The sequence below is a fragment of the Canis lupus genome, chromosome 31 (genome assembly GCF_003254725.2).
Source record: "Canis lupus dingo isolate Sandy chromosome 31, ASM325472v2, whole genome shotgun sequence".
Taxonomy (NCBI): domain Eukaryota; kingdom Metazoa; phylum Chordata; class Mammalia; order Carnivora; family Canidae; genus Canis; species Canis lupus.
In genome coordinates, this window is record NC_064273.1 from 15,993,146 (window position 1) to 16,065,234 (window position 72,089).

Consider the following 72,089-nt stretch of genomic DNA (forward strand, 5'->3'; position numbering starts at 1 on the left):
TCTTAATTCTTAAACTTTTCCCCAGTTTTTGTTTCCAGTCTCCTACCCCAGTGTAGAACAAATCTCTAAAATATATCTGGAGGCAAAGACTAGCTATATGCTTTGTTCTTTGAGCATAGTGAAAATGCAGGGAATTTTACTCTGCCTTCAAAAAGACTGGAACTCACTTTAAGTCGCTGGCCCCTTGAGCATTCCCAGAACTCAAATATTTTGTGGAGGGATATAGGCATATAGTTGATCATCCTCAAGGGTTAAGGTTTTGGTTACCAAAAAAGAATTGTTTTTGTTTCCTCCAGCACTCTTTGTCTGCCTTTGACGACCTCAATCCTTCCCTAAAGCCCAGAATTAGATGAAGCACCCAGCTTAATAAACAAAATAAAAACAATGCTAGTGAACATCAGCTTAACTCAGATAGACTCTAATGTCTCTTGAGTGAGGTAATAATTCTTAAGATAAAATAAAATAAAATTGGGATCCCTGGGTGGCGCAGCGGTTTGGCGCCTGCCTTTCGCCCAGGGCGCGATCCTGGAGACCAGGGATCGAATCCCACGTCCTCCCGGTATATGGAGCCTGCTTCTCCCTCTGCCCATGTCTCTGCCTCTCTCTCTCTCTCTCTCTCTCTCTCTGTGACTATCATAAATAAATAAAAAAAATTTTTAAAAAATAAAAATAAAAATAAAATAAAGTAAAATAAAATATTAATATGCTGTGAAACCAATACTAATTCAACTAAAATAGTACTTGGATAAATGGAAATTATTATTAAATTTCTTCTCAGTTTGACTCAGGATTTGGCACTAAATTAATTAATACTAATTTTAAATATGTATTTTTCTTATTTTGATATTTAGTGATCAGTGACTATGGGCTGCTAATATCCGTATTCTCTTTCTGATTAACAAATATAAAGCCAAATGCTTTAATTTCATTCTCCTCTTGTCAATACACATACAATTATTATTTTAATTTTAGTTTAATTTTCTTAAACATCAAAATGATTCTTACTGTAAATTTACAAACTGGTTATTTATGATCCCTGGACAACTTACTTCCTATATTTCTTCTTCAATCTGACCTTTCACATGAAATAACTTTCCTTGTTTATTTTATTTCATTATTTAACTCACTAATGAATTTATTTGTACTTAATGAGATTTTGTTGACAGCAAACTCTTCCTGTGATAAAAATGTCTATTTTTGTAATATTATTAAAATATGTTTATATTGAATACAAAATTCTAACTAGGAACTTTTGTACTGTTATCACAGAAAACAAAATTCCACTGTTTTCTGGATTTTATTTTTGATTTTGAGAAGTTGGTATAATTTATCTTTAAACATAAACTTTTTTTTTTCATCTTTAACACCCTTCTATACTCTTTTATAGTCACTTTAAACCTCTATATAGGTACCTTTGATTACCTTATTTGAGATTCATATCCCGTGTATTTAAATTGAAGTTTTTCATCTGCTCTGAAGCATTTTTTCTTCTAGTGTTGCCACCTTCTCATTATCTCATTCTCCTTTCTGTAAGTCCAAAAAGACATATGTTAGACTTTTTTACTAGCTCATTCCTTATGAGCTTCCATTCATATATCCTTTGCCTCGTGTCTTAGAAGCAATTTGGGTAATGTCTTTATTTTCACTCCTGGATCTCTAAAGGCCTCTTTATCATTCCTGATTATGAAATTGAATTTTTTAAATATTTGTATTTCATGAGGTAAAATGTATACAGCGTAAACGTACAAATCTTAAGTGTAAAATTAAATAAGTTGAAGTAAATCTATGCACTCATTTATGCACAACCGTAATCAAGATGCCAAGCTCTTTTATCATCTGAAAATCCCCTTTATGTTTTTGTCAGTGATTCTTTACCCTCCATACACAAACATAATCTCATTTTTGGCTATGAACTAACTTGATCAATTTCTAAATTATCTAATAATTAATTTAAATTGTCTTTTTTTATTAAGTAATTTTTAAATTAATGCAAGTATGGTCAGATGACCTTGGCTTAATTATTCTGTTGTTATTTTATCTATTATTTTGTAATACAATTTATAATTTTCTAATTTAGTATTTTCTGCTTCACATTACCATATCTGAACATTTTATTTTATTTTATTATTTTTTTAGATTTTATTTATTTATTCATAAGAGACACACAGAGAGAGACAGAGACATGCAGAGGGAGAAGCAGGATCCCCGCAGGAAGCCTGATAGGGACTCAGTCCCAATCGCAATCTGAGCCAAAGACAGATGCTTAATCACTGAGACACTCAGGTGCCCCTATATCTGAACATTTTGAATCATGACTACTTTTACTTCTATTTTGTTTGTTTATTTATTTATTTATTTATTTATTTATTTATTTATTGTAGGTAGCCAGTATATATGTCTAGTAATATTTCTCCAAGAAGATATATTGCCATGGAGTTGGTAACTGGTACTATGTGCCCAAGGGCAGAAGCTAAAATCTGGACTATAGATTGTGGCTCTTCCCTCTCTACTGAATGTGTTGTATTGAGGTGGTAGGGCATGCAATTCAGACTACAAGATTCTGTTTTGTTTTGTTTTTTTTAATATTTTTTATTTATTTATTCCTGAGACAAACAGAGAGAGAGGTAGAGATACAGGCAGAGGGAGAAGCAAGCTCCATGCAGGGAGCCGGATGAGGGACCAAGATCACGCCCTGAGCTGAAGGGCATGGGCTCAACCACTGAGCCACCGAGGCATCCCCAGAACACAGGCTTCTGATGTTAGTCAGGGCTTCATACTCTTTTTTTTTTTTTTTTGTTCCCAGACATTAGAAAGTGTTATCCTTTACTTGAGAGTCTCTACCGGTAGCACTAAGACCCTTTTCCTTTCAAAAGTTCTCACTTTAATATTCTAATCTTTAAGATTTGAAGGCAGAAATAGAAGAAATGCTTAGAGGTCATCTGAGTGGCTCATGTTGGTTAACTGTCTGCCTTCATTTCAGGTAATGATCACAGGGTCCTGGGATTGAGTCCTGCATCGGGCTCCTTGCTTAGCAGGGTGTCTGCTTCTCCCTCTCCCTTTGTCTTCTGCTTCCTCTGCTTGTGCTCTCTGTCTCTCTCAAATAAATAAATAAATACAATCTTGAAGAAGAAGAAGAAGAAGAAGAAGAAGAAGAAGAAGAAGAAGAAGAAGAAGAAGAAGAAGGAAGGCTTAAGTTCTATTAGGCATTACCAAATCTCCTATGCACCCTTTACCCCGAGAAGGGCCCAAGTCCCTAGAGCTCTGCCTTTATTTCTCCCTTAAACTAGGCTTGGGGGATCCCTGGGTGGCACAGCGGTTTAGAGCCTGCCTTTGGCCCAGGGCGCGATCCTGGAGACCCGGGATCAAATCCCATGTCGGGCTCCCGGTGCATGGAGCCTGCTTCTCCCTCTGCCTATGTCTCTGCCTCTCTCTCTCTGTGTGTGACTATCATAAATAAATAAAAACTAAAAAAAAAAAAAAAAAAAAACAAACAAAAAAACAAACAAACAAACAAAAAAAAGCTAGGCTTGGGCAGGCAAATATTTTTACTATCTGTACTTACTCCCTGGATCTCAACCCTTACCTGCCCCAGAGTCCTTCAAACTTACCCTACCACTACCCCAGTGCCATTTGTTTTAATTAGCCATAAGAAAGTCATAAGAAGGTTCTGAATTATTTTTCAGATCTTTGTAATTTTGATTTCCCAGGCTTAGGTTAAGGAGGATAAGCCAGCAACCTATGTTAGTCTGCCAGTGTCAGAAATGATTTAAATCATATTTATGTAGCAAATTATATACTATTTACCATAGAAAACAAAAATAGTAAGTTTGATATGGCTTTGTAAATGTTTTAATTCTAAATCTCAGAGAATCAATAGATGTCTCTGATAACTAGTGAATGGAGAAGAAATTTCATTTAGAAACTTTATTCTCTATCATTCTTTAAATGAGTAATGCAAACCAGTTATGAAGACTTAAAGTTTTCGATAACTTTGCAAAAAGGGGCAATTACAGTCTAAATGTTCTAAGAATATATAATTCACTACTATGTCTGTATTCATTTTAAAAATGACTAGTAATTCTAAAATATATTTCTAAGTGGTCCTTTATGTTTACTTAATGTTAACTTTCCATGTAATTTTACATTAATTACATTATTCAATAGTGACTTCCCTAGTGAATTATGTGTCACAAAGTATCAATTCCAAAATAGTTGTTTTTTGAATTAATAAATACCAAAAAATAACTTTTGCCATTATTCTCCAAATGTGAGAAGATACAGTGAAATAATTGCACTACAAAATAATGACTGAGAGACACCTAGGTAGCTCAGTCAATTAAGTGTCTGCCTTCAGCTCAGGTCATGATCCCAGCGTCAGGCTCCCTACCTACTTAATGGAAAGTTTGCTTCTCCCTCTTCTGCTGTTCCTCCTGCTTGTCTGCTCTCTCTCTGAAAAATAAATAAATAAAATCTTAAAAAAAATAATGACTGCAACTTTGTTTTTCATGTCCTAAAGTAAGTGTTTTAATCTGTTTCTTAGTAATTTAGTTATTCTGGAGATTTAAATATCACCTCTGAATATTCTAAGACTTACTTATTTGTTTAGATTTTATAGCAGGGTCCGTAATTGTTTCATGGTTTGCATATTTCCAAATTTAAATATAATTCTCTATTATTTTTATCTGAAATTGGAAGTATCCAAGCAGCAACACTCTTTATAGAGAATGATCCCTGAGAGAATTTTACTGATTGAGTTTTGTTTTAAAAAAGATGAGATATACTAAGATTTCAGTTCTATATTATTTTCTTGTTGAAGAAACTTTCCTTATTCAATGATGCAGAAAATATTTAGTATTCTCTCAAATTCATAGATTCCTGTTGAGATATAAATAAATTGGATCTATCCTAGAAGTTTAATATTCATATTTTTATTTTTCATAAATGTGCTTTTCCTATTAATCTCTTCATTTCAGCAGATATCTCAATGAATACTAAGTTGACAGCTTTTGTCTTGATAATATTTATAGCTGCTAATGATAGGTCAGGATGGAGTATCCCTAACAAAATAAACTAATGAAAGAGTTCTCAAAAGTATATGATTCTGACACAAGTATTTAAAAAAAAAGGGAAGTGCTACAGAATGGGGGGGGGGGTGTAGGAAATACTGTGTTACAGTGAAGTAAATTTCTTTCTGCATTTGTTAATAGATATGTCACATTTTCAATTGAAAATGTCTGTTTTGAGTGTTCTAAACTTCTTTACAATACCTCATAAGACTAGTTCTAATACATACTTTGAGAAATGCTAATATAATGGCAATGAAAATTTTCAGGAAAATGTGGTCTTTACCATAATAAAGAAGGAAAATATTAAAGACAAACACAGTGAAATATCTTGATATAATTTGGGCCATGAGGAATATATATATGTGTGTACATATATACATTTTGCTTGAAAACACCTGGGTAGAGTTGAAGCATTTGTACTTTTAAATTTCTAGGTTATTTGAGTGACCAACAAATTTGAGAACTAATGGTACAAGTCAAGAGTAAAGAAAAATACAGCTCCAAGGTCAAATCTGGGCCACAGTCATTTTATTTTATTTTATTTTTTATTTTATTTTATTTTATTTTATTTTATTTTATTTTATTTTATTTTATTTTAATTTTATTTTATTTTATTAATTTATTTTATTTTTAAGATTTTATTTATTTATTCATGAGAGAGAAAGAGAGAGAGAAGCAGAGACACAGGCAGGGGGAGAAGCAGGCTCCAACGCAGGGAGCCCAATGTGGGACTCCATCCCGGAATTCCAGGATCACGCCCTGGGTTGAAGGCAGGTGCTAAACCGCTGAGCCACCCAGGGATCCCCCACAATCTATTTTAGGTAAGAATGATTTTCATTGCTAAGGTACTATATAAAAAATAAATACACGAAACAGAAGAGTATGTAACAGACTATACATAGCTGGCAAAACTTGAAATATTTATTCTCTGGACCATTACAGAAAGTTTTCTGGTCTCTGGTCCAGATTTTTTTTTTTTTTTAAATAATAGCTTTGCTGAAATATAATTTACATACCATAATTTTGCTCTTTTGAAGTACACACAATGGTATTCAGTATATTCACAGAATTGTGTAATCATCACTACTGGCTAATTTTAGAGCATTTTCACAGCCTGGAAAAGAAATCTCCTCCTCATTGGCAGTCATTCCTCATTCTTACCTCTATCCATCCCCAGGCAATCACTAATCTACTTTCTGAGTCTATGGATTGGTCTATTCTGGACATTTCATATAAATGGAATGGCACCACATGTACACTTGTGTGACTGGCTTCTTTCAATTAGCCTAATGTTTTCAAGTTCCATTCATGTTGTAGAATATATCACTATTTCATTTCTTTTATTATTAAGTACTATTCCATGGTATTGGCGTGTTATATTTTGCTGATTCATTTTTCAGTTTATGGACATTTGGATTGTTTCCACATTTTTTGGCAATTTTAATAGTGCAGCTATAAACATTCTTGTACATTTTGTGTGGACATATGTTTTCAATGTGATAGAATGTATATATATGAGTGGAATTGTCAAATCATCTGATAACTGTATATTTAGCATTTCGTGAAACTGTCAAACTGCTTTCCAGAGTGACTGCACTATTTTACCATCTCCTTCACAATGTATTATGATTCCAATTTTCCACATTGTTCTCAATATTCATTATTTTCTGTCTTTTTAATTTTGCCATCCTAGTGGATATGAAGTGGTCTCTCAGGATTTTAATTTATTTTCCATAATGACTAATGTTGTTGAATTTTTTTTCATGTGCTTATTTGCCATTTGTATTATCTTCTCTGATGATGTGTCTATTCAAATATTTTGCCCATTTTTAAAATTAAGTTTTATTTCTTTATTTTTGAGTCATTCATTATATATTCTAGATACAAGTGCTTTATCAGATATATAATTTGTAAATATTTTCTCCCATTTTGTGTGAGCTGTCTTTTCATTTTCTTGATGGTGTCCTTTGTAGGATAAAAGCTTTAAATCCAATGAAGGTTAATTTATCTCTTTTTCATTTGTGTTTTTAATGTAATATCTAAATGATCATTGTTTTATCCTTTACTATTTTTTCTCTTCTAATATTTTATAGTTTTAACTCCCACATTTAGGTCTATACTACATTTTGAATAAAGTTTGCATATGGTATGAAGTAAAGTTTTAGTTTCATTTTTTTGCATGAAGATTTGCTGGCACCATTTGTGGTCTCAATCATTTTAAAGAAATGAAAAGCTACCACCTGGTGCTGTTACATTTCAATACTCATGAAAAATTTTGTGTATAAAAACATTTTCTTATTTAGCATAAATAGCAGTCATCAATCTAGATAAGTTAGTATATTTCATAGTCATTGAGTCAGAAATATCACATCGCTAACCCACAATTGATAATGCACAAATATTTCCCATAACAAACTCACTTAGGAGTTTCTCTGCTGTGACTAATTCTAAACAAAAACAAAAATACATTAATAGGAATGTATCAAAGTTATTGCATTTATATATGCCAAAGTTACATGACACAGTAGGGATGCCTAAAACTGTGGCAGCTATTTTGTATATATTAAAGGTAAACTTCAACTTCTTTAATAAAAATAATAGAACTCCAAAGGAAACAACAAGAAAAATGAACATATTCTATTTGGGCAAGGACAAAAAAAAAAAAAAAAAAACACTTGATGTAAGTAAGCTATGTTATTGTAGCCATGTTCTCATTCTTCCTTTTGATCCATCATAAATAATTTGATATATTTCTACTGTAGATCACTTTCACCTATTTGAAATGTCTTGTTATTTCTTGTGGTCCATTAAGGAGCTTATATTCTATGCAAATATAGTTTGTGTTAGTTTATCTTAGACTAATTTGAGAGTTTGAGTTTGCTAGTGACTACAGAATACAATCACTTCACAGCACCAACTGTAATGGTTTGAATTGCAACATATTTATATATATATATAAAGATATATATTAATATATATAAAATATATAATATATAACATATATATAAAGATATATATAATATATAAAAATATATATAAAAGGTTTGAACTGTAACATTATATATATATAAAGAATGCAATATATATATATGTAAAGAATGTAAAGGCTTTTATTTGCTGTCTAATGCCAGCTTTTATTATTTTCCTGTAGTTTATTAAGAACTTATAAAAAGGCATTTTGAAACCCCACTGTGTGAAGTTATCACCTTTTTGAAGGTAAACATTTGAAAGATTTCATAAATGTTAGTTTGACACAATTTCTCTTGCAGTGAAAAAACTCACTCTCATGGTGGTAAAATCATAATTTCAATTTAGTGATTCCATTTCATGTATCATGAAAACAAAGGTTAAATAATGCAATAATTTTCAAAATAACCTCGTGAGTTATTAATATATTAATTATAACAAGCAGAATATACCATAGGTCCAAGGTTATAGAGTGAAAGGGAAACCAGGTTGTGAACTGAGGCTGTCAGAATCGAAATTCTTAATTCCTACATCAGAAGCTGATAGTGGAAAAAAAAAAGATGATAGTGAAAAGTCAAAATGTATAACTTCATTTAACTAGAAGGAGCTCATTTATTTTGTACTTTATATAGCAAGGGTTTTAAAAGTGGGTTTTTTCTTCTGTTTCATTTTCCAAATTCTTTTTTTTAAGATTATGTTTATTTATGAGACAGAGAGAGAGAGAGAAAGAGAGAGAGAGAGAGAGTGCATGAGTGCATGAAAAGGGAGAGCAGCAGAGGAAGAGGGTGAAGTAGGCTTCCTGCTGAGCAGGAAGCAGGATTGGGGGCTTGATCCCAGGACTCTGGGATCTTGACTTAAACAGAAAGCTCAACTGACTAAGCCACCCAGGTGCCCCTCATTTTCCAATTTCTAATTAAAAAAAACCTTGCATCTTCACTTAATCACAATCATCAGTGTTACTGAAGTATGATCTCTCTATGATCATCTGTATTCAAGCTTTGGAATAAACTTAATACCAGAATATGGCATCATCTGAGGTATACTCCAGATAAAAGCTATAAGAGAGAGGAACAGGGTTGGAGCCTGAGCTCAGGGAAAATGCTTTGGGAACTGCTATTTAGACTGCATACATACCAAGGCAGCAACAAAGAATGTGAGAAGAATGAGGGAAAAGGAACCTCTGTCATGGCCATCCAGCTAAATACCAGTTGGGTAAAATGCAAATCATCAATGTATAACAAACAAAAAATCTTATAAAATTCTAAAAAGAACAAAAGAGGAGAAAATCAATGGAAGATCATTTTTAGAAAAGGAAAATTAAAATAAATAGTATGGAAAAATACTGTTTCTCATGTTTTATCTTTGAAGTGTCATGAAAACAGATCTCAAAATGTATCAACAGAATGAATGTCACTGATGTAAATTATCAAGTGGTATAAAATAATAATTATCATTCCCATTTTTATTCTATGGCATTATCCTTAGCACACATATTGCTGTGCAATATTCTAGTCCTGTTCCTATCCATCAGCTATGATGCATCTATTTATGATCTTTATAAATAGATCCGTGTGTGTGTACCTTAATATCTACAATTTCACTGTTGATAGTTCCTTTCAATTTTTTTAATTGCTTAAAAATGGTAATGAATATTTTATCTATATACATGCAGTCATGCTGTTTTTCATAGATTAATTTTTTTAAGATTTTATTTATTTATTTTAGAGAAAACAAGCAGAAGGGTGGTGCAGGAAGGGCCAGAGGGAGAGGGAGAAGTAGACTCCCCACTGAGCAGGAAGCCTAATGGGGAGGGAATGGGAGGAGCTTAATCCTAGGACTCTGAGATCATGACAGGTGCCGAGGTCAGATGCTTAATCAACTGGGCCACCCAGGCACCCCTGTTTTTCTTAGATTCCTAAAAGGGATTAATTTAGAATGAGATTTCTGTGTTCTCATTGTCATTAATTCAATTGCCAAATCTGTGTCGTAGGATTTTAAAAATGTTTGATTATGTTGTGCTCTAGAAAATTAGGACATCTAAATGAAAAGAAAAACACTATTTTATTTTTTAAGATTTTATTTATTAATTTGAGAGAGAGCATGCATGAGCAAGGGAGGAGAGGCAGAGGAAGAAGGATAAGCTGACTCCCCACTGAGCAGGAAGTCCTCTGCAGGGCTTCATCCCAGGACCCTGAGATCATGATCTGAGCAAAAATCAAGAGTGGAAGGCTTAGCCAACTGAACTACCCAGGTTCCCTGAGAACACTACTTTAAAAGTTTTCTAACCTCTGTGATTAATGAAACAAAAGTGACTTCACTTTTCAAATTGAAACACAAATAAAGCATGTATTAATCCAAATGTGAAATACTGCATGTTCTCTGTGATTATGACATGAGGTATATGCCTGTTTGTGTCTGTGTGCATGTGTACGTGTATATGTGAACAAAAAGAAAATCACTTTGATAATTGGGGTACATGATTTTTTCTTCAGAGACTTAATATATCTTCTATTCCCAAATACTATATTTGTTCTATTGCAAGTGTTTCCCACAAAATGAAATATAATTTTGGAGCCAAAAATAAAAGTTAATTAGGAATCAATAACAATAGAACAATCACTTTGCTTGACCAAATACCTTTTTAGAATTAATGTTAGGATTTCATTGGACACTTAGTTAGTCAGGGTCAGGATGCTCAGTAAGAATATGGGGAGCCAAGACAGCTAAGATAAAACCATACTAGCGTCCTCTTTTATAATTTAGATGAGACCGCATTAGCACTCCGTCTAGCAGCAACTACAGTCATGACTTTTGCAAAACATTCCAAAACAAAACAGTTAACCATAGGGTGGCTCAGCAGTTGAGTATCTGCCTTTGACTCAGGGGTGATCCTGGAGTCCCTGGATCGAGTCCCACATCGTGCTCCTTGTATGGAGCCTGCTTCTCCCTCTGCCTGTGTCTCTGCCCCTCTCTCTGTGTCTCTCATGAATGAATAAATAAAATCTTAAAAAAAAAAAAAACAGTTAACCATAAAACACTGGTCACTATCGCAAGTTTAGGCAGTTAGTCTCCATTTATCAGTGCAAAAGACCATCAGCACAATACCCCGCTAGGTATACTGGGGCATGGTCCAAGCCCTGATTAGCACACCTTAGTAGCCAATCCAGAGGGGACTCACACTTAGGATGCTCAAGACAGTTCTACAAAAGAACTTCTAAAAAACCCCATCTTTGAATGTCAAAATGGCAACGCTCTCGGGGCTCCTCTGTCTCTGGGAGCTTTGTGCTAACACTCAATAAACTTTGCTCTGCTGCTCACTGCTCTTTGTCTGGTCTACCTCTTCATTCTTCCAAGTAGGGTGATCAAGAATGCCAGGGATTAAGGGAACAAAAATCCTGTAACATTAGCATATGGCAAGAATAAATGTCATCCTTTCTGAGCAGAATATTTCTACCTTCTGTTCTTGTCTTTTCTTAGATCAAGTATACATGATAAATAGACATTCATTTATACTGAAATAAAAATAGCATAATTATCTATTCTTTTTCTGAGGCCAAACTGGAGAAGATATTGATAATGCCATACTCACCCAGCTATCTTTAAGTGATGTCTTGTATTATTAAATGTTTGATTTAGTTAAATAAGTCGAGTGGTTTTCTCTTGATGTTCCTTTCTAGATACTGGCATTAAAATGTGAGAAAATTATTCTGTAGAGGGTTATAAAATGAATCTAAAACTTCTTAAATTCAATTTAAGAAAGGAAAGGATTAAAGTGTGGTTTATTTAAGTCTCAGCACATTTGAAAATAAAATTAACAAATTCATATTTGCATTTGGATACTTCACTTGACTCTCAAAAAAATAAAAACATAGTGCTTCCAAAGTTATAAACTTCATGTAAAGAGTAGCAATCTGTGAAAGTAAAAACTCCTAATGTAAAATTAATCATGACCTCAGAAAAACCAAGTCTCATTGATAAGGACTGAGATTGCTGAAGGCAGATACACAGTTGTGAGGTAGGGCCAAGCCTCCAGAGATATATGTACAAAAGTGACTCTTCTTCTCAAGATTAACAGATATAGTCATATGGCTCCTTGATACAAGCTAAAGGAAGTCAGCTGGGAGAATTATGAAGAAACTTCTTCACTAACTAAAAATAAAAGGTATACAAATCTTTTTTCTTTGCTGTATGCAATTCTTTTTTTTTTTTTAAGATTTTATTTAATTATTTATGAGAGACACAGAGAGAGGCAGAGACAGAAGCAGGCTCCATGCAGGGAGCCCGACATGGGACTGGATCCCAGGTCTCCAGGATCACGCCCTGGGCTGAAGGCGGCGCTAAACCGCTGAGCCACCGGGGCTGCCCTGCTATATGCAATTCTATATTCACACAGTGACTGGAAATACAGAGTCACCATATAACAATTAAGTGAAGGACAAGAAAATATGGCATTTTCTTTTCCCAATGGTTGAATCTGGTTTATAGATTTTGCTTTCCTAGCTAAAAATAATTCATTCATTTCTAGGGAGTTATGGCCTAAAGCTTTCCAAGTAACCATGCTAGATACAGCTTAATACCCCAAATATTCTTTGTGTAGTCAAACAGTGACAAGGGTGTGATGGGTTACTGCTTTCTAAATCATTTGCTTTTTTATATGAAGAGGAAAAATGTTATGTAAAGAGTGGAAATATGATAAGAGATAATAAGTTGTTTGGAATGCATAATAACTTTTTAAATAGAAGAACAGATAGGAATGCTTGTAGTAGAATGCTCTTTTATAGGAACATATGAATATTTCTGATACCATACTCTTTTATTATGAAATACCAAGTAATTCAATTATGAATTTATATGCATTTCATCTGAAGAGTATTTAAAAGATCTAAAAATACACATGTCATATTTAGTTCTTGAATTGTTTGTACTGCATTTGGTTGATGTACTTTCAGAGTTATTAATAAGAAATATAACTGACACATCTTTAGCACATACTAAATCAAAAAGGGTCAGTCCATACTAGATAGTCATTACCAAGTTTTTCTCAATTTTATTATTACTATAAATCTCAAGTGCTGATTGTTTTGACTTGTGGAAGACAGAACACTATATATAATAGCATTTTCAAGATATGAAAATCAAAAAGTTAAATTCTGTTTGAAAATAAAGAATAGCACGTTAGTCTTAGTATTGATAAGATATTTGTTGCACATTTGATGGATACCTGGCTTAAATTTTTTTTTTCTTTAAACACATCATTTCTCTATAAAGTAGTCAATAAAATTTTGGGAAGTCCTATAACAATCAGAAAATTTTTCAATCAAGAAAAATACTTATGGCAATAATAAAAATATATTTGGTTAGATGATAAGTAAATATTTGTACTCTTTTATAATTATTACAAGTATATTAATGTATGTTTTAAATATGTGAAGAATAATCTAAAAGCATTTCTCAAGATGCTTAGGCATGAAAAGGAAAAAATATTTGCCACACGTGATGATTTTCTTTCTTGATATACTTCCTTCAATTGATTTGCAGTATACTACGTACATTTTTCTGTTCCTTCTCAGTCTCTTTTTGTGGCTCTTCCTCACATCATTGACCACATAACACCCAAGTGCTCCAAAGAACAGTTCGCCAACTTCTCTCATTTCTATCTACTCTCACTCCATTGAGGATTTTACCACATCTAGAGGCTTTAATTACTCTCCACACATGACAATTTCCAAATTTATCTCTATTGTGTGCTACTCATGTATCTCACTGTCTACTCAATATTTTCATTTCAATACATAGTTGCCAACTCAGCAAATCCAACTCACTTTCTCACGACAGTTACTTCTCTTCTCCTGGTTTCCCTCACCTCAATTAATCAAACTTCAATTGTTCTAGTTTGTTAGGCCAAAAATATTAGAGTTATCATTGACTCCTTTCTCCCCCATCTAAAATGCAATGGTGGGATCCCTGGGTGGCACAGTGGTTTAGCGCCTGCCTTTGGCCCAGGGCACAATCCTGGAGACCCGGGATTGAATCCCACGTCGGGCTCCCGGTGCATGGAGCCTGCTTCTCCCTCTGCCTGTGTCTCTGCCTCTCTCTCTCTCTCTCTCTCTCTCTCTGTGACTATCATAACAAATAAAAATTAAAAATAAATAAATAAATAAAATTCAATGGTTCCAGTAATCTTCTTCAGACTATCTGTGATAGAATTGTTCATAATACTATTACAGTATTAAGATAAAATTAGTATGTTAGTCACAGCTCCCACTGTGACTGTATTTGGAGACAAAATCTTTCGGGAGACACGTAAGATTAAATAAGATGATGAGGATGGAGCTTTCATCTGATAAGTGTGATATAACAAGAAGAGACACCAGAGAATAGCAAGAGAGTGGAGCTCGATCTCTCTCTCTGACTCTGCGTGTATGTGTGTGCGTGTGTGTGTGTGTGTGTGTGTACCAGCACAGAAAAAAGGTCAGAGAGAAGAAAGCTATCTATAAGTTAGGAAGAGAGCCTTACCAGCCTTAAACTTTTGTCCTCCAGAAGTGTAAGAAAACAGATGTCCATTGCTAAAGCCACCTATCACAGTCCGTGGTATTGTGTTATGGCAGCCCGAACAGACTAACACATTATCTTTTACAAATCTCACCATTTGTTACCTCTTTGTCTGCCTCTAGCCCACCCTATGCCACTATCATCTCTTGCCTGTATTATTGCAGTTACCTCACATCTGGTCTCTCTACTCTGTCTTACCATAGTATCCACAATTATACCTTAAAGTGGAAGTTGCTCTGGTTCATGCTCTCCCACTGCTTTCAAAATAAGAGTATCAGCAAAAGTTCTTAAACTGATTTGGCCTCCTTCTGCTTCTGGGAACTCAGGTACTACTACTGCCTACATCACTCATGCTGTCTTAGTCAAATGGCCTCATAATAGATCCTTGAATATGCCAGTTGTCCTCCTACATCTGGGCTTTGCTTCAGTTGCTCCATTTTGGGGGAGAAATCTTCCTGAGATTATCCATGTGGGTTTTCCTCCAACTGTCTTTCAATCTTTGTTCAAACAGCACTTTTTCCCTGAGATCTTACCTGACACTCTTTTGGTTTGACCTCTCCCCACACTCACTGTTACTCCCTCTATATTTTTCCTGCTTCTCTCTCCCTCCATAGCACTTACTCCTATCTAGGGCACTATATGTATTACTTATTTGCTTCTTTACTGTAAGTTGTATGTTTCCCCCTCCCCCATTAGAATGTAAAGTCTATCAGTGATAGTTTTCTATCGCTGCCATAACAAAGTACCACAAAATTATCAACTTAAAACAACACTAATTTATGATCTCAGTTTCAATAGACCAGAGGTCCAGACACAGCATAGCTCAACTGGGTTCTAGTTCAGAGTTTTACTGAGCTGACGCCAAGGTGTTGGTAAGGCTGCATTTTCGTTTTTTGTTTTTTTGTTTTGGTTTCCTGGTTTGCTGTTTTTGAGGGCTCTGGGGAAGAATAGGTTTCTAAACACATTCAGGTTGTTGGCAGGTTTCAGCTTAATGGGTTTGTCAGACTGAGGTTCTTTTTCTTGGCTCAGCAGAGAGTGAGTCTCCACTTGTCAAAGCCACCCACCTACTCTGACTCATTGCCACTTTCATCTTCCATGCCATTATGGATTGTTGGATTTTCATCATACTTCTATTCTTTTTTTTAATAAAGATTTTATTTATTTATTCATGAGAGACAGAATGAAAGACAGAGACTTAGGCAGAGGGAGAAGCAGACTCCATGCAAGAATCCTGATGTGGGACTTGATTTTGGGACCCGGGGATCACGCCCTGAGCCAAAGGCAGACGCTCAACCCCTGAGCCACCCAGGGGTCCCTATACTTCTATTTTTTCTGACCTCTCCTTCTACCTCCTATTTCCTACTTCCAACCAGAGAAAATTCTCTGCTTTTAAGAGTTTATGTGATTAGATTGGGACAATCTCCCAATAATAGGGGATAATCTCCCCGATCTAAGATCCATGACTTTAATCACATCTGCAAAGTCCCCTTTGCCCTGCAATGTAACATATTAAGAAGTTCTAAGGACTTAAAAAAAAAAAAAAGGAGAAGTTCTAAGGACTAATCTCTGGACACATTTGAAGGCCATTCTTCTGCCTCACTCAGCTTATCGATTTGAAAGTATGTGCATGTACCTTTCTTTCACAATGCCTGGTGATGATTCAGTGCAAATTAATATACATTTGAAAAATTGTTGAAGAGTCAACTCTTGAAAAATCTTCAGTTTAACATTGAGAGATCAATTTAACATATTCTGGTAGTGTCTAAAATAACATTGCAAATTAAATAGCTACATTCTTTCTAACTTGCTACTCAAGTGTTTTCGATTCATTTTAGTGCTATCATTTGTCTTAGAAGTTCCAAGAATTATAAGTAAATTTAGTGTTTGGCATTGTTTTCCAAGGAATTTATAATCTAGTATAAGGCATAAAGTAAGATCAGAAATAACTATAAAACAATAGTAATATAACATGTCATGCAGAGATTTATGTATTTTGCATATTTTGAGAACATATGGTCACAATGGTGGGAAGAATTTGAGAAAGTTTTATCAAGACCTGTGACTTGAAGAATTAATATAATTTCAATAACATGTGATACCTAGACAAGATACCAATAAAATACAATACAACAAGCATGTAGACACAAGAAAGAGCATTGTTTGAGAGACAATAAGCAGGATCTGTGATTTTTTTTCTTCTGAAAATAAATGACATAAATGGAGACAGAAAAAGGTAAGACTGGAAATGATCACATTAATAACATCAATTTATTGAGTATCTATGAAGACCATGCACTCTTCAATGAACAGGATACACAATGGGGACCAAAATAAAATCCAATGGGTGGAAACAAAAAGAAACAAATGTATATATGTTAAAGGCAAGTGTTATATAGAAAAAATAAATCCTGGCAAAAAACTTGGCAGTATCAGAACTGTTGTGCTAGTTTGTTTAGGGTGATTAGGGAAGGAATTTCAAAGAACAAACCATTTAAAGGTATATCTGAAGCAATGTGAAAGACTAAACCATGCTGGTCCCTGAAGGAATGGCCTTCCAGGGGAAAAAAGAGAATGTGCTTAGGTCTGAGATAAGATGGGTCAGGAGCAGGTTAATTTATTTGAGAACCAAAAAAGGTTCATATGCCAGGAACATATGTTGGTGAGAAGAGAGGCAGGAGATGCTCTCATAAAGACATCTGCAGCCTTGTGATGAAGAGCCTTGACTGAAAGAGAGAATTCTGATGAGTTTTATAAACGGGTTACCACTGAGTCACATAGAAATGATTCGGAGCTATCTTTTAAGATGACTGTGAAAACAATAAACAGTGTGAAGTTGAGCTGGAAGAGATCACCAGCAGAAGACATGTTAGGGGCCTACTATAATAATCTGATGGAAGCAGATTATTATAATAATCTGATGGAAAAGTAGATTACATTTGTACTGCAGACCTGGTAAAGTGAAGCAGAACAGGACATGAGACAGGTTAAAAAAAAATAAAATAAAAAAATTAAAAAAAAAAAACAAGTAGGAAGAAACAAGAATAAAATCTGGTACATAATTTCCAAAATTAAGTAAAATAGAAGTAAGTTAGGATTGAGCCCTCATTAAAAATATGTGAATTGCAGTGTGGATATTGTATCTGACACCACTTAGGGAATACCTTGGATTTTTGCCTATATCCCAACTCTCCTTGGCTTGATTCATACAGAAGCAGCTGCAGCAACTAACTCACTTTAGCACCTACAAAATCTGCCACCTGACAATGTTGCTTATCTTCTTGAACCTCTCCTCCTTAAGACCCCTGTCCTGAGATGGGGACTTCAATCATCTCCTACTCTTTTCATTAAATGAATTAAAAAATAAATTAACTATTAGAACACCAACCTCATACCACAGATGATTTGAAAGGTGTATATAGAAAAAAATAAAAATAAATGAAGAGCAGAACAAGGCACAGATTAGAAGTCACATACCTGAAGAGACAGAGGTGGAGATTAGGATGGACATGGATGAGTTCCATTTGAGTCTTAGTCCACTGGAAGCCTAAGTGAAAAATATGTATAAAAGCAATAACATTATTATTATTGTTCATAGAGTAAGAACTCTATGTTCATCTGAGGAAACTAAGCTTTCCTGTAATTATTTGTTTTTTTTTTTTTTTATGGGCCTATTCATCAGTGATAATGAATGGTATAATGTGCAGTGGCCTCAACCACATTTCCTCAACAAATTTAACTGTGGGTTTTAGAATCTAATCTTTACAGGTCTTTTGAAGAAAGATGAGACTATGATACAAATGTCAAACAGATAAATTTGGAGGATAGGAGTCAAGGAAAGTAAACAAATAATCTTCCATAATGCTGATATAAAATCCAAAAGCAAATTGTAAATAACACGAAAGTTTGCAGCTCTCTGATACTCCAGCTTATTCCTTTCTAGCTTATTCCTTTCTAGGGAATGGATTGACTATAAGGGATCAATATGACCTTTGCTATTGGCAGGTTGGGCATGCAACATTTGGTCTAGTTTTTTTAAAGATTTTATTTATTTTTTTAAAGATTTTATTTATTTATTTATGAGAGACACACTGAGAGAGAGGGGCAGAGACACAGGCAGAGGGAGAAGCAGGCTCCATGCAGGGAGCCCGATGTGGGACTCAACCCCGGGACTCCAGGACCACGCCCTGGGTCGAAGGTAGTTGCTAAAATGCTGAGCCACCCAGGGATGCCCAACATTTGGTCTAGTTTTGGGAGATCTGAGAGGATGTTAGGAATACCAAAAATTCTTGTGTAAAATTATATTTCATTTTTTGGAGGACTGATAGATAATCCTATTCAAATACATCTGCTTACATATTGGTAAATTTGTCCTGACCCAACATTATTGGGTCCTTTTTCAAGGACACCTAAAATCCATTCTCACAAATATTTCTTACATCTGTAGACATAAACTAGCAAGATTATCAATTTGTTTGTCTATTTCTATGCTTATCAGTTTTTTGCTTTGTAATCCTTTTCTCTGGGCTCGTTTTTCCTCTTGCTAATATACATCCTTCAGTATTTCTTCTACTTAGTGCTGGGAGTGGTTCATTTTTTACTGTTTTTATGTTGGAGTTTATTTTAATATTTTTTATAATTGCCAAGTTTTGATATTTCTTATTATTAATGCCCATTAGTATTCCTACAACACAAATAGATCTGAATTTTGTTTTTATAATCTTTTTTAAGACTTTATTGGTTTATTCATGAGAGACACATAGGCAGAGGGAGAGCAGGCTCTGTGTTGGGCAGGGAGCCTGATGCAGGGCTCAATCCCAGGACCCCGAGATCACACCCAGAGCAAAAGGCAGACACTCAACCACTGAGCCACTCGGGCATACCTAGTTTTTATAATCTTAATTGAGAATGTATGCTTTCTCTAAAACAACACTTTCACACCAATTTTAGTTCTTATTAACTAACAAATCAAATTAGAACAATCTCTGAACCATAAATTCAGTAAACTAGTTACTTTAAGCACCCACCCAATCTTTTTTTTTTATTTTAAAGGAAGTTAAATTTTGATTTCCAGACAGATATGTTTTTTTTTTTTAATTTTATTTATTTACTTATTTTAGAAAGAGAGAGAGAGAGCAGGGGAGAGGCAGAGGAAGAGAGAAAGAGAAAATCTTAAGCAGGTTCATTGCCCAGCACAGAGCCTGATGTGGGTGCTCAATCTCATGACCCCTGTAATCATGACCTGAGCCAAAATCCAGAATCAGACACTTAACTGACTAAGCCACTCAGGCACCCCAATATTTTTTCTTTTTTCTATCATTGCAATGTATTTGAAAATAAGGGTGAGGTTAAAAGCGTAAACTCACAAAATTCATTCTGTGCTGTAAGTGTATTGCTAATACACTAATATTCTTGCACACTCTCCAACATGATGCTGCTAAAAAGAGCTCAATATTTCCTTTTTACAATGTTTTATCATTTTATTCAATATCAAAGATAATATTTTTAAATGATTGGAAAATAAACATATTTTAAAGATGAAGATTTCAAACGGAAATATGTAAGGGGAATGCTTTGTTTAGGGGGAGTGATTTCCTACCATGCAATTTCATTCAATATTAATGCCAAGACATTCCCTTCTACACTGCTTTTTCTCTTTTGTGTGTCAAGTACTTAAACATTTAATTTGGCAAGTGTGAGTATTTGAGTGACTAGGTTATTAAAATGTATATGAACTTATGACAGTTCAAATGGGTTTCATCCAGGTTCTGGGGCATTGACAGACATTATTATGGTAGAAAATTTAAAATCAAATTACTGGAAACTATTGATGGAAGGTTTATACCCCACAGCTAACAGGGGTTTAATGATAGACCATTACTTATATTTTAGGGCACTGTCCATACAAGGTGCTTATAGCATTTTAGATATAGTCTTCTTGTCTCTGCCTCTAACCTCCAGGGTCAAACCTCATCCTCTCCTTCCTAAGTGTACCTAAGAAGCTCTTCATTTATCTCCCAGGAACCGAGAAGTCTAGCTCATTTTATATTATAATTTTAATTCTGACTATGACAAAAATTCAGTGCTTATTTCTTTTAGTTCTTTCCTTTTGATTCTCAGGAATTTCTTTTGCAAGTCAAAATTATAAACAGCGATTGTTTTAGCTTGAATGATTTGTCTTCAGCAATGTGAACATCACTGACTGATTTGCTCTAACTCAAGAGTCCATATTTGTCCCTCCATGCCAAGCTATTTTTTTTGCCTCAAGCTATATGGTCTGTAGAAGATGACAGTTTAATATCTCAAGTTGTAATCTATCTTCACAATTATTTTAAATATATAATATTCATAACATGCAGCTTCTATTTTATATATAAACTCTATGGATGATTAAGAAGTTTTGTTATATACTTCTCATTCTTCCTGTAGAAGATGAAACTCTCATCAGTGACTTAGAGACTGAAATTCTGAATATAGCATAAATATGCATTTTACAAACAATGGAGTAAATTTCAAAAATCAAAGTGAGAGTGCTTTTACGTAGTCATTTAACTTATCACACTGCATAGTCAAAATACAACTAAAACATAGATATAGAACATCTTTTCTTTAAAATTAGATCAAATGCATCAGCTTTTTTGCAGATTCAGCAAAGATGCTAGCATTTACTAGACTCAGCTTATAAGCCACATGCAGCTACTTTACATTTTGGAGCATTTCCAATATCACTACTTACCTAAATGACATTTGAGGTGGTGGCACTTAATGAGGTACATGCAATAGAGTACTTAACTCATGACATCTACCAGGCAGAAAATATTTTATTAGCTGATCCTGTTCTATGAATATAAATTGATTTTCCCCCATGGTTAGGAAAATTGGCTCTTCAACTATACTTAAAGGTAGAGTTAACTGGGTCCATCTAGCAAATTAGAGTAGGTTTCTTTGCATAAATGACGGCATAAATGGGAAAGGGTACTTAAGTCTAGTGATCTTTGTCCCTAGCCATCATGTTTATCGATTGCCCTACATTTAGGTCAGGAAGAAAGGTCTTACCTTACAGTTTGTAGAGACCCTGGAGTTTAATTACTTTGCTACAAAGCATTAGGTAATTCTTTTTTGTTTGATAAATGAATTCCTTAAATGTCAGGGTTTTAGTGCTAATAGACTAGGACCTTGAAAAAATATTTTTTTCTTCCAAGATTCTTATTTCTGAATTACACTGTCTTTGATCTATAAATGCAAATAGTTTTTAGTTGTTGTTATAATTACCAATGTTGAGCATACACTGGAGGCCTAAGGCTGTATCAGTCAAAATGAAAGTGGTAAAAGAAGTATGAAGTTGTTCCCTTTTATGAAAAACCACCCAACAAAGGAGGAGAGATAGAGGCAGAGGTAGAGATAAAGGGAGATATGTAAACAGAGAGAAGAAAGGAGAGAGAAAGAAACGTTGAACATAGATAATTAAAATCCTACAATAAAGGCTTAAGAACAATAGGTCTTCACAAAAGAGAAATGTTAACATTTACTTATAAAGAGGAAATATTATCAGATGAAATTTGACTTTAAGTTCAATGTTTAAAGATATATAGGATTAGCTTAATTGGAAAAGAAAAAGGAAGGGTGTCTAGTTTACTACAGTATATAAACATCAGGACACATAAAAAAATTTATGGAACAGAAATGAAAGTAACCTGACTGATGTGAAGCCACTCTGAGACATGGTACTGCTAGATTTGTCAACTATCTTACACTTTGTGGAACTCTGTATTTGAAGACAGACATAGAAAATGTAATCTCTACATTTTGTATACAGAATAGTCACACAAGTCTAGAAATTATGGTTTATGAGGAATGAACAGAAAATGAAGTCATGCTTATGAAAAATGTTTTTAAGAGTATATTTACGGGATCCCTGGGTGGCGCAGCGGTTTGGCACCTGCCTTTGGCCCAGGGCGCGATCCTGGAGACCCGGGATCGAATCCCACGTCGGGCTCCCGGTGCATGGAGCCTGCTTCTCCCTCTGCCTGTGTCTCTGCCTCTCTCTCTCTCTCTCTCTCTCTCTCTGTGTGTGACTATCATAAAAAAAAAAAAAGAGTATATTTACCAGTTGTTTCTGTACATTAATTTTTAGTTATAATATTGATGGTTTGCCTGGAAAGGGGAGATCAAGAAGAAATATAAAACTTGTCTGTTAACATGGGAAGAGCTGTCATTTAAGAGAGATTGGAATATTGTGAATCATGTCAAAGTGCAAAGCCAAAACACTGGATAGAAATTACAAGTAACTTGGGATCCCTGGGTGGCGCAGTGGTTTGGCTCCTGCCTTTGGCTCAGGGCACGATCCTGGAGACCCGGGATCAAATCCCACGTTGGGCTCCCGGTGCATGGAGCCTGCTTCTCCCTCTGCCTGTCTCTCTCTCTCTCTCTCTCTCTCTCTCTCTCTCTCTGTGACTATCATAAATAAATAAAAATTTTTAAAAATGTTAAAAAAAAGAAATTACAAGTAACTCGAGGTCTAGCAAAATAGTAAGTGGTTCCCATAGAATCAACCATTAGAAATAGCATAATGATAACAAAATAATGTCCTATTTCTGAATATATTTAAACAAAAAGTGGATGATCTTTGACAACAGGTACTATAGAAGTAATGCCCGCATTATTTTAGATAGCATCTAGGACCCTTCCTCTAAGAAATCTACTATTTTATAAGTATTTACTGGGTTAAGTGAAGTCAAATTGCAGAAGTTTGGGTGAAAATATTGAAAATTTCATTCTTGATGCTATAGCCACAAAAAATATACATTTTGTTAAAAAAATTTAATGTATTTATAGTGATTAAGACAATATTAGTCTGGTAGTAACATGAAAAATTGCAAAGAAATCAAACTTGGAAATCCTTACTAAATTCTTCCGAAAGATGTATTGATTACATAACTCTGTTTGTGGGGTATCTTGCTTTAGAGTTAGGAAATTTCTTCATCTACCTGGAGTCTCATGTTCAAAGTATTGGTTTGATCTTCAGGCTATTTCCCCTTGTGGTTGCAAAATTTCACATCAAGACCTGACAATATTGGGGTGAAAATGGCACATTTCTAGTGTGGTTCTAAGAGCTAGAAGATCTCTTTTAGGAGACACACCACCGGGGCACCTGGGTGGCTCAGTGAATTAAGCATCTGCCTTTGTCTCAGGTGATGATCCTGGGGTCCTGGGATTGACCTGTGTTGGGCTCCCTGTTCAGTGGGGAGCCTGTTTCTCCCTCTCCTCCCTGCTTTTGCTCTCTGTCCCTATCTCTCAAATACATAAATGAAATCTTTAAAAAAAAAAAAAAGAAGGAGAAATACCACCCTCTAGAAGACCTCCATTACATCTTATTGTCCAGAAATTGAGAAGATGCCATCAACTACTCGCCTTCAAGGGAGTAAGCCTACCAAGATTGACTTCAATTACAAGGACTATTCATGAATCATATGTATATAATGCAGATGCTGGAACAAATTCAGCTTTACCAGTAAGATAGAAGGAGAAGATGGCTGCCATATACACAATATATGATGATAATTTGTCTCTAAGTAATGAGTAAATCACATATACTTCTTTTGCATTCTATGACTGAAGATAGTTTCTTGCTTAGTCAAAGCTCTCAGAATAAAAAATACAAGAATTGTGAAACAGAACAACACTTAAATTTATTACTGCTATAGTCAAAGCAATTTGCCTTGGCAAATGAAAACTAAAAATAAACACACTGTAATGTGCTCATGATTCTGTACTCTTTCTAAATGTTAGCTAGAGAGAAATTCCATAATTCACGATGTTTCTGCCTACATGGAAAAGTAGACACAATGCACATGTGTGCATACTCCCACACATATATGTGTGCAACACACACTGATTCACATATACCTAATTATCCAACAATTGGCCAACTCTCTGACTTGCTTTGTTATATGTGGCATCCAGGCTATGAATTAAAAGAAATTATAGTTGGCTGAAGTGCCTATAGTTAAATATGTTAGGTATACCACAGAATGTGCTTACCTTTGCAATTTATACTTCCCTAATTATAGAATATGCAAAAGCAGAGAAAAAATTGCTTGCTCATTAAGGAGTTTGATATGCTGATATATTAAGAAAATTACAAATTTATTATATTCTTAGTTTACATGTGTTTCAGTGTAGTCCAAGGGATGGATTTTGAGCATTAGACATCTATCATTATTGTTTTACTTTTAGGCTGGCAATACCCATTAAAATATGTAATTATGTCACTTTCAATGACAAGTTACGGTGCAATTTTGTTTAGATAGAATTCCTAATATGATTACTGTGATTTTCTTTATTACTGTTTCCCCACTATATAAAGTCTCCTTCAATTACAAGGTAGTATTTAGTAATCTCACAGTTTTATTCTATGCCAACCTGTAAAAAGTCAAATTAATTTTTTGTTCTTATGTGTGTGTTTTAAGTTCTTACTGATTTGAATCCATCACAGATCCCAACATGTTCTTACATTTTATACTTTAGTATTTTTCTGTATTTATATCTACAGTGATAACTGAGTGTTATGGATGGTTTTAAAATATAACGAATAACTATAGAAAATTAAATTTCATTTGCTAGTTGAGTAATCTGTGTATTAAAATATTTTTCATCCAAAGTATTTATTTAAATATGGAGATATCAGAGAATCTGGGCCAGGTCCAGATTAGTGAAGCTTGAAGCTTATATACTTTGAGGAGACCTTCTTTAAGGAAAAAGAATTCAAAATTACAAAACTAAAATTTTTATATGAAAGCAAAAATTATTTAGATTCATAAATAAAAACAATAAGCTACTATAATCTACGAAAAATGCTTTCATAAAAATGCTTCCTGATTGCAACCAGCTTTCTTTCACTGCATAGAATATTCTACAACTGTAAGCAAAACCTCGTTATCACACAAATTTTTGACATTTGAGACTATGACACCTAAGTTTCTTTTCCTTCTTGGTATGTCTCCTCTGATGGTAAAGTCTAAAATAATCAAAATTTTAAATTTAAAAAGATAAAACTAATAAGAGTCCATTTTGGATAAATGGAATTTTATTTATATTCAAATGGAAATGTATTCAGCAAATATACTAAGGAAATATACCGGAAGAGAGTAGCTCTAAAGTAATTAAATTTGTTATTTAAATCCTTCTACCTTTTATTTTTCAACGTTTGTACTTAATAGCCTTTTTGATGTCTACCTATCTATAACTATAATTTTAGAAATAAAAATAAACACATACTTATTCTCTAATTCTTGTTAGCATATTGCCTTTGATTCCAATCAAATAAACTTTAAAGAATGTATTAAATAATAATTTAAGATTTTGCTTTCCCATGGTGCTTAACACAATAAATAAAAGTCTGGAATTGTCTGCTACAGCTAAGACCAGGACAATGATAGTATTTTTATTTTCTCAATAGAAAGATAAATGAGTAACTTCTTCATTTTCACCGGAATTTTAATGTCATAATATACATGCATATTTTAATTTTGAATGTTATTAGAGTATGTAAAAATTTTTGAATCCATGCTATGAATATGCTTGCACATTATATTAATTCAAGGAGTCAGGTAAAATAGATAATTATTGTGGCGATATTCCTGGTTGTCTCAATCAGTTCAGCATCTGTCTTTGGCTCAGGTTATGATCCTGGGGTCCTAGAATTGAGCCCCACATTTGGATCTCTGCTCAGTGGAGACCCTGCTTCTCCATCTCCCTCTGCCACTCTTTGCTTGTACTCTGTTTCTCTCAAATAAATAAAATCTTTAAAAAGAAAAAAAAATAGATAATTAAAGGGGCACCTGCCTGGCTCAGTCAGAAGAGCATGTGACTCTTGATGTTGGTGTGGTGAGTTCCAGCCCCATGTTGGTGGAAGAAATTATCAGAAATAAATAAGTAAATACACTTCTAAAAATATTTTAAAATAATTATATATTAAAAGTGGCATTTACAGCAAATCTTTTATAACAACACTTTTTGAGAGTTAAGAATTAATAACACAGAATTTCACTTTGGTGCAATTATTTTTAGAGAAATTTTTTTTCTGTAATTTGCTTTTACTTTAAGCCAACTCTGGCAGTCTAGTATGCCAGCTATGAATGAGCAGTCAAAAAGCACTATGAAAAAAATTAGCATTTAATTTTTAAAGCATGTTAAAACATTTTAATTATTATTACATAACAATTATAACTGGGTTGACATTTTTATATGTAGCATAAACTATTTATATTATATAAATTAACACATTTTAAATATATGCTAATATATATTTTAATACTTTACTTAATGTGTTTAAACTATAAATAAAGTCTTAAAGATTTATTTATTTATTATTTATTTATTTATTTATTTATTTATTTATTTATTTATTTATTTTAGAGAAAAAGAGAGAGCCAGCAGGGCAAGGGGCAGAGGGAGAGGGTGAGAGAGAGAATCTCTAGCACACTTCCTGCTAAGCAGGGAGCTTGACTCAGGGCTTGATCTTACCACCCTGCAATCATGACCTGAGCTGAAATCAAGAGTCGGACACTTAACCAATTGATCCACTCAGGCACCCCTATATAATACAATTTTAAATAAAAATGGAGAGAACTACAAAAATATTTAAATATGTAGATCTTGTGAACTCTGTTCCTATTCAGATATCATGTTGGATTTACCATTCAGTAACACGTAAGAGAAATGTCAAGATCTGACTTAATTACGCACTCAAGATTGTAGGTATATGCCACATCCTAGAAAAACTATTCTAGAATAGTAATGATAACCTTTTACTTATGAAAATAATTATTTTTTTTACCATAGAGGCCATTATTCTTGAAAAATTTGAAAATATTAAAGAAGAAAAACTGGTAGGTTCTTAAATTTTCACCTTAATTTAATTTTTATTTACCAAATAAATCTTGACTGTGTTTTCATAATGTTCTAACAAATAGCACGTCTTTGAAAAAGTACATAGTCTAGAAAAAAAAAAAAAGAAACAAAGAACTGAAGAAATTCTCTTCAGTAAATACAAATAATGTCCGTAGGGAAACATTTTGTCTCCCGAAGAAAGTAATTCGTGCCAATTTTACATATGAAGCATATGTTTTATGTTTATTATTAACTTCTTAAAGTAGTTTGGTATAAATAGTATTTATAAATCAAATGATTTAATATACATGCTGTAACTATTAGAAAATAGCTATTGTATTTTTAATATATGTTGAAAGTCTGGAAAAGAATCCAAATGTAAAGAAAAGGAAAATCTAATAAAAATAATGTGTTTTTGTTTTCTTTTTCAGTTTCTGTATTAGTTTGCTAGGTCTGCTGTAATGAAGTGCCCCAAAGGAGTGGCTTAAAGAACAGAAAATTACTGCCTTACAATTCTGGAGGCTCAAAGTCCAAAATCAAGGTCTTTACTGGTTCTTTCTAAAGGATGGTGGGGTGGGGGAGAATCTATTCCAAGCTTCTCTTCTTAGCTTATAGATGGTCTCCCCCATGTGCCCCCATAGCCTTCCCTCTGTGATGCATGTCTGTCTATATCCAAATCTCCCCTTTTTATAAAGACATCAGTCATGCTGAATTAGTACCCATCCTAGTGACCTCACTTTAACTTGATTACATCTGTAAATACCCTATCTGCAAATAAGATCACATTCTGAGGAACTGTGGATGAAGCATCTAACATATTTTGGGGGTTGGAGAGGGTTCCCTTACATAAATAAAGTATATAAAAATAGTTAAATATTTAGACCATGTTTATGTGTGTGTATGGTAAAACATAAAATTTATCTTAACATTTATTTGGTGCAAATTGGTACATACACATATTCACGCACACATACATAAACTCATACCTGAGTGTGCACTGATATGGTTAATCAAAGACTTGTCAGGAAAACATGGTTTGTAGAAAGAACAAGCTAAATCATTGAGTAAAGTGAATACTATTCAGAAGTTCAAAGTATTACTGAAATGAACATTATGTTAGGATAAGATGGCCTAATAGATTTCAGTGGAAAGCTTCCCATTTTAGAAATTATATTATATTAAAAAATATTCCTGTTAAGTCTAAAATCTATTAGATTTATTACTGTAGGTGATTTTAAAAGTTTTACCACAATGAACTTGACAACTATATAGACTAGAATTATTAGAAGTATAAAACAGTATTATATCTGATCTGTCCAATTCATCTACATCATATACCATTTGATTTTAGTAATATTATTTCAAATATATTTCAGGCAAAGTCATTTTTGAATTAAGTCATAATTCTTTGACTCACAAATCATGGAATTAAATAGTCTGCTCTATTTCTTTAGAGGTAAAAAGAAGCAAGTATGTCTATAAGATGGGAAAGCCTAAAGTTAACGTATTTGTAAGCATTATGAGAACAATATAAATTTTACTGAAATTATAATATGAGCTAAATAAAACATGGTTTCAAATGTTCATTGGTATATTTACAGAAATTACACAATTTCATTTCCCTTTAGAGATTGTAATACTTGAGTTAAAACAGTATCACTTTTTAAAATATACAATCCAAAAAACATAGATGTTATTTATCAAAATAATTGTCAGCAATATAAACATTTTAAGTGTAATTAGGTTTTACATAAATTCAATTCTTCGTTTTTCCATGAATCAGCACCATTTCATTTGATTCTCTACATTTCTATGTGTAAGTACAGAATAGTGGATTGTGGACATATTCTCTATTACTTCAAGCTATCAAATCCAAGCCTGGGTATAAAGTAGAAGCCTTATTTCCAGCACCAGATGGAAATAACCCAGAGCCTGTAACAAGGTACCATAAGCAAAGGTTTTGTTCTTGAGTCTTAACATGTAGCCAGAGCTACAGACTTCTGTTTGACCTCTAATTCAAGAATCCATTTTCTACTATGCACTTTTGTAATGCACCTGCCAAGAAATCTCTGTGTTAAATACAGACATGAGGAAATAATCAGGTAAGTATAGAATGTGAGGCATTTAACAGGAAAACTAGCCTGGACCCTTCAAAAATTCCAGGTCACGAAAAAATTTTTAAAATGTGCAACTCTCTATATTTAGAGGGAAAATAGCAAAGCAAACTATTGTCATGCAAGAATTTTATTTGTGTCCTTGAGAGAACATTTAAAAATAAGACATTTTGTAGTAATTTGAAAATAAGGCTTATATAATTCATAATTTTATTAAATGGGTGTTAAATATGCTAGTATTATGTGGTTATATAGAAAAAATGCTATTTTCCTTATGAATTATATATCAAAGTTTGAATGATGAAGTGTCAGATGTCTTTAATTTCCTTTAAATGACTCAGGAAAAAAAGGAAACATATTTACACAGACATGGAGAGATGGAAATGCGATAAAATAATAGCAATTAACTTATGTAAAAAGATTTCTAAAGTTGTACTATTCCTTTTGTTGTTAACATTTTTTAAAAAAGATTTTATTTTTGAGAGAGAGAGAGAGCATGCCCATATGAGGGGAAGGGCAGAGGAAGAGCTTAAGGAAGAGAAACAGAATCTCTAGCAGACTCCACACTGAACACAGAGCCCAATGCAGGCCTTAATCTCACAACCCTGAGGTTATGAACTGAGCCAAAACCAAGAGTCAGATGCTTAATCAACTAAACCACCCAGGCACCCCTAAGCTTTTACTTAAATTCCAGTTAGTTAACATATAGTGTAATATTAATTTCAGGTGTGTAATATAGTGATTCAAAACTTCCATATAAGACTTGGTGCTGATCATAGCAAGTGCACTGCTTAATCCACATTGTCTATTTCACCCATTCCCCCATCCACCTCCCTCTGGTAACCATAATTTTGTTCTCTATAGTTAAGAGTCTATTTCTTAGTTTGTCTCCTTCTCTCTCTTTTTTCCCTTTGTGCATTTGTTTTGTTTCTTAAATTCCACATATGAGTGAAATCATATAGTATTTGTCTTTCTCTGACTGATTTACTTCACTTAGTACAATACTCTCTAGTTCCATCCATGTCATTACAAATGGGAAGATTCCTTCTTTTTATTGCTGAGTAATATTCATATTATATATATATCTTCTTTATCATTCATCAGTCTATGCACACTTGGGCTGTTTCCATAATTTGGTTATTGTAGATAATGCTGCTATAAACTTCAGGATACGTGTATCACTTTGAATTTGTATTTTGGCATTCATTGGGTATCTAGTAGTGTCACTGCTGGATTGTAGGACAGTTCTATTATTAACTTTTTAAGGTATCGCCATACTGTGTTCCATAGTGGCCACACCACTTCCCATTGCCACCAATAGTGCAAGAGGGTTCCCTGTTCTCCACTTCTTTGCCAACACCTGTTGTTTCTTGTATTGTTGATTTTAGCCATTATAACATGTATGAGGTGCTATCTCATCATAGTTTTGATTTTTATTTCCTTGATTATCAGTGATGTTGAGCATCTTTTCATCTGTCTGTTGGCCATCTGGATGTCTTCTTTGTTTAATTTTTTCTTTGGAAAAAAATAGACATTCATGTCTTCTGCTCATTTTTTACATTAGATTATTTGTTTTGGGGGTGTTGAGTTTTATAAGTTCTTTCTTTTTGTTTCCATGTAAACCTTTTGTTTTAATAAATAAGACATATTCATGGCTTAGGTTTTAAATCACATTTACAGATGAGGAACACTTTTAGGCCCAAATAGGTTAGCGGTGAATCGACTACTGCAGGGAAGAAGGCACGGCCCCCATGCATTTTAAGCCTAAGAGCAGAGACTTCATGTCAGAGAACACCGTACACATCATGTCTAGGCTCAAGAACTGGAAGCAGAGGACTGGAGGTAGAGCGGAGACTTGGTGAAGCTCCTGTGACCACCATCTGATAACCTCATCTTCATGCTACAGAAGCCAATGAAAGTTGTGCTACTTTTAGATAAGCTAAGAAGGAGCTTTCCTGATCATATGAAGTGAAACTTCCTCATATTGTTAACAATTAGGATAAGGGCATTAGCTACACAGAGTATCCACTGACAAATACAGACAATGAGAACGGCGAAGAGGAAGCCACACAGATGTCTCATCTCTTCAAATATCAGAAACTTCCACGCCACAGCAGGAGAGAAGTGGATGAACTCTACCTCTCCTAAAGGTTTAGTCCAAAAGCTTCCTGTTGGCATTTGCACCAAATTAGGCTCCCCGTACTTCTGGCATCATCTGCTGGGCTATGAGGTCCAGCAAGCTTTCTAGAGTATTGGCAACCTTTGTTTTATGATCCCCATTATAGATCTCCACTCCACCAGCTATTTCCTCAGGCAGGTAGGATTCCTGATCAATTTGGACATCAACATCTTTTTTGGTGGCAATTTTGTACATAAGAATCGCTTTTTGCACTGCAGTCTTTACCAGAGGGAAATCCTGTTTCCTACAATGAACAATCATTTGGGGCTCCAAAAATTGGTACAAACCCTGGAGGACCAGTTATCCAGCAGCACTTGGTACCTGGTTGTATCTCTTACCACTTTTCTGAGTCTCTGTTTTGCTTCATTTAGTAGGTCTGTAATAAGGTCATCTATTGCTCTGAGGACTTGACATCTATTGCTCTTGAGCCTTGCTTGATTCATCAAATTAGACATCTGAATTTTCCTCTGCTGCTCAATCTGCTTTTCTTTCTTCTCATAGTATTCCATAATCTTCAGTCTTTGGGTTTGCACAAGAGACCTTTCTCAATGTTGAACTCTTTGCACCTTCGCACCTATTTCCTCTGCTTCCTCATTGGCTTCTTGTTCAATAAAAGCCATCATATGTTTAATCTGCTTCTACTTGACGGCATCAGCTGAGGGCCGTGGAGAAAGCTGTGCTAGGCTGGAAGGCCACTGGCTCAAGCTTAGTCTGGAAGGTGGCAATGGAAGGCTATAAGTTCTTTATATATTTTGGATACTAATCCTTTTTCAGATATGTCATTTGCAAGGATCTTCTCCCATTCTGTAGGTTGCCTTTTAGCTTTGTTTTTTACTTCACTGTACATAAGCTTTTTATTTTGATGAAGTCCTAATAGTTTGTTTTTGCTTTTGTTTTATGCTTTCATGTTAGAGTTGTGATACTCTTTAAACTCTGTCTTCCTAAACATTGAAAATACAACAATTTCCACAGAGTGCATTTACACATGAAAATTGGGACATTACAGTTTTTGTGAGAACTGAAATAGAGTATTTACAAATCATAACCAAGCAACACAAGTAGTTTGCTCCCATCCTGGCTTGAGAAACTTATAAAACCATGAGCATATTTAAATAAACTATTAAGCATAATCCAAGGTGAAATGAGAAAAGACTTAAAAGTACCTAATCAAAAATTATAAACTAAATTTGAATTGAAATGGCACACTTTACTAATGATATAAAGCATTGTGTTAAAAAAAAAAAAGCATTGTGTTATTTTAACTTCTTTATCCATAGTAATGCAAACTAGGTAGTAAAAGCAAAAATATTCAATTGTATATTTGATTATTTTTAACTGAGGAAATTGGTGGGTGGGTGGTAAAAATTTATACCAGTTGCTACACCACATCAATAAGATATTATGTTAAAAGTTATAAAATTAAACATAGATACTGGAAGTGTAGGAATTATTTTAATTCTTTATTCTTAATTACATTTTCACTATGTGTACTCAAATATCATACTGAGTTGGTTGGCAGTTTAGCTTTATATTATGCGTTTTAAAATGACATCTAGTTTGCACTGAAGTTCCAAGTGGATGAAGAGAAAATGAGAAATAAATGAATGCTCACATTTTTAGGCAATCACGATAATTCTATTTCAATTGTTGCACAAATAACTGAAGTTAAATTCATCCTAAAATTTGGATTGGAGATGTCAAATATCATTTAGAAAATAAATTACACAAAGATCATCTCTCTCTCTCTCTCTGTCTCTCTCTTTCTCTCCCCTTCATCTCTGTCTCATACAGACACATACAAACACCAGAATTTACACAATGGTGATAGAACATGGAGCATAAAGAAACATAGTTTACATTGTACTATCATTTTTTGCGACTTCAGTTTGAAATGTATTTACTGAATACAGTGTATCCCTTTCTGGCATATTTTCAATATTTTCTTATTGAATTAATAGTTTGGGATCCCTGGGTGGCGCAGCGGTTTGGCGCCTGCCTTTGGCCCAGGGCGCGATCCTGGAGACCCGGGATCGAATCCCACATCGGGCTCCCGGTGCATGGAGCCTGCTTCTCCCTCTGCCTGTGTCTCTGCCTCTCTCTCTCTCTCTGTGACTATCATAAATAAATAAAAAAAAAAATTAAAAAAAAAAAAAAATAGGGATCCCTGGGTGGCGCAGCGGTTTGGCGCCTGCCTTTGGCCCAGGGCGCGATCCTGGAGACCCGGGATCGAATCCCACGTCAGGCTCCCGGTGCATGGAGCCTGCTTCTCCCTCCTCCTGTGTCTCTGCCTCTTTCTCTCTCTATGTCTATCATGAATAAATAAATAAATCTTTAAAAAAAAAAATAGTTTGATATCTTTCTATCCTATTTAAGAGCATGCAATGCACACTGAGTTCAGTTTCATTCATGTGACTTAGCATTCTCTAATTCTTTTAAACATTAAACATGGAGTAGAAAGCAAATTTCTTCTACATGCAATTCCGTACTACATCCTCCATTTGTCCCAGTTGATTTCTTAGTGGTTTCTATCCAACACAGTCTCAAGCCATAAATTTGGGAATTCTTGTGATTAGAGTACAGTGTGGTATGAGATTATTTAAACCACAGATGCAAATGTTCTACCTTTCCAAGCTATTTGCAGTTGGTGTAAATATTGTAAAATGGTCTAAGTGGCTTTGTAGAAGTCACTGTCTGTAGATAGAGGAGACAGAAAATTAATTATATTTACGGAGACTTCATTAAACTTTATTTCAACTTCTGGTCAAGCAAATCCTCATAAAACGTTAAAGCCTTCATTCTTTTCCTCAATTATCAGGCAAGGTCACAGCATAGAATAAATTATCTGAAAATCTGAGTTTTCTACTCATTTTCTATGCTGAGTTATGGGACTCAGCATAGAAAATGAGTGATAAAGAAGTGATAAAGAAGAAAATCCAGGAATAATTGCCCGTCACCCAGTCACCCAGTCAAATGAAGCCCACTTCCCCTTCCACTACCCCTTGTTTATTTCCCAGAGTTAGGGGTCTCTCATGTTCTGTCACCCTCTCTGATATTTCCCACTCATTTTTTGAGTAGATTCTTAAAATATTTAAGATAATTATCAATTTTTTCTGATGTTTGAAAATACCATGGTGTATAAAATCATAATGTGACAAAGAGTGTTAAACCCAGAATTGAATACAATAACACTGGAAATTATACCATCACTGAACACTTCTTTGTATTTTCTTTGTCCCTAAGGGAAGAAATGAAAACTGCATTCAGATTGCTTTATTTAAATCAAATTAGAATATAATTATAGTTTTGAAACATTGGGTTTGTTGTTAGAGAATCACAGAAAAGTAGTAGGAGAAAATAATAATTAGTTCCTTCAATGCACATAAGATCTTTGTAAAATGAAACAATTATATAAAATTCTGTATGTTCTCTTAAGCAAGCAAAGTCTGAGAAGCCTCCAATGCTGAATACATAAAAAACAATGGATGTTGCAATTTCTATCATTGTATAGATTTAGTTTCTGAGGCTTGTTACATTACTCATTACAAAACAAGTCAAGCAGCATATCCTTTACTGATTCTTTGTGAGCAAGAATATACAAATTAAATATCCAATAAAATAAATAGTAACTATTCACATTTATGCACCTGTATTTAAGAGTGATCTTTGAAGATATGATTGAAGGTAAAAGTTAGGTCATTTCACACTGAATTTGTGTGTTTTCAACCAGTGCTTATTGTAATTTTCATTTTTCTATCTAAATCAAAGTAATCTAAATCTTTGGTAAATGATTGCAGAATTTGATGCATATGTGATATTTTAGAATAACTATTTTATATGCATATTTGTGGAATTGAGGCATCAGTGTAGATTTGGGAATACAGGCACACACATATATACATATACACACATGTGTTTTGCCCTGGCTTTGTCTCTTGAGAGAACCTAAAAGCAGCAATTGTCCAAAAGCTTTGAGTCTACCTACTGCTTACATCTTAGCTTCTATATGCCATTTTCCACAAACAGGACAGTGAGGATGTGCTATATATAAATATATATATATATATATATATATATACACATATACATATACATATATATATATATATATATATATAGAGAGAGAGAGAGAGAGAAATATATTGAAATGACACAGAAGCTAGCACTAGCCAAAATGAAGATGATTTGAGTTTTAAGATAAATGATTGAGGCAACAAATTGTAACCCATTGAATAAAATAAAAAGCAATGTGTCCATGAAGATATAAATATGTGGAAACTTTTGTAAAGAAAAACACATTTATGTAGTTTCAAACTATTTCTATATAAAAATAATTATTTTAGAAAGAAAAAAAATAGTGATTTTACAATGAAAAGTCCTAGCAGACATTACTATGCTCCAGTGATCTAAATGAACATCAAAAGCAATGGAACAATTTGAAATTGTATGCTACCTGGTAGAATGTATTCAGAAGAATTCAACGTCACTTGTAGGATATTCATGCAAGGATGCATAACCCGAAACTACCTATAAAGAAGTACTACTTAAGGTATCATCTGTAAGAAAAGAATTGAGACATAGAATAACTAATTGTGTAAGTCATGAGAATCAAGATAAAGTTAAGGAACTCATGAAGGATTGACTTTGTTTTCAAGATATTATCATTACAACTGTCAAACTAGACAGAAATTTGTAGATTATATAGTAATAATCTGTTAATGCTATTTTTTGTCTTTGATGATTATGTCGTGTAGATGATTATATTATACAGGCAATTGTCCTTTCAGACAGAAAAGTTATAGTAATTTATTTGAGGCATCAGATCTGCAACTAATTTTCAAATGTTTAGGAAAAAACAGTCCTTTGTACTGCAATTCTAAGTTTTTGTAGTTTGTATCTATTTAAGAAGTACCACTATTTTATCTTTAAATCATTTGTCAGCTTTTGAAGCTCTATGATTTTGAAGTCTTAGTGTTACTAAGCTATGAAAGGCAGATGGGTCAACCTCCACTTGTCTTTCAGAAAATGATATCCACCAAATAATCAAAAGCCATGGAGAGTCATGTGCAAGGAATGGGATAAACCAAAAGTAGATTGTAGCTTATGGACATTGTAAAGTTCTTTTGAACAACACCAAATTGGATTAAGTTGATCAGCCATTCATTCTATTTCACAGAGTAAAAAGAGAACTCTCTTTTTGGAAGATAAGATCATCTAGATCCTTAGCAATTCTTTTACACACTATTTCCAGAATAAACATGAGTCAAGAAAATATGACTAAAGAGCTAGAAAAAAAAAAAAAAAGACAAAAGAAGCATTTATAGAGATGATCTAGTTACTGAAGTTAGCAGATAAGGCTAATACATATGATTAATTTGCAAACAAAATAAGAAATGAACAAATAAGTGGAAGAATGATAGATTTCAGCAGATAAATAGAATCTACATCTACATAAGAGAATTAATAGTAAAACATGTCATTTAAAAATAGATTAGGCCTTGCAGGTTAAAAATGATCAAATTGGAGGACAGATCACTGGAAGATTATCAAAGTGAAAAAACTGAGAAGAATATATATTAAAAATAAAATTTTAGAGTATAAAAAACATCCAAAATCCTGAAAATTTTACAGTGGGTATAATAGATTTCCAGAAGGAGAAAACAGAGAAAATGAGAAAGAAGCACTATTTAAAGAGATAATGACCAACAGTATCCAAAACGAGTAAGAGCAACAATCTGCAAAATCAAGAACTTTGTGAAACTCAAGTATGTTAAATTTTCCCATGTGAAAATTTCTACTTTCATGGTATTTGCACTTATGTATTTAAAAAGTCTGAAAAATAGGAGTTCCTTCACAAACACGAGGTCCGTTTAGAAAAATAAACCAACATAATTAAATTTTACTAAAAATGTATGAAAGTTAAATTTTAAACATTGTTCAACAAAAGCCAAATAATCATTCCTAAACTTTTAAGTTGTTTATTCAATGTATTTACACAAATCCTTGTTTAAAAAAAAATTCAACAAGATGGGATGCCTGGGTGGCTCAGTGGTTGGGTATCTGTCTTTCACTCAGGGCATGATCCCAGAGTTCCGGGATCGAGTCCCACTTCGGGCTCCCTCCATGGAGCCTGCTTCTCCCTTTGCCTATGTCTCTGCCTCTCTCTCTGTATCTCTCATGAATAAATAAATAAAATTAAAAAAAAATTCAACAAAATGTCATTAGTTACATTTAATGTACATAATATATTCTCTGCGATATCATGGCAAAACATTGTTTTATTTTAAAGATTAAATAAATTATGTGATATTAATTGAATTTTATAAGAAGAAAGTTTAAGATTCTATATATTTATAGAAGAAGATTTATATATTTATAAAGATTTATATATTTATACATATTTATATGTATAAAGATTTATATATTTATACATATTAATATTTGAAGCTAAAATGTTTATCACATTTAGTATATATCGTAGCTCTAAAATTGGTTTAAATTTTAAAAATAATATCAGTTTATGTTTAATAATATTTAAATATGAAATTTTCTTCATTCTTAATAATAAACATAATGGGTCAAGGGAAAGATGGTAATTGCTGAAAGCTATTTGACACCATTTGGCACTTAAATTCTGGGTGGGTTAAATGTTAAAATGCTAGGTACCCAGAGTACCAAGAATAGACTTCTCAGTTATTACTTTCTGCTCTGAAATTTATTGGAGTCTTTAATAGACACATATTTGAAAGAAAGTTGCTTAGTATAAGAAAACCAATATTAAGTTTTCTAAAAGAGAGTTTCCCACTTTGGGGGGATGGACAATCTTTATTGTGGGACCATCTGTGCATTGCAAGATGTTTGGCAGCATCCCTGACCTCTCCTATTTATATCTTAGTCTCACTTGTCCGCAGACCTAATTGTGACAATCAAAAACATCCCCAAATATGACATAGCCAAATGTCCCTTGAAGAAAAAAAATCATGCCAGATTTGAAAGCTGCTGTTCCAAAATAAGAAATTTTCTAAAAATAAAGGTGTTGGTATGCCCTAAAGATCTCCTGATAGGCACATAGTTCTCACAGATTTGGGCCCTTTTATTATTAACTACTTGCTTACGCAGTTATCTAGTATTTAAATATTATTTGTGAGACTTAATCTACTGAGGTACACAACCACATCCAAACCAAGACTCTAATTTCCTTGCTAATTTGTAACTGTGGCTAGTGAGGTATGCCTCTGTTTCGTAAGCAATGTTTGACTTTAATGTTGAATAAGATATTGCAGCCTTCATAGAATGAAAGAAGTAATGATTTACAAACAGCTATTTATAAAATGGCATTATAGACTTTCAACAGAAAAGATGTTGCAAAGTTATTGCTATCTTTCTCATTTTTTAATATTTTTTCTGTTGCCTTCTTCAAAATATTATAAAGAGAAAATGAATTCCAGAATAAATTACTTGTATTTTTAACTAAGTTATTTGGATTAAATTTACGTATTACCAATTATGTTTTAAGGTTTTATGCTAGGTATTTGATATGCAGAAGTGAATATCTATATACTATGTACTGGTCTATTACTTGTTCCCACATACAAAGAGTATACCGGTTTGTGGTTTTTTTGTTTTTTTTTTTAATGTAGCTCTTGACAAAAAGTAGAGTTTTTATTTTTGCAGGGGAATGAAATTGTAAAATCACTAAATAGTACCTTAAAGTGTGGTTATTTATATATTTATAAGAAAGGGTACTAGAAAATCTAATGAGCTAACAATATACTTCCTTTTGTAAAAATTTGAGAACTCTCAGAACCCTAGCAAGGATAAACAATGGCTTTCATACAAGCAAATTTGAATTTTTAGATTGCAACACAAAATTTTAAGATGTACCTTTTATAACTAAAAAAATATGACATCAAAATTGCTTTACATATAATGTGATAAATAAGATTGCACATATGGCTACACTTAGAAAAAGTAAGGTTTTCCATATTTTCCTCTTTGTTTTTAGTTCAATGCCTTCATATGATTACATACACATTGTAACAGTTATGAATGTAGATATGTGCTCTTCAGAAATATTTGTTATACTGAATGAGAAACAGCTATATAGCCTACAACTTTTAAACTATATTTTCTGCAAGGGGAACAATATCTCATAGAACAGGATTTGGCTAACTTTTTTGGGGGGGCGGTGGGGACTTTTTTGTAAAGGGCCAAGTATGGTTTATTTTAGGCTTTGCTAGCCACACATCTCTGTTTCAACTACTCAATTCTGTCATTTTAGCAGAAAATCAGCCATGGACTAGACATAAGCAAACAAGTGTGGCTCTGTTTTCAATACAAATATATAAAAACAAGCAGTAGGCAGGATTTGTCCACAGATCGTCCTTTGTCTATCCCTGTAACAATTATTGTGCGTACTTAACCTATACACATTTTTGCTGTTAATAGGGAGATGTTCCCCTTTCCTGGTGGATGGGTTAAATCATTTCCTCCATCTTATGTAATATGAAATATATGCTCCAATTAATAAATTAAATAGTGTTATCATGTCTTTTAGAATGCAGCCAATATTGTCATTAGGGAACTCTCTCTTTTTTAGTGAATTTTTTCAATTTTAACACAGTAAAACTACATAAATATGAAAACATTTTCTTTTATAAAAATATTATTTGTTATAGAAATGTGTACTTATTACTACCAATTATAGCTCAAAGGATAATTAGAAAATACTATAGATACAAATGGCATTAAAAAATTAGAGTCAGCCAAGGAGACTCTAAGTTACTGAACCTTTGATACATGTTGCTAACCTAGGAATATGGAATTGAAGATAAGTTTGCTAAGGGGGAAAGGTCTTTTGGCACCAAAACTTACGGCTGCTTCAGAGCTTGCCTGGGCATAAAGAACTATATTTTCATAATATACTTCAGAAAAGAGAGAGAGACAATATTATTACCAGGTAAAGAAACAGAAATTTTTAAATATTTTCTTATTTTTAGTGACAATAGAGAAACACTCACAAGAATCTTATTTATGGTTTTACATATTACATTTTTCTCCACCTTTCTATCAACTTGAAATGCAGATGTTGATTTGTTTTTGGCTTTTTCTAATCCTTTCAGAAACAATTTAAAAATTATCTGTTTATTTCTGGCTTGGACATACTTCTTATTGAAAATACACTTTTTATGTTAACAGAGCGAATCAATGATAATTCTACTAAAATTTCAATGGCTACGGTGATAAGTTCTTTTTTGGTTTCTCTGCTCACACTGAGTACCACCTACTTCCCAACCTTGGTATCCCATGCAATTTACCTTTCTTCTTTTCTTTATAACTTTTGGTTTTAGCACTATGAAAGATATCTACTCTGAAAATGTTATGAAATTTTTCAAATGTCTTCTCGGTTTTTGTTCCCTGAAACACCATTATATTAAAAGGTTAACAAATAGAAGAGATTAGAATTCGTTTTTTTTTTTTTTTAAGATTTTATTTATTTATTCATGACAGAGAGAGAGAGAGAGAGAGAGAGAGAGAAGCAGGCTCCATGCAGGGAGCCTGACGTGGGACTCGATCCTGGATCTCCAGGATCACACCCCCAGCTGAAGGTGGCGCTAAACCGCTGGGCCACCTGCGCTGCCAGAGATTAGAATTCATTCACATTCTCAACCTTCCTATCCCAAATAGGAAGGTGAACACCTACTTTTAACATAAAACTCTATACTCTGAACTATTACTTAAAAAGCTCAGTGTTTACAGTATACAATAATTTTTCATGTCATTTTTTCATGGTATTTATATAGAGTACACTTTTTTATTTATTTTTTTATAAATGTATTTTTTATTGGTGTTCAATTTGTCAACATATAGAATAACACCCAGTGCTCATCCCATCAAGTGCCCACATCAGTGCCCATCACCCAGGGCCCCCCCCCCACCTCACCTTCCACCACCCTAGAGCACACTTTTCTTTAACCTTTTCCATCATGTGTTGAAATTACTTATGATTTTTGGCCTCAATTTTATCCTAATTATTCTCTCTTCATAATAAACTCTCTATTGTCAAATTCAACAACAAATGTCTTATCATACTACCATTAGTGACTGAAACTCATCAAGCTATATATGCAGTATACATGTGTTTTGCATAGACACATTATACTTCAATAAAGTTTTAAAAACTCATCATGACCGTAGTTTAGGCCTACCAGAAAAATATCCCCTAGAATAGAGAAAGAATTAACACCATTCACCTTAAAGGCTGTACAGTTGTCCAAGTTAAACCATTTTATAAATGCCATGCATGGGTTACAGAGTCATATCTCATCATTTATCATTGATGACTCTGCAGATATCAGTTTATATTTAATTATTATCACTCACAAAATTGAAAACATATCAAGGGCATTGCTGCTTATTTTGCAGAGTTGAACTATTTATCTTAGCATTTAAGTTTGAGAGATTTTGTAGCTGACATGTAAAGATCATTTCATGCAGTCTAAAGAGAAGCCTTGAATGGATTAGGATTTTTTGGCTGAATGATAGAAAGGGGATTATTAGAATTTTTCAAAATTAGAGACAGATCCCAGGTAAATACAATGTACTTGATGTTGGCAGAGGCCTCTTACCAATTAGAACAGCTAAAAACATGAGGTGACTGCCACATGAACTATTTTATTGCAACATAAATAATTGTACATAATAAAAAAGAAATATTACCAAAGTCTGTCACCTTCATCCCCAGTGACACTGCCCCAAGGCAACACATTTCACCATTCTGTTTATTGGTTCATCTGTTGATTCTATGTCACATTATATTATATATATTAACTCCATTTCTTGATTTGTCAATTTACTTTCAATTAACTCCCTACTGTGAAAAAAAAGGAATAAATAAACCCTTTCTCCCCTTCTTAAATATCTCTGCAGGGTTATTCTTCATTTCTTCTATTGATTACTTTCATATTTTACATAAAATATTTATGGCCCTTTCTCTTAACTGCAAGCAGTTTATTTTGGCTTCTATTTAAGTTGGATAAAGAAATATGTACTATTAAACTTTTGTCAGTATCGAATATCCTTTTTTACTTTTCAAATTCCAGCTTTTCTACTTTGCTAATTCTTCTAGTTTTTGTTTTTTTTTAATTTAGGTTGGCAAGGTGTATACCTGTTATATAAAAGTGTTAACATGCTGGTCTCATGCTGTGTTTATGGGTTAAGTGTAGACATTAAAAACAAGGAGAGGATAAAATTATGAACACCCTCTGTATTACTAAAACAACTACTGTGATTAAACCTATACAGAAGTAGACATAGTAAAACCCCCTGTGCTCTTTGATGCAAATAGGAATAATTTCCAAATGTCAAGGACAGATCCTCATCCACCATTGTTACATTCCATATATTGTTTAAAATAATCCATATTTTATTTTGCTTTATGATGGCACCATGATTCTTGAACAGTTTTACCTGAAATTTCTTTTTTTTTAATTTATTTTTTATTGGTGTACAATTTACTAACATACAGAATAACCCCCAGTGCCCGTCACCCATTCACTCCCACCCCCCGCCCTCCTCCCCTTCTACCACCCCTAGTTCGTTTCCCAGAGTTAGCAGTCTTTACGTTCTGTCTCCCTTTCTGATATTTCCCACACATTTCTTCTCCCTTCCCTTCTATTCCCTTTCACTATTATTTATATTCCCCAAATGAATGAGAACATATAATGTTTGTCCTTCTCCGACTGACTTACTTCACTCAGCATAATACCCTCCAGTTCCATCCACGTTGAAGCAAATGGTGGGTATTTGTCGTTTCTAATGGCTGAGGAATATTCCATTGTATACATAAACCACATCTTCTTTATCCATTCATCTTTCGATGGACACCGAGGCTCCTTCCACAGTTTGGCTATCGTGGGCATTGCTGCTATAAACATCGGGGTGCAGGTGTCCCGGCGTTTCATTGCATTTGTATCTTTGGGGTAAATCCCCAACAGTGCAATTGCTGGGTCGTAGGGCAGGTCTATTTTTAACTGTTTGAGGAACCTCCACACAGTTTTCCAGAGTGGCTGCACCAGTTCACATTCCCACCAACAGTGTAAGAGGGTTCCCTTTTCTCCGCATCCTCTCCAACATTTGTGGTTTCCTGCCTTGTTAATTTTCCCCATTCTCACTGGTGTGAGGTGGTATTTCATTGTGGTTTTGATTTGTATTTCCCTGATGGCAAGTGATGCGGAGCATTTTCTCATGTGCATGTTGGCCATGTCTATGTCTTCCTCTGTGAGATTTCTCTTCATGTCTTTTGCCCATTTCATGATTGGATTGTTTGTTTCTTTGGTGTTGAGTTTAATAAGTTCTTTATAGATCTTGGAAACTAGCCCTTTATCTGATATGTCATTTGCAAATATCTTCTCCCATTCTGTAGGTTGTCTTTTAGTTTTGTTGACTGTATCCTTTGCTGTGCCTGAAATTTCTAATTGTTTTTTTGTTGTTGTTGTTGTTGAAAGAAGAATCACATGTCATTGCCATATTTCTAATATCCAATTTCTCAACAATATCCTAGGTTTGATGAAATTTGGTTGCTGTACCAATGATCAAAACAACTGTCATTTTTTGTTAAAAAGCAGAAACTTATTTCTGTTAACTAATAATCTGCTCTTTTAAAAAACAAAGCTGGTATGTCATCTTCATGTTTTAGGCTATTTTTATCTTGATTCTCTTCCAATCTCATCATTAGGTTTGCATCTTGCAGTCTAAAAGATCTGTACCAGCTACTAGCATGTTCCAGCCAGTGGGAGGGGAAAAGTGAGGAAGAGGAGATTATGAGCCTTGCCTTTCAACTATAGCACCAAGAAATTGCATATGTAATGTACTTTAGTAACTCAGGGCTAATCTGTGCAAGATGCTATAGCTCTTCTCATCTGTAAAATTCAAATAGTGATAATACATACTTCCTATGGATGTGGTCATTATCCAATGAGCTACCATTTATAAAGCACTTGGAATAATACCTGACAGAGTAAAATAATAAGCACAGTAAAATTATTTACTACTATTATTGCTTCTTTTGTTACTTATTGACCAGAAACTAATTATATGGCCAGAGTTTGTTGCAGGGAAGCTAATATAATTTTTTCCTTCACTATCATGTGCTGAGGTAAAACTTTTATTGTTATAAGAGAAAAAGAGAAGACATTAGAAGGGACAATAGTAAGGTCTGTGATATGTTCCATTAATTAAAAATAACAACTTACCTATTCTTTTCTTGATGTTTTTCTCTAGACTTGGAATGCCTTGTTCTGATGTAGAGTCATTCCTCCTAAGGCCTTCCTTTCCTGATACTACCATATTCTATCACTTTGTGTAATCTTATTTCTTGGATTTGTTTTCCCTTTGGTAGACTATATTCTTTTCTTTCTCTCAACCTCTTTGTGTCAGAAAGAACAAATAACACGTGGTCTTAGTCCATTCAATTTGCTCTAACAAAAATGCTATAGATTGGGTAACTTACAAACAATAGAGATTTATTTCTCACATCTTTGGAAGCTGAGAAGTCCCAAGATCAATGTGCCAGCATGGTAGCATTTTCGTGAGAACCCTCTTCCTAGTTTATAGCTGGTATCTTCCCACACTGTCCCCAAATGGTGGAAGGGACAGGGATCTCTATGGGGTCTCTTTTATAAAGGCACTAATCCCATCATGAGGGCTCCACACTTTTGACCTTATCACCTCCCTAACGGCCCACCCCCTGATACCTGCATATGTGGGGGTTACAATTTTAATATGAATTTGAGGGGACACAAACATTCACACCATAGCATATACCAAATTTTAATTGCTTATATCTAAAAATGCCTTACTTCCGTTCTCAAGTCTTAAGTAATTGCCTTGTAGAATACTAACTTTAGTTCAATAACATGTTTTCATCAAAAATTTTAAAGATTTCATTCCATTGCTTTCTAAAAGCTAGTCTTTTTTTTTTAATTTTATTTATTTATTCATGATAGTCTCACACACAGAGAGAGACAGAGACACAGGCAGAGGGAGAAGCAGGCTCCATGCAGGGAGCCCAATGTGGGATTTGATCCGGGGTCTCCAGGGTCGCGCCCTGGGCCAAAGGCAGGCGCCAAACCGCTGCGCCATCCAGAGATCCCCCTAAAAGCTAGTCTTAATGGTGAAAAAGAAGTCTAATAGAATACTTGAGCTTTATCTTTTACAGATAAACTATTATTTTTTAAAAAAACATTTTATGTCTGATGTTCTAAATTTTCAGAAAAAATGTATTTAAATATCTATCTTTTTTTATGATTCATGCTGTTTAGAACTCAGTGAGATCTTTCAGTCTGAAAATTTGTACTTTTTTTTTTTTCCACTCAGGGATTTTTTTTTACTGTTTCTTTGATTATTTCTTTCATTTTTCTTTGTTGTCTTTTTCTGGATCATCTATTAGAAAATTTATTAACTTCAGAGGTATTCGTCCCTGTACACTTTATTTTGAAATTTTTTTTCAAGCATTCTCAATTTTTTTTCTTTGCCTTTACTTTACATGGTGAGAAATTTCCTAGGGTTCTTCTTCCAGACTTTCAAGCAGATATTTTACTGTCACAATCCTACCTTAAATTCCAAAATTGCTGCCACGGTCTCTGATTATCCTTTCCTCAGAGTAAAGTGTTCTCTAGATGCTCTCTTCATGAGTCTGTCTAAAATACTAATTAAAACTATCTAACTTTTATCTGTTTCCTGGATTATTTTAGGTATCTCTAAAATTACTTTAGCGTTGCTAACTTTCCTCATATGCATGAATTCCTTATATCTTTCATATTTAAAAATGAAAACCTGCTTTTTGGCTTAAATTTGATGGCTTGTTTAATTACATGTGCTAGGTTGGATCACTCTTTCACATAAAATTCTGTTACACAAAAAAAAAAAAAAAAAAAAAAAAAAAAAAAAAAAAATTCTGTTACACATTTGGCCCCTTCCCTGAAGATACAACTTGACTTTTACTTCTGTGAGACATGCCAGCTGACTGGTTTCACTTTAGGTTATATGGGCCCAGAATAGAGCCTCATGCTCTCTCCACTTCCCATTTGTGTTCCCCGAAGAAATATAACTTAATTCTAAAGTGCCCATACACACACTAGGTGTTCAGTGGCACCCAAGTTCATTACCTGCTTGAACATGTAGGCCAGTGTCATTGCTGCCATTCTTTCTGTCATTACTTAGAAATGTAACCTATTTCTACTTATTAGATTTGCTGACTCCAAGATTGCAGTGTTTCCAGGTTTCAACATGGAAGAAATAATTCCACCTCCATGGACTTCTCTAATTCCTGGTTTCTGTTGTGGTTAACGATGCTATTGGCATATCATTCCGTATGAAATCAAATGCCTTAGACTTTTCAGAAAAGAATCAAAGTCCCTGGTCCATTGTATCCTACTTCTCACAAAAGTCTACAAATTGCTTTTGACTATTTTTGTGTACTTTGGATTTTAGAGAGGGGAAGAAATAAATGCATTTCATTGGGTTTCCATGTCAAACTTGAAGAGACTATTTGAAAGCTATGGAGATTTCCAATAATGGCCTTGAAACACAAAGAACATTTTTCAGTATTATAATGTGAATGCAGTCAATGGCACTGGAAGCAAATGCTCCAAACCATCTTTGAAACACAGTAGCATAAAATCCTCCTAAGGGAAAAAAATTATCTAATGAGAAATATTGTCAAAAATACTTATATTGTTTAACTAAGCAAAATATAAAGTTTGTTAAATCTTCGGGGGAGAATGGAATTAAATGCTAAGTCATTTATTTGGTTCAAGAGATTGCATAATTTACTTGAAGTAGATAGATATGAGTCTTCCAAGTTCTCAAGAGCTTAAAGCTCTCAAATAAATCACGTGTACCTAGTGGGTAATGACAAAGATTGCTATGAAAAGCATCATATCAATCACATATACCCAGTGGGTGATAGCATACACAGCTATGAAAAGAATAAAGTTGAATAAACTACAGAGTTTGAAAAACATAAGATTTTCCCATGAATAGCTTTTTTACTTAAACTCTAAATTTATGTTTTTCATCTAGAAAAAAAAGAATAAAAATTTTCCCTTTGAAGGACTTTTAAAAGGATTATAAGGAATGCTACATCTAGTTGATATTTTACCTAATAGATACTCAGTAATGTTGAAAACAAAAAAATGATATTAAAAATGTGAATTAGAATTATCTAAATTTTCTCTGTTCCCTGAATGATCTCTAATCCCTCGAAAATCAGCTACTTATCTTGTTATTTGTGGATTTATATTATACACAGACTAGTGACTATATATTAGTCCAGAATCGTAACTTCTCAGCAATGTGGAAATCCTGATTTTAAAAAATGGAACAGTAAAGAGAAAACAAATGAGCACAAAGATATGAACAGTTCTCCTGTTAAAGTATCCCTACTGTGTGGTATCTGACCCTCAATAATACTCTGATTAAGTCTACCTTTTCACTAAGAGGTGTACCCATCTACAAAAGGTACATCTTTCTAACATCTATGACTATTCAACGTATTTCAATTACTTTATAAAGTGTTTTGTATTTTATCATTTCCTTCTTACGATATGCTATAACATTTTCCTTATTTCAAATATGCATATAATGAAACTGAAGATGAAGATAATATGCCTAGTATCATGTAGCTCATTAATTGTGAAGCCAGAAGTTTATTCCCCTGTTAAAAGCTGAACTGTGTACCCCCAAATTCATGTGTTTATATCCTAACCTCCAGCACCTCGGAATGTGACTGTATTTGGAGACAGGGTTTTTAAGGTGGTAATTAAGTTAAAATGAGGTCATTAGAGTGGGCCTTAATGCAATGACTAGAATCTTTATCAGAAGAGGAAAGTAAGACATGGACAAAAGAGGTAAAATCTTATGAAGATAGAGACAAAAGGCAGCCATCTATAAGCCAGAGAGTGAGACTTCAGAATAAGCATACTGTCGACACTCTGAGTTTGGACTTGTAGTCTACAGAATCGTGAAAAAATAAATTTTTATTGTTTAAGCCACTTGGTATGTGTGATCTTTTATTATGGCAGCCCTAGCAACCTAGTATACCAAGACCGGACCATGTGATCACAAGTTCATAACCTTGGTGCTCACAACCTGCTCATAAGCAAAACTTACAGATATTTATAAGGAAATATAGATAATTTGCACATTATTAATAAATTATTTTCTATACAGATAAAATGAATTAATTGTATATATTACAAATAAACATAACTAGATCCTTCCTGTGATGATTAATTTTATGTATTCACTTGACAATGCTAAGGAATGCCCAGATAGCTGGTAAAATCTTTTTACTGAAGTTTGTCTGAGAGGATATCTCCTAAAGAGATTAACATTTGAATCTATAGATGCAGTAAAGAAGATCCCCCTCACCAATGTGGGCAGGCATCAGCCAATCCATGGAGGGTCTCAATGAAACTAAATGGCATAGGAGGGATGAGTTTGCTCTTTGCTTGAGCTGGGACATTCAGCTTCTCCTGTCCTCGGACATCTCATTTCCTGGTTCTCAGGTCTTCAGACTCAGACAGGGACAGACACTGTTCACCATATGCCTAGTCTCAGGTCTTGAACTCAATTCGAATTACATCACCAGCTTCCCTGGTTCTCCAGTTTGAGATAGCCAACCTTGGGACTCCTTAGCCTCCATAATCATAAAAAGCAATTACTATAGCAAGTCTTCTCTTATGTGTATCTCTATATATTTTGTAGGTTCTATTTCTTTGAGAACCCTGACTAATGTTGATACCAAATCTCCTGTCTTACATAGAGTTCTTAAGTAAAAGTAGAATAAATAAAATGGCACCAGAAATATAGGAACTATTAGCAGGAGTTCTTATCTGCTGGTGAGATAACAGATGATTTTTCTATTATCATCATATTTTCTATATTCTCTAGTGTTTTTTAATTGAAATCTATTAATTTTTTATTTTAATTTTAATTCTTTTGAGAGGGGAGGAGTGGTAGAGAGAGAGAGAGAGAGAGAGAATCTCTCAACTCTGAGATCATGACCTGAGCTGAAATCAAGAGTTGGATACTCAAACAATTGAATCACCCAGATGCCCCTATTTCTTTTTTAAATGCATATTAAATTTGTCTGTAGCATTTACTCCAATAATTATTGATTACATTATTAGAATGTACCTGGCAGATGCTGGGTGGAGAAAGTAAGAGTAGAACACACAGACTGGTAAAGCATAATCATCACAAATAAATTCAGTATGATTTGTTTCACTAAATCTTTAATGGTCACTTTTTATTATTGCTTTTTCTTTTTCTTGTTAATCATCAATGATAGTTACCCACCTCTATCATGATCAACATTTCCTTTTAAAGGAGAATTCCAGAATTTCCCTCTTCATGTCTACTTCCAATTCCATGTGGGTAGAGGTGGGGACACTATTCAACTCTTACTACAAAGTTCAGGTGAACAGGAGTCTAACCATTTCACCAGTGCTGTTGACCATGGTTCTGGATTATTCAAAAATTGGTTGGGTGCTAGTGCAGTGACACTCTAGACATGTCAAGGAACTTGTGAGGCTGAGTTACCTGATAGTGTCCCATGCTTCAGCCTCAGCAATAACATGCTTTTGGTTGACATGCTCAGTTATTTTGGCTTTACTTGGGGTGCATGGTCAAGAAAAGTTTCACAGAGCAGGTAAGTCATGCCCCAAACAGCCTCTATCTCTGAAAACTCAAACTCTTATTTTAGAATAAATAAGATAAAGCCACACTTTCCCATCTTCCTGGTGACTACTTCTTTGTGGGCACTGTACTCTCATGTACTTATCACTACCTCTTTAGAGAGGAGTTCTAAAAACCCACTGATATGTTCAGGGCTTGGGTTTGCAACCTCAGAACATTTTTAGTATGTGCTTTGTCTTTTTCCTGAGGGCTGGAGATGCCTCCTGGCCAAAAATACACATGAACAAAGAAGGATCGCTCAAGTCTTCCTTCACAGAGCACCCACTCTGTTCTACATTGGTGGTTGTTTTGAGTAACATCAGAGAGACTAGTTTATTAGCTTTGGCTGGACAGCCAACATAATCTCTACCTTAATAGATATTCTGCTACAAAGAGACAGATAACTGGCTTCAGGTTAACTATTCGGAGTGACTATACATTTAAGAGCCAGCACTACACATTCTAGCACTTTCCTTTTTTTCTCCTCAATCCTCTTTATTCATCCCTCGTTCTTGTATATTTCTACTTGTTCCATCTTCATCATTAGGACTCCATGATTTATTTTCTTTTCTTACCTCTTTGTCTCTCATAACAAAGCAAAAATAAAACAGCAAAATTGTGATAGATATTTTTATTATCATTGATCAAATTATATAAGTGCTAATGGTATAAAAAGGTGGGGAGAAGAAAAATTTAACTTCTATCTAATTAGGTAAAGGAAACTACTTTAAATCTACTACATTTTCCTTGTTCTTTAACCCTACTTCATTTCCCTGATGCCTCTGTTTGCAAATGCTTGTAGCAGGAAATATATGCTATACATTTTTCTCCGTTTCCTTTCCTTTCCCTTTTCTTTATTACTGCAGGTTGTTCATTGACTCCATTGACAAACAGAAATTACGTCTTTTGAACAAAAGGCCCGGCCCCAGAGGAAGGCATGAGAACTGATATATAAAGCGAATGTCTGGGGAAAAGAGAGAAGAGAGGAAGATTTGTGCATCTTAACAGCAGAGAGGATCCTTATTTGTAGGCATCTATATACAGAGCCTGCAGCCAAACTCCTGAAGAGGAAACAACACTATCTGGCTTTCACTGAAAAACAGCGCCTGAGGCAGAGAGCCTATTTGCAAACAAATCGCAGAGTGTACTGCCCAGGAAATAGGAATGAGGGATAAAAGAAGTGAGACAGAGAAAGAGAGAGAGCACATACAAAGCAATGCGTCACCAAATTGGGGCCAGTTTAGCATCATAACACAACCCAGTGCTGTAACATTTGGGGACATCTCCCAAAATGCTGCTTGGAACTAGTACATTTTAAAAAAGGCCATTGCTGGTGAAAGAGGGGAAAGGAAGATTGAGCAGTTAATCTGCCATCTCTTTCCTATCTTTGATCTCAATGTAGCTATAGGATGTAACTCTGTAGGCCCCACAAACACACAGTTCAGGCCTGGGTTTTCCAGCACTTTTGAGCAGCCGTTGGGTAAAGACAGAGCCATCTGGGGGAATGCCTGTTGGTCTCCTCATCAGTGGTTTAAGGTGGCATGGAGGCAGTCTTGGACTGTGGTGGAGGCTGCAGCGGTTGGCATCCAGAGCTTTCTTTTATTCTTTGAGTAGAACAGATCAATAGAACAGCTCCAATAAGGAAGCAAGGTAAGTGACCAAAGCCCAGAACTGTGGCACGATCTGGTGGAAATCCAAGAAGATCTGAAGTAAGCTTTTCTTTACTAGTTTGGTAATAGAAGTCTTTGAGCAAGAAATTAGTTATTACTGTGTTTCCAGTTTTTGAATTTCCTATCTGCTACAGAGAAGGGTCTTATCTGAGCTTCTGCATAAACAAACCCACAATTAAAGACTGATGATACAGGTGGCAGTTCATGCCCATATATATTTATAGTGCTCATAATTTTGTTGATATGGAGACATGAAATGGACTCTCAGGAATCACTGCTCAGAAACATCAGAAGACCTTGATGAGACAGAAATTCAAAGTACTACAAAATGATGTTAAAACTAAACAAAACAGCAACCTGGGGGAATGACAGAAGCAATAAAGAAAAGGTCAGTGAATTTTTTTTTGTTTGGGGAAGAATTTGTTTGTTTAATGAAACGTATTTTCCTGACTTTCCAGAATATCTAGAAAAGGAATCATATATGTAATTATCTTTAAGGACCCTGTTTTCAATTCTAATTTTCTTTTTTTCCTTTTTAAAGGTTTTTATTTATTCATTCATGAGAGACACATAGTGAGAGAGAGAGAGAGAGAGAGGCAGAGACACAGGTAGAGGGAGAAGCAGGCTCCATGCAGGGAGCCCGAAGTGGGACTCGATCCCGGGACTCCAGGATCACGCCCTGGGCTGAAGGCAGACACTAAACCGCTGAGCCAAACAGGGATCCCCCAATTCTAATTTTCTTAAAGAAACAAATAATCACAAAGAAAACCAGTCTCTTCTTACAGTTAAAAAAAAAAAATGTAACCTGATAAAGGACAATTTCACCTCTTGGTCCTTTCCAACATCTAAAGTTGAAGGAAGTTATAGAGGTGAAGTTGTGGGCTTGTCTCTCAAATTAGAGACTAGAGTCAGAGGCCACATCAGTGTTGGTAGGACATTTAGAAACTAATCACAGAATGTAGCCCTCAACCATCAGCCCTACCTCCATGCCCTCCCCTATAGTCTCTGACTCTGGACTTTGTAACCTGCTAGATATGTGATATGACATTAAGGGAATCCATAGGAAGAACTGAGGTCAAAATACATAGGATTTAGAGACAGAAATGAAGCTGAATTGAAGAAAAGTTAAATTACAATTTTGCACAGCTGACTTTGTTGACTGACAATATCTCTCCCTCCCTCTCTCTCACTCTCTCTCTCCATACTCTGTAAGTATAGTAAGCTAGAATACACTAGACAATATATCACAAAATATAAAGTCATAACTCATTTTTAAACTTTATTCAGTAAACATTTACCAATTTTATTAATTACATAAAAAGTATACATAAGTACTGTATTAAGATACATAAATGCTACATGTTGCACTTTTTGGTACTTCTGTTAATAGCTTTTTTAGTTTTTTTCTTTTTCTTTTTCTTTTTTTTTTTTTTTTTTTGAAGAGAGGGCACACATGAGCTTGCCACAGAAGGGGAAGGGGCAGATGAGGAAAGAGATACACAAGCAGACACTGAGCAGTGCATGGAGCCCAACATGGGGCTCGATCTCATGTTCCTGAGATCATGACTTGAGCCAAAACCAAGAGTCTAAGGCTTAACCGACTCAGGTGCCCCTGCATTTCTGTTAATGTGCATCTTATTCTATAAACTGTGAGAAAATATCTGATTACTCTCTGAGGAAGCATTTCTAAAATAAGTTTACTTATAAAATTGTTAAAGATTCTTGGGGTCTTGTAAAATTTTCCTCCAGAAAAGTCACAACAACTTACAACCACTCTAGCAGTATATTGGAGTTCTTGTTTTATTCTAACTCTTCATTGGAATTATTTTTAAAATTTGTGGTAGGGAAAACAAGATATGGTATTGTTATCAATTCCTATTAATTTCATTTTTTGATCACCAATGACCCTCAGCATGTCTCAACACACAAACTAGTTATTTGCATTTCTTCTTTTTGAATACCTGTTTATTCACCGTGAGGGTTTTTTTGTTTTTGTTTTTATTTTAGTGCATCCCTTTTACTTTCTGATTTTCAAATGCATTTCATGGCATAAAAGAGGGGATTGATTTGGTCAAGCACTATAGCAGTAAACCATGATGATTGGGAGCCCAGAGTATATGGTCATTTCAGAAAGCTACGCTTCCTAATTTACTGCTGATTAGTTTGGTGAGCTTAGATAAGTTACTTATCATCTTTAGATTTTAGTTTCCTCCTCTATAAAAATGGAAAATATATACTGGAAATGGAAATATATACTTCTTAGTGTTTTGTGATTTAAATGACATAATATATCCAAGATAATTAGCATGTACTGGCACATTATGTATGTTGAATAAAGGTTAACCATTTTAATTAGGGGAAAGACAGTTGACACTTCTGCCAAAATAAGAATTTGAATTTCAATCTGAATGTTAGATTCTGAAAGCAAAATCTAATTAATATATTTTTAAAATGGTATTGATATGTCAAACCAAAATAGGAACAATTTTGTTTTAAAATAACTTATATATAATAAACAGATCAGTGAATCCATTGTCATAAAAAAGAAGTGGTTTTGATATTGCAGGCCCATCAGATTAAAGAAAAAACTCCCTACTATGACATTATTGAAACTTTTTGAAGCTACATTACTGGGCACATTACTTGATCTCACCGTATTTTGGCTGTTATTTCCTCATGTTTGTAGTATGTCACATGAGGAAGTGAATAGACCTTTACAATTATTCAGGTTTTTAAAATACATTTATAAATATAGATGTGAAAGTTGTATCCTTTAGGCTGCCCTTGATGGAAGTAATACAAATGCTTAACAAATAATGAATAAGAAAATGGCCTACCTTAAAGCATAGGACATGTGGTAATGCCCTTAACAACATGCCCGGAGATGGGCTCTCCTGGTGGTGTTCTAGTGGTTCAACAATGCCCTCTAGGACTCAAGTCTTTCATCCTGCTTCTCTGCCATCCTTAGACTTGCCTCTGATGATGGCAAGAGATCAACTACAATTCCAAGCTTGGGTCCACATCAAATAGTAGCCAAAACAGGAAAGAACGCAAAGGGAATTAAAGAGTCCTCTCTCCCTTTAAGTCTCCCTAATACCAGGAAGAATAGTGTTTCCCTGTAATTCCTCCTTTTATCCTTTCTCTTACATTCCTTTGCCAGTACTAGATCATGCATCAACCTTTTGACTGATTAAGGAGCATCAGTTTATCAGAAGGAGTTTAAACCAATCATAATCCATACCCTGAGACCATCCACATGGCTGCATGAACAAAGCTCATCCCTGAAATAAAGGAAAAGGGGGCAGCTGGGTAAATGTCTCTTGTATCTGTAGCATTTTAACTTACAGAGATGCCTGAGTGACAACAGAGGGACGTCACTGCCATTGAAGGAAGAATGTATTATATTTGCCAAGAGAAGGAGGTGTGTCATACCATGCAGGACCATATGGAAAGCACCAGTTTGGGTCAGGGGATAGAGGATTGGGAAAAATGGCCCAGAACCTTTATTGTGTTTTCCATGGGAAAGACAAGGCAGGGCAGGGAAATTGTAGAATTGCTTTTTTGAATACTATTGAGGGGTTTTCAGCCATACTGAAATCTTTAGTTGTTTGTTACTTGGCGCGGGGTTGATTTAGGGCAGGGAAATACTGGCTCAGTATGTGAGAGTTAGAGAAAGGACATGGTTGGGGATATGGACCATGGACATAGTTGGTTTGCATATGAAAGATGTATTCCCAGAAGTTGTTCATTATCTTCAGAGTTAGCGTGCTCTGGGAGTAGCAGTCTCTCCCAGGCCATCTCCCATTCTCAAGATATCAAAGCATCATAAAGAAAATGTAAGAAAATAAAAGATGAATAAGCAACCAAACTAAAATAATACTTGAAATGTATCAAACACAGATCTTATGTGTTTCCTCACTTAATTCTCATATAGAATGGTTATAAAAGCCTCATATTTATTTTGACACTCATATATGTTCAAAGTCACAGTTAGTGATTGGTGAAGATTGGATTTCAAATCATTCCAACTCCCGACCACCAGTAGTACTTAATTAGGACTTTAGTATTTTTCAAGAGTTCAACTTTTCACTCAGACAGTTCTAAAATAATGGAGGAAAATGGTTACAAAATGATATATATCATCTCAATGATAATTTACCAAACAAGCAAACACACACACACACACACACACACACACACACACACACACAAAACCTCTTAGATTAAAAAAAAAAAAAAACTTGCACTGAATATTTAGCTCTGAAGAAATGTGGAGAAGACACAGTAATGTACTTAAGGGAAGACAGTTTGAAGCACTAGAAATCAAATGATTATTTCTTTGCCCCCTCCTGAATGTAGAATAAGCTTTTAAAATATGAAGCGTGGGACACCTGGATAGCTCAGCAGTTAGGCATCTGCATTCAGCTCATGTCATGATCCCAGGATTTGGGATCCAGCCCTGTGAGGAACCTGCTTCTCCCTCTGCCTATGTCTCTGCCTCTCTCTCTCAGTCTGTGTATCTCATGAAAAAAAAAATAAATCTTTAAATAAAATAAAATACAAAGTATGCTTTAATGCCAAATGATAATATTTTATTACAGACCAAAAAAGATATATGTTCTATTATACACTATGGTTAGATCTGTAAAGCTTTTAAAATTATATAAAAAAAGATCACTACCACTGGCTACTAATTTCTCAGGTTTTCTCCTTCTCTGGTGCAATATGGGATGTCCTTTGCAGCAATATCATGACCAGATCAAAAAGTACAGCAGAAGCCTTAGGTGATGAGACTCTCTGCTTTTGAACCAGAACATGGCATTTTTTTTTCCCCTAACAACAAGGAAGCTGATCCAAGGTATCTGAGCAGATTTTGTCAGGATTTTCTTTTTCATTCTCCCTGTGGGTAGTAGCTTTGAAACTTACTTGGAGTCACAAAGGCTGTGTGCTATAGTGGAAAGAATATGGTCGTTGAACTCTACTTAAAGTGCATTTAAAGACTTGTTCCATTTCTTGACCCAGAGGCATTTGGCGGGGGGAGGAGGGGTTCAATATATCAGAGCCTCTGTTTCCATAGCTGTGGAGTGCCCTGCACTGGGGACAGGAGTGGGATGAACATTACTTATGAGACAATTTGAAGCATTAAAGAGTTAACCTATAAAAACTACCTGGCACAGAGTACGGACTCCTTAAAACATTAGCTTCCTGCTGGAGTTTTTCTTCAATAGGTTAGGTGATCTTCCACGCCTATCCAAGTGCTATCCCCTGGTTGATCATTCTCTGAAGCTCTGATGTTCTCAGGAGCACTTCCTCTCTCCCATCCTCCTCTCCCCTTCCTTGTCTCCCATTTTACTCCCCTTCCAACTTACTTGTAGGATTTCAAGTCTTCACTAACCCCAGGAAACTTCTAAAAAAAATAAATAAATAAACACAGAGATCAGATCTTCATGATTATTTCCTGAAGGAATCCTCTTATGTGTCAGGATATTTTAGAAATTTAGGGCTCATCTTAAAGGTAAGCTTTACCCGGGCAGCCCAGCTCAGCGGTTTAGCGCTTGCCTTCAGTCTAGGTGTGATCCTGGAGACATGGCATCTAGTCTCACGTTGGGCTCCCTGCATGGAGCCTGCTTCTCCCTCTGCCTCTCTCTCTCTCTCTCTCTCTCTCTCTCTCCCCTCTTTCTCCTCTCTCTCTGTGTGTGTCTCTCATGAATAAATAAATAAAATCTTTAAAAAAAAAAAAAGGTAAGCTTTACCCATTTGGTCAGTTTCTTCTCCAGGATAGATCCTTCCTGTCTGCCAGCTTCTTTTCTCTATTCATTCCTTTTGATGTGGCCTCTTGCAACACAGGAATAACAATAATGACCACAAAGTATTTACCTCCTCTATTGTTAGTCTGAAGGTCATCTCAAGAACTTGGTTATCTAAGGAGAGACTGAGAGAGAGAGGTAAGACATTATTTTCCTATAAAGATCCTTATATAGTACTCATGATTCATTAAAACATATTTGAAGACATGTTTTCAGGCACACTTTTCCACTTTTTTTAGTGTCATACAAGTGAATAATTATGAGGGCAGGCATTTTATCCTAAGTGTTCAGAACTTAATGCTGTGGATGTCTTGTAGGGGAAGCTGACAACCTTCCTTCTGGAAGTTAGGTCAGGAGTTGGGGAGGCTAAAGATGAATACAGAGGAGGCAAAGAGTTGCAGGTGCAACTGCTGCCTCACAGCAATCACGTGAGCCATAAACAATAGTATCTGTGAGGTGCAAAAGTACCTGCCTGAATTTCTAAGTGTGAAACATGAAATGACTACCGTTTCACTTCTGACTCAAAAGATCTCTTGTAGTCTATCATATCCAAAAATATAGAGAGAAGGGAATTCCGAGCAACATGGTTCAGCCAAGCTCAGTCGTGACATTTCACAGAACCACCAGAACAATTATCCAAAGCCTCCCTAGGGCACCCTTTTTATTCTCTACCTCACCCAAAAGTAATCATTGTCCTAACTTCTAATGCCATAAATTAATAGTGCCTATTTTGGATTTTATATAAATGGAATCATGCAGTAAACACTTTTTTTTTGTATTTTTGGTTTTTTTTTTTGTTTGCTTTTTGTATGTTTGTTTTACTCATTATATGTTTATTAGATTCATATATAGTATTGTCTTTAGTTGCTGATAGTTATTTCTCATTGCTGTAGAGAATTACATTGTGTGACTGTGTCACAGCTGATTTGTTCTTTCCACTGTCAGTGGGCATTTGGGTAAGCTTCTGTTTGGGTCTATTTTGAATAATGGTTCTATTAACATTTTTTTTTTTTTAGGGAGCATGTGTAAGTATTTCTGTCCAGTTAATACTTAGGAGAGGAAGTGAAGGATCACATGGTATGCACATGCATAACTTCAGTAGATACTGCCAAATAATTTCCAAAAATAGTATTCAAATTCAAATTAGGGTCCCAATTGCTCCATATCCTTGCAAAAGATTCAGTGGTATATGCCTTCTGACTTTTTAGTCATTGTTGTGAATATGTAATGGTAATATATTGTTGTGGTTTTAATTTCTATTTTCATAATGTTTACATTGGATATATTTTCATATTTCATTGCCCATTCTGATATTCTATTTTCTAAAACCCCTGTTCAAATATTTTGCTTCTTTTGGAGGAGAGATATCTTGATCTTTCTTTTATCAAGTTGTAGTTCCTTATATATATTTGAGATATGAGTTGTTTGAATACATATGTTTACATAAATCATCTACCACTCTGGGTTGCCTATTTGTCCTCTTAATAAAAGTGCATGGCTTTTTGATTTATATAATAAGAAACTCTAAGTGAAATATGAGATCAAACACTTAGACCATAATTTATAGGAATTATGCCTTAATCAGATATATTAAAGAAAATATTTGTTAATCTAGATTGACACATTCACATTTACATGTATAAGAAATTAATACAGCTGCACAATTATAATCTATTTTATAAAAAATCAGTTATAATATTTTAAATGTGCCTAAAATTATGGTTAAATGGTGGTTTTAAAATGTGGAGTGAGGGGACATGTGGGTGCTCAGTGGTTGAGCATCTTCCTTCTCCGGGCATGGTCCCAGAGCCACATCAGGCTCCCCTCAAGGAGCCTGCTTCTCCTTCTGCCTATATTTCTGCCTCTTTCTGTGTGTCTCTCATGAATAAATAAATAAAATCCTAAAAAAAATAAAATACAGTGCAGAGTGAAAGTAGAGTCTTAAATCATTTAGAAAAAAACATAGTAACAGTTTCAATGAAAATTATCAGGTAACTTTATAAAATTTTTTAAAATGCTGTTTTGAGTGGAGCATAATTATAAAATAAATAGTGTCTCATGGTATTAAAATAAAAAATGATACATTCAATTAGCCTTTGACAACATAGATAAAGCCACCCAGGTTATTGATAGGAGAAACCAAGTAACATTTAAATCTGCTTCCATTTATCCAAGCTTTTCTTCTTTTCTTACTCATAAATTTTATAATCCTATTCTCTGTCTTTCCCTATTCCTTCATCATCCATTCTCTTATTTAGGTAAAAGTATCTCAGGATTTCTGCTGGCCTAAAGGAATATCCATTACTTAAACAAGCTTCATCAGGCACTTAGTATAAAACTCTATTAGCTTTAACACAGCACATGGCAATTAGCCCAGGACGGTTTCCTCCAATTCAGTGCCTATGAATACCTAGTGACTTAACTTCTGTATTGTAAAAGCACCAAGGCTTTTACATTCCACCAATAGAATAAAGCTGACAGCTCATAAAAGCCATCTCTCGCTTTTTCCAGTTATTTTTCTATTTAATGATGATCTCCATGATCTGATTACCTTTCCTTTGCATTCTAATCTAGTACTTGAAAACGAAAATAAGAATGTAGACTGTTTCTTATGGTTACTTTCCTATAGGTTGAGTATTTTGTGTTTCAAGTATTATGTGTTTCAAGCATGAATCTGATGCATGTCCTGAAAGACTTAATTTCCCTTTATTGTGGCTCAGTGGTTGAGACTGTGAAGACTGTTGCAGAAAAGACTGTTGTTATCTTTCCCAAATAAAACAATAATATTTTTAAAATGTCCTATCTGTATTGAAACCAGTGGGAAAATTACCAAAAATGTCCTCTTGGAGAAGAAAACCATATCCATCAACAAACTCATCTATCAATGTTTCCATTTACAAAATTAGGAAAATCCAAAGTGACCTGGGTAACAGAAGAGTTTAATTTGATCAATTAAATGAGTTACCCAAGTTATGTATAACCTAAAAAAAAAAAAAAAAAAAAAAAAAAAGTTATGTATAACCTAGTGGAGTTGCTGCTGATTAAGCCAACACATATATTGATGACAGGTTAGGATATCACTTATGTTCATAACTTAGGTACAATCTGGGTACATTGTTTGTTCCTTAAAGTATTATTTGTCCAATGAAACTATCAAAATTGTACCTCTAAATACAGCTCAGTTTTAGAGTCGTAAAAAGCCTCAAAGAAGTAGCACCTTCCAAACCTCAAAGGATATGTGACCCCTCCACACCTTCCTTACCCAAACCACTCGAACCTACTTATGGTCCCTGCCTCTTAGAGTTAGTGCATCCACACTCCAATTTGTCATAGTTGAAAGAGTAAAGGATCTCTAAAGAATTGAGTAGACAAGAGCAATCTCACTTCACCCTTATTCACAGCTACATCCCCCTCTGTTCAGCAGTGTCCATCCAGTGATATTCAAAGGTATTAAATATAGATTATTAATCATAAAAAAACTCCAACTTGCTACTAGTCAGTTAAGTAACAAAGAGGTGCTGTTTCATAATTTCCAGATTATCCAGATCCAATAATCTAATTTCCCTATCTCCAGACAAAATATATCAAGTGACCTCTCCAGTGTCAGCCACTTGTTGGTAATCCATCTGAGAGAAATACCTGAGTATTGTTTGTTTGTTTCTTAGATACTCTTGTGGATAAGGAGTGACTACTTTCCCTGGCGTCATGATCCAATTGTGCATCCTCTTTCTATTTTCCATCACTTTCCCTTTATTTCACTTTCTACTTATTTTAATCTATATCTTTCTTCCCCCAGTTGAGTACCTGGTTGAGACATATTCAGCAGGCAGTAGTAGCACTGCTCACACTAAGACTTTTTCCTTCACCCAATGTCCAGCGTGATGTCATAATATTCAATAGGTAAAAATTACAAGAAAGTACCTGCCACTGGGTAATGGAGCACTTCACAACTAGCTTACTTTTTTAGAATTAGAGTGTAAAGTTAGATCCACCCCTAAAGTTTTATTTGCAATACATGCAGTCAAATGCAAGGGTGTATCTATCATGCCTTATAAAATAATGCCTCCATGGCTAGCACTGGATACAAAGGAGTGAAAGAAAAAACAAAACTTGTGATATAAGAAAGAAATGGGTATGTGTTTTATTAACTCCCACCTCATCATTCCCACTTTCTAACTCTAGTCACAGTTCCAGTAAAGTTTCCCCTACAGTACTCCTCATATGAAACCTGAGATATACTGCTCCTTTCATTCATCAATTTAAATCCCTTTCCTCTTCTGTTTTAATTAACAGATGTTTTATTTGCATATTACAGTTTTTAGCAGACCACTGATTCGTGGGTGATACAAATACGACATGTCCATATATGACATTTTATGCCCCAATTTTTTTTCAGTGGCAAAAAAAAAACCTGTCAGCGTACAGTATACAACCTTATAAGCAAAGACATTTTCAGAGAGAAACTGAAAGAAGAAATCTCTAGTAAACTGGTGTAAGAACTGCTTCATAAAGTTCTATAAGCTTTAAAAACAAATCAAAGAGATACCAAGTAATAAACATCAGAAAAAGTAAATAAGTTAGTAAATACAATTGATTTGTGTTCTTGATCAGTAGTATTTAACCAAGGGTAAGTACAATTTTGCCTTCCTACTTCTAGAGGACATTTGGATACCTGGAAACATTGATTTATTTTTTTAATGTTCGTATATGGAAACATTTGTGTATATTTTAATGTCTGTAAGCAGGTGCTACTGGCACCTAATGAGTAGAGTAGGGATGATGCTAACCATCCTATGATTTACAAGACAGCCTTTTCCTCAACAAAAAGTCATCCAGTTCATAATATTAGTGGTACTGGAGTTCAGAAACCCTTATATATATATATAATTAAATCTCCTTAAAGACTATTTATTGTTGAAAGCAAATAAATGTACATTTTATAGTAGTTATAGAACTAAAAATATATTAAAAAGGGATATAAAAGGTAGAAAGGCAATCTCTCAGTGATAGATTGTCATAAAATTCTTAAAACAATCATGAAGTAATAGAAATCTTTTGTACATAGATCCAATTATTGTAGAAGGATGTTGAAATTCCTAAAGGAACTATCGTAAAAATATTGCAAAGAGTCTTAACCTAAAAGAGTCATTAGAAAAGAGAGTCATTAAAAGTGATGAAATAGAGCGGCATCTGGGTGGCTCAGTTGGTTAAGTGTTGGTGTTGGTTCAGGTCATGATCTTAGGGTTATAGGATCAAGCCCCACATCAGGCTCCATGCTCAGTAAGGAGTCGGCTTGAGATTCTCTGCCTCTTCCCACCCCCTACCACTTGCACTCACTCTCTGTCTCTTTCAAATATGTAAAATCTAAAATAAAATATGTAAAATCTAAAATAAAATCAACTTAAGAAAAGCAGGAGAGAAGCAATGAAGAAAGAGAGTGAGTGGGCCACATAGAAATCAAATAACAAGAAGTGAACTTAAATCAAAACATATCAATAACTACACTGAGTGTAAACTAACAAAAAGATCCAATTAAAGGGCAGATTTCCCAGACTTCTTAAGAAAATTAGTCTGTATGTATTATTTATAAAGGAAAGAGGAAAGAAGGAAGGAAGGAAGGAAGGAAGGAAGGAAGGAAGGAAGGAAGGAAGGAAGGAAGGAGAAGAAAGAAGAAAGAAAGGAAGAAAGAAAGAAAAAAGAAAGAAAGAAAGAAGAAAGAAAGAAAGAAAGAAAAAAGAAAGAAAGAAAGAAAGAAAGAAAGAAAGAAAGAAAGAAAGAAAGAAAGAAAGAAAGAAAACAACAAAAAAAAGAAACAAAGAGAAAAGAAAAAGAAGGAGGGGTGCTTGGGTGGCTCAGTGGTTGAACATCTCCTTTGACTCAGGTCATGATCCAGGGTCCTGGGATCAAGTCCCGCATCAAGTTCCCTGAAGGGTTCCTGCTTCTCCCTCTGCTTATATCTCTGCCTCTGTGTGTGTGTGTTTCTCATGAATAAATAAGTAAAATCTTTAAAAAAAAAGAAAAGAAAGGATGAAGGATAAAAGAATCACAACTGACTCCTAAACACAAAAATAGGTTGAAATTAAAAACAAAAAATGACTTATATGTAAAAATTACCAGTAAGAATATTGGCTTGGTCATGCTGATATTAGAGAAAATAGATTTCAAGACAAGATAAATTACTAGAAATAAAAATAAATTAATGATGTAAAAGATCAACTGATCAAAAAAAATACAAAATACTATGTATATGCACCCAATAACAAAGCTTTTGAGTATATAAAACAAAATTTATGGATTTTAATTCTCCCTGCAATGAATTAATAAAGTAAATATGAAGTAGATAAAGATATGAAATATTTGAACCAACTTGACTTAATAAACATATAGAGAAGACTACACCCAGCAAAAGAAGAATACAAATCCTTATGTTGGAAAACATTTGGGAAATATGGAATAACAGAAGACTACAGAAAGAATAAGGATAAGGCTATGCCATGAAAATCTAGATGTCATGAAAGTTTCATATATTCTCCTGGTAAAGACCTATCTTTCAAATCTATTGGAAGAATGAGGTTAATTTATAAGAGCCACATTAATAATTTATATCAGAAGACCTTGACATCAGTAGAGTATCACATAAAGTAAATTGATATAAATTAGTTAACGGGATAGAACATGTGTGATTTTTAGAAGATATATAGAAAAACTGAAGTGAATGTGTATTAACAAATTTAAATAAAAAATTGACTAGAATTTTATCATGCTTCTTTTAATTATCTAATTCTTTGAAAATAAATTTATTATATATTGCTTTTGAATACTTATAGGTAAAAAAATATTTTTTTTCCTTAGGAAGAGGTCATATAGGTGATAAGCAAGCCTTTGCTGATGTATTATCAATGTTTATATTAAAAATTTAGAATATGATTTATTAGGATTAACCATCATTAAAATAATTGTGATAGTTCTAATTTAGAAAGATATTTCTAATTTAGGTTATATATTTGATCACTTTTGAATAAATGCATAAAGTATTTGAAAAACATAAATACATAAAAACTAAAAAATGCATTTTTTTAAAAAGAAAGGAATCATCATGGAATGGCAACATTTAATTTTATTAATGGCAATACTGACATGAAAAATTAAAGGACAGTTTCTAGGAAGTATTAAATTTTCTACTCTTTGATATGAGAGATATATCAAATCTTAAAACTTAAGTAGTGGCAATAAGATAAGAAAAATTTTTGAGGTCAATTATTTTTCAATTAAAATGAAGCTGTGAAGAAGCATGAAAGACAGAGAAAATTTCCTCTCTGTACTTTATTGAATATATACCTGTCAATAATAAAAAGAGAGATTTTATCATCAATTTTATCAGAAAACATTGTACTATGCATAAATCTCTCCATGATTGTTATTTGTAATCTTCAAAATTATTACTTAAACAAATTTGGCTTATAAACACTTAAGAAAAGTAGTAAAGCACTCACATTCACAACAAAATATTTGTAAAGTAAGTCTATGTTTTGTCTATTTTTTCAAATATGTATTTATTTGAGAGAGAGTATGACTGGGAGGAGCAGACAGAGAGGTAGAAAGAATCTGAAGCAGACACCATACTGAGCATAGACCTGAACATGGGGCTTAATCCCATGAGACTGAGATCATGACCTGAGCTAAAACCAAGAGTCTGATGCTTAACTAACTCTATCACCCAAGATGCCCCTCTATTTTGTTAATTTTATAGCATCCTTCTGAACGATTTCGTTATGCAGTCATAGAAACAGTTTGGTAAGTCTGGAAGAAATTTTAGAAAGTATACAGTCCAATCCTTTTATATTAATTTTTTGAACAGAGAAAACTGAGTTTCTAGAGAAGATTAAGTGACTTGCCCAAGGTCAGAAAACTAAATCAGGGCAGAGCAAACAGTCATATGCAATTGTTAAAGTGCTGGGAATGACAATACCAACAGGGCAAAATAGATTATTCCTGACTTTGCTTGTTGTCATAAGAAGAAAAACTAGCAACTATTTACAAATAAGACACTACTAAAAGATTCCTAGAATATGGGAGTGAGGCTGATGTGCCCTCCTGTTTCACAAAGGCCAAGATAGACTATATTAAAGGGAGAAGAGAAGCAGCTACATGTTGACTGCATTGCTTCTCCCTCAAGCTAGCACTGTACCACATGGAGAGGTCTCCCCTGAACCTCCAGATCCTCTGGTGGCAAAAGGGAACTCCAGGGAGACAACCAGCACCCCTACCATTAGGATCACTTTGTGGGACTTCCTACTCTGATATTGCACCATAGGGATTACAGGGAAATCTGCAAGGCTCAACCACTGGGAATTTGTGATGGAAGAGCAAGAAAGGGTTTGCAATAATTAGCACACAGATCTTGGAAGACCACATTCATACATGCAGTGCCAAAGTAGTAATCCCAACCAGGGGTTTGTTCATCTAAAAAACCAAATTAACAGGATACTATGAGCAGAGAACTCAATGGGATACACATCTGCTTAATTTGGATTCTCAAACAAGGATTCTTGCTGGACTTAAAGCCTAGTTTGCTCACACCCTGAGAGATGCTATGTCACAGTCTGACCCTGACCCACTATGAAGTATCCTCCATGATCATCCTCAGAGCAAAGCCAGTGCCAAGCATGGAGGATTCCTATGCTATGCATAGGCAGGGTGATTAATTCATAGCCGAAGCTGAGAGCAACTCCTAGCACCTCTCACCAGAAAGCTTGTTAGGAAATCAAAATTGAGAATACTCTAGAGTAGGCCTTCCCCTTCCCACTCTGGCAAGGTTGCTGAGACATAGTCACACCACTGTAAAGAGCATCTTCCAGCCCCATCTGAGGAGGACTGGCAACAACCCCTGGAAGCTGTGTGGTTCGATGGCACTCAAGGTAACAGAAGGACAAGCAGAGCCAAGAGTTTGCAAAGCAAAGCCAATTACCTTTTTGGCTAGGGAGCTTGGAATGTGGATAAGCTTAAGATAACAAAGAATTTCACCAGTTTTGACATTGCTTTTTCCGCTGCACCCAGGCAGGGAATCCAATTCGTAGCTCAACTCATCACTGAGTATGGCCTTCAGACTGTCCACTCAGACAACCTAATCAGAACATACAGGAAACTTCATAGCCTATTCGATAGCCCTACGTAGAGTGGACTTCAACAGAGAGCATAGCCTATATATTCCCCCATCTACAGAGCAAAATCGATGGCCTCATCTGACCAGGAAATCCAGTGCATACCCTTGACTGATTCATGTTCCCAGATGACAGGCTATACTGCCCTTAGGTCCTGTCCTGCTGCCCTGCCATGGCACTACAGCCAATTCATATCACTATTTATCACTGAATGTAATGCCCAGTGCTGATCATGTAGTAAGCCTGACCAGACAATCAGGTATCTGGTATCAGATACCTGATCAGACAATCAATACTGGTATCCACAGAGCCCATCTACAGCAGTCCTATCCAAATGTTCTCTACTAGAGACATAGATCCCCATACTCATCCTTAGAGCTCAAACAGTTCCCTTGTCCCAAAATAGACTATAATAGTAGTTTGCCCAAGAACATTCCTGGAAGACACACCCGGAAATCAAACTGATTTTACTAATGAAGAATGGTCTCTCCAAAGCAAATCTACAAGGTTTGGAAGAGGAGTCCAATTACTAACTGTCCATATAGCAATATAAAAAAAACAAGGATCACAAAAAATCAGGTAAATATGAGGCCACCAAAGGAAACTAATAAAATTCCAATAACTGACCCTAAAGTAAGAGTTCTCTGAATTGTCAAAGAATTTAGAACAATATTCCTAAGGAAGTTTAATGGATTACAAGAAAGCACAGACAGACAAATAAAACTAAGAAAACAATGCATGAACAAAATGAGAAATTTGACAAGGAAATAGTAACCATTTAAAAAATAAAAAGGAATGTAGAGTTAAAAAAACTACAATAATTAAGCTGAAGAATTCAGTAAAGAGTGTCAGAAGTAGGCTTGATCATGCAGAAAAATGAATCAACAACCTGGAGGATAAAACACTGGAAATTACCCAGTCTGAGAAGCAAAAGAGAAAAAGAAAATGAGCAAATAAAATCTATGGCAATTATGGTACATAATGATAAGAAACAATATTCACATTATGGGAATTCCAGATGGAGAAAGGGAAGATAAAGGGACAGAAAGTATATTCAAACTAATAATGGTTTAAAATTTCCCAAACATGGGGCAACTGGGTGGCTCAGTCAGTTAAGTGTCTGACTCAATCTCAGCTCAGCTCTTGATCTCAGGATTGTGAGTTCAAGCTCCACACTACACTGGGCATGGAGCCTAGTTAAAAAACAAAAGAAAACAAAAACTTCCCAAACCTGGCGAGAGAAATGGACATCCAGATCCATGAGGCCCAAAGTATTCCAAATAGGTTAGACCCCAAGAGGGCTAAACAGAGACACATTATAATTAAATTGTCAAAACTCAAAGACAAAGAAAGAATTTTAGGAGCAGTGAGAGAAAATGAAGAAATTACATACAAGGGAACTCCCATAAGATTAGCAAGGAATTTCTCAACAAGAACTTTTCAGGTCAGGAGAAAATGGGATAATATATTCAAAATATTGGAAAAAACCCTGTTAACCAAAAATTCTATATTTGGCAAGGCTGTTGTTCAGAAACCAAGGAGGAATTAAGACCTTCCTGAACAAACACAAGCTAGGAGAATTCATTACCAAAAGTCCTACCTTACAAGAAATATTAAAGAGAGCTCTTTGAGTGGAAATAAAAGAATGTTAGTTAATGTCATATAAACATTAAAAAGTAGCATAAATCTCACTGGCAATGGTAAATATACAGTCATAGTTAGATCCTGCATTATTATAGTGGTGCATAATTCACCTATGTCTATACTTTAGTAGTTAAAAGGACATAGCAAAAATAACCACAACTACAATAATCTGTTATTAGTTACACAATATAAAAAAAAAATTTAAATTGTAACAGCAATAACACAAAATGTGAGCGGGTAGGGAGAAGTGGAAATGAAAAAAGTTTGTGTGTTCTATGGAAGTTAAGTTTTTATCAGTTTAAAAATATCTTATAAGCTTAAGATATTTTATGTAAGCCTCACAGCATTCACCAAAAAAGAAGACAATAAAGAAGTTAAAGCATGCTGATACCAAAAGATATCAAAACACACACACACACACACACACACACACACACACACAACATTGGAGTAGGAGGAGAAACAAGGAACAAAAGAGCTACAAAACATCCAGAGAACAGTGAACAATATGGAAACAGTAAGACCTACCTTACCTATCAATATAAACAAATTAAATTAGCCAATTAAAAGACTAAGAAGTGCTGAAAGAATAAAAAAAAAAAACAAGATCCAACAATATGCTGTCTACAAGAGACTAACTTTAGCCTTAAAGATACACATAGACAGAGTGAAGGAATGGGAAAAGCCATTTGAAGCAAATGGTGGCCAAAAAATCAGGCGTAGCTTATTTTAAACAAAATAGATTTTAAAATTAAAATGGTAAAAAGAAACAAAAGAGATCATTATATAACAATAAAGGGGTTCCACACATTAAGAAGATATAACAATTATAAGTATTTATGCATCCATCAGCAAAGTACCTAAATACATAATACAAAAACTAACAGAGCTAAAGGAGAAATATTAATATAATAATAGTTGAGGACTTCAATACCCCACTCAAAAATTGATAGATAACCTAGGCAGAGAATCAATTATGAAACAGTGGATTTGAACACCATTACAGACCAAATGGACCTAACAGACATATGCAGAGCACTATCTAATATGAATAGAACATGTTCTTCTCAAGCACATATGAAACATTTTTCTGGGATAGACCATATGTTGGGCCACAAAACAAGTAATAGCAAAGTCAAGAAGACTGAAACCACACCAAGTATCTTCTCTGACCAAAATGATGAGAAACTGCAAATCAAGAAGAAGAAAATTGGAAAATTCACAAACACATGAAAATTAAATGCCACTCTTCTAAACAACTAATAGATCAAAGAAGAATTAAAAAAGAAATAAAAAAGATTCTTGAGACAAATGCAAATGGAAGCATAATATACCAGAACTTATGGGTCAAAGCAATTCTAAAATGAGAATTCATTGGTGTAAACACCAACACTCAGAAGCAAGAAATATCCCAAATAAACAACCTAAGTGTATAGCTTAAGAAACAAGAAAAGGAATTACTGATCCCAAAGATAGCAGAAGGATGGAAATAATAAAGATTAGAAGAAAGATAAATGAAATAGAGAACAGAAAAACACTAAAAATGATTAGCAAATATTTGGTTTTTTGAAAAGAGAAACAAAATTGACAAACTTATCTAGAATAACCAGAATAAAAAGAGAAAGGACCCAAGTTAATAGTTTTATTGAAAAACTATATATTGATATATATAGTGGAATATTATTCAGTTATAAAAAATGAGAAAATCCCACTATATATATCAACATGGATGAACACTGAGACATTCTGCTGAGTAAAAAAAGTCAGAGAATGACAAATAACATATGTTCTCATTTATATGTAGAATCTAACAACAACCACCCCAATATTCCTGGAATTTTGGCATAAACAGGTAGAACAGGTATAAACTTCCTGTTATAAGTGAGTAGTAGAGATGTAATGAATAAGATGATTAAAATAGCTATCACTGTTGTAGAATATATAAAAAAGTTGTTAAGAGAGTAAATCCTAAAAATTCTCACCTATGTGAGAAGATAGATGTTAGGTGACCCTCTTGTGGTAATCATTTCACAAAATACATACATGAAACGATCATGCTGTATGCCATAAACTTACACCATGATGTATGCCAATTATTTTTCAGTAAAACTGAGCAAAAAAAAAAAAAAAACTATTGAAATATAAAAAATAATTGTTGAATCAGGAAAAAAACGACTAACTTCTGTGCTGTGCAAAGGACTGAATGAATTTTATGGGCATGCATGACTTATTTTCAATCTGGTAATTTTGTCTTAAAATTCAACAATATTGTCAGCACCAAGTTGTTACAGATTTCACATAGTATGATGATCACAATTCATTAATAATTTATTTCCATTATGAATTTAAAATACAATTAAACATTGATAGCCATTATCAGTACTAAACACATGCTATATGCATTTATGCTGGTAAAGTCAGCATCTGAGCTCTGCTGATGATAAAAGGGGAAAGAACAAGCAAAGTGAAAAGTTGACATCCTTGTGCTGATGAAAATATTACATTATAGAGCTGGCTGGATATCTGAAATTTACAGACCTAGAATTCTGCTTCTGAGTGAAACAGCAGCTGGCGGAGGAATAGTGGACAAAGAGAATGATGAATGAAATTGAGGTTTGATGTGGAGTGGAATATGGGGAACAAACATTGTAGTGCTTTTATGGAAGGCTTTATTTCCTTCCAGGTTTTTTTTTTTTTTTTTTAAGTGAACACTACTTGAGAATGCTACGTACACTTTTCTGTCCTTTCCACTCTATTGCTTCCTTTACTTTTTTCTTTCATTTATTTTCAGTGAGATTCAGCCCCACTTCATAGGACAGTGTCCAAGTGGAACATTTACTTATACAGAAAAGGAAGGTTGTAAGAAATGGGAAAAAAGATATTTCCTGTGCTTTGATCATTTCACTTGCACAACACAGAGAAAACACTTAGGTAAATATTATGTATTTTATTCAAAATATACTTTTCTAAGAAATTGTGTATAATCATTTTGGAATTATTATTTTCATGATTATTTTATGATAACTTTCAAAGTTTGTGATAATGCAACAAATATAGAATTAGTGTCAAAGTGCTTGGATTTGATTCAGACTTCCATCATTACCTTACCATCATCAGATAAAGAAAAACTAAAAAATACAAGGTTTCTATTTGATATTCTATTATGTAACAATTTCTAACAAATTCTTTTGTGAAAAGTATGTTTTACATGTATCCATTTTCTTTGGACTTCAAGTGTAAAAAATTTAATAAATTAAGGGCATAAAATAATCTGAAGGTTTTATCAAAGTTGATCACTGCTGT

The 72,089-nt window shown here is 34.2% G+C and overlaps 1 pseudogene; it reads right to left on the minus strand.

Moving 5' to 3' along the window:
* Positions 1-31,739: 31,739 nt before the first annotated feature.
* LOC112661664 (V-type proton ATPase subunit E 1-like) lies at positions 31,740-45,110 on the minus strand (annotated as a pseudogene).
* Between the last annotated feature and the right edge of the window lie 26,979 nt (positions 45,111-72,089).